The following is a 72,089-nucleotide window of genomic DNA, read 5'->3' on the forward strand; positions in this document are numbered from 1 at the left end:
TCCTTTTTATTGCAGACTAGTATCTTGACATTTTGCTTGTTCCTTTTAGGAATAGACAAATGAAATTAATTTAAGTTCATTTCTCCAAAGACCAGAGATTTTGCACACAGCACCTTATTGGTGTTTAAAGTGTTAAGGTACCTTCACACTAAATGACGCTGCAGCGATACAGACAACGATCCGGATCGCTGCAGCGTCGCTGTTTGGTCGCTGGAGAGCTGTCACACAGACCGCTCTCCAGCGACCAACGATGCCGGTAACCAGGGTAAACATCGGGTTACTAAGCGCAGGGCCGCGCTTAGTAACCCGATGTTTACCCTGGTTACCATCCTAAAAGTAAAAAAAACAAACGCTACATACGTACCTACCGCTGTCTGTCCCCGGCGCTTTGCTTCTCTGCTCTGGCTGTGAGCGCAGCGGCCGGAAAGCAGAGCGGTGACGTCACCGCTCTGCTTTCCGGCCGCTGCGCTCACAGCCAGAGCAGAGAAGCAAAGCGCCGGGGACAGACAGGGGTAGGTAAGTATGTAGCGTTTGTTTTTTTTACTTTTAGGATGGTAACCAGGGTAAACATCGGGTTACTAAGCGCGGCCCTGCGCTTAGTAACCCGATGTTTACCCTTTTTACCAGCGAAGACATCGCTGAATCGGTGTCACACACGCCAATTCAGCGATGTCAGCGGGAGAGCCAGCGACCAAAGAAAGGTCTGGCCCTCTAGCCCCGACCAACGACATCACAGCAGGATTCTGATCGCTGCTGCGTGTCAAACTAAACGATATCGCTAGCCAGGACGCTGCAACGTCACAGATTGCTAGCGATATCGTTTAGTGTGAAGGTACCTTTACTATCCTGTCTTATCTAAGCATCCAGCACTGCAAAAGCCTACTCCTCTGCTGCTTCTATCTCAGTCTACACAGCAAAGCAGACACTCACTCAAGTATCTATTCTTGACTTTAACTAAGTCCACGTTCAGATTGGCATTTTGACATTCCGATCGTTTCTTTTAGGAACAGACAAACGGAGTTAGCAACCATAAACGAATCTGTTGATGCAAATTAAAGCAGAGGAGCTCCTTCGATTATTATGGGGAACATCTGGGTTATGTTAAGTGTTAAAAAAAAGTCCTAGAGACAGACACATGACGGAACTCAGAAGGACTCTGTGATAATCAATCAGGTCCCTCAGCTTCTGTTTGCACCAATTATGTAATTAATGTTTGTTTGTTTTTTACATTTATTCCTTTGGTCTGTTTCTAAAATTGAAACAGAAAAATATATCAAAGCCCAAGTGTGAATATAGCCTAAATTTGCTTTTTTCAAACCTAATAAACTGGCTATACTATATACTATGTTTTATTAATATAGGGTTAACTCACAATAAGAACTATGAAATGCATTTGTAAAAAAAAATCTTTTCAATTAATATGATTTTATTTTGAAGACTATAAAGTGTAACTATTAGGTAAGATTGAAATTAGTATTGTAAATTAGTAACACTTTGAAAATCTAAGGAACCTGAAGAATATTTTAGCTAAATTATACAATATATAACATAGATTTCTATTTATTACGGACAATGAAAAAATTATTTTCATAAAGAATTGGAATTCGGGAAGAAGCAAGTTAAATTTCATCTGGCAACACCAAATTTGGTCTATTAATTCAGATGCTCCTACATCTTGCACCCAATAAGTGAAAACATCTGTAAATAAAAAAAAAATCCTGTCCACTTGGTGAAAAAGAACATTTTTAATAAGTTTGTTCATACCTGGCTCTTGACACAAGTTTTATTAGAATTAGAATTTATGACTTGAAAGTAACATGCATTAAGTAGGAAAATTTCAAAGAGTGTCCCAGGTAAGGTCATAAGTCTAGACTAGGGACCTGTCGAGTCAGACCTTTCCTTCGAACTCTGTGCATCCGAACATTTGTTTTAATTTAGGGACCAATTGCAATTTTGATGAAATATTGGCTCCAGGTGAGATATAAGAATCAGATTTTTTTTATTAAGTTCACAGAAGCTACAAAACAAAACATAACAACTCCAACCCACCAATCAGGAGGAAAAGGGACTTTGGAAGCATTAAAGCAAGGAATAAAATACTAAAGAAAATATTGCAAAAACCTTAAAAACATATTGATGGTAAAAATTAAAAATTTACTTTTATCTCAACAATCAAAAACGTAGAATCATATATATTATAGTCGCTTCGTGTGTACCTTTTAAAGAACCATTCCAGCATTTTTTTCAGCCCTGAAGTGGTGCTACTTATCTAAGTTCTCTGACCCTAGTATTATCCTTAACAGCAACTGTCTTCAGCTTTTCCCAGAACCACTCTGGTCCTGCACCACTTTTTTGTCACCGCAACATCTGACTGACCAGAAGTCAGAGGTAATAGTTACAAGCCCTAAATCAGACCCTTGTTCTGGCTCTCCTAAAACTTACATTGAGTTGTGATTTCTGGATCACCCCTTATACACTGGAGCAATCCGCCAGGTCACATCCTGCAGATGACCGACCAGAGCTGTGCCAATAAAAGATGAAGATGGCGGCTGGTTAACATCAATCTAGGGTCAGGGAAATTAGATTAGTTGCATCACTCCAGCTTTGCAATTGAAAGAGTGGAGTGATGCTTTAAGCAGTAAACTAACTTATTTAAAGCTTACCTTGACAATAGGTTCTCATGGGATGATTAACAAATCATCATTTAGACTTCATGAAATCTCCTGTAAAGGCAATGATAACTAGAGACGAGCGAACCTTTCAAGGTTCGGTTCGTATTTTCGAACATCCCAATGTTTGCCGAACAGTTCGCCAAACATATCCAAACCCCATTGAATTCAATGGGAGGCAAAACCAAATGCATAGACAACACCTTAAGGGGAACAAAAAGCTGCCAAAACAGCTCAAATTAGGGGCAGACATCAGGAAAATGTGGCATCAATTGACCCAGAATATAAATAGTATTAATTGTGCAGTATAGATGCATGGGACAGGCCTGGAACAGGGCTTCCACCAGCATTTCTAGCTTAAACATTGATCAGTAACAGTTGGATGACTGACAAGTGTAGGCCTGGTGCTCAGAGAGACCTGCAGGATTGAGGCAACTTACATGAAGGAGACAATTTGGAGTCCAAACATTTCCACAAATTAGGGGCAGACACCAGGAAAAGTAGCATCAATAGACCCACAGTAGAAATTTGATAATGGCACAGCAGTAGTCAGCCATGGCCATATATGAGGTATCAGGGTCTAGGCCAGCATTTAGAGCTTTGAATTTAAGTTTAAATTAAGGTGAGAGACTGGTGTAAGCTGCTGTGCTGGGAGCCTTGATACCTAATGCAACAGCTCAAATAGTTTTTTGCTCAGCTACACTCACATGGCACAAATATCAACAAGGTAGACCACTAATGTTAAAAAAAATAAAGGTAGTAGCGCAGATAGTTGACTGATCAATTCACTTAATGTAGAAATTTGATAATGTCACAGCAGCAGTCAGTCATGAGCCACGCATGAGGTATCAGGCTCTAGGGGACTGCAGTGCTTACTTGCCCAGGTCTCTGAACTAGTGCACTCTCAGGATGCAGCAAACCCATGTAATAAAGATTGCAGCAATACAGGTGCAAAATACTGATGAGGCAACCACTCAGAACCTACCAACACATGGAAGGGCTGATTGCTTAGTATCAAATTGCAGAAAAGAAGCTTGTATAGGGCGCTGATCACACACAGGTAATGCACAGTGTCTGGCTTAAAGACTATTAGTGACACTCACACTATTAGATCAGGCAGGCTGCCCAGCACTATCTAAATGCATCCCATGAGAGCAGACACCCCATTATACAAGGCCAAAAATGCTGGGCCAGGCTGCACCCTGAAAAATGAAGTGCAAAAAACATATATATTAATATTATATAAGTTATTGGTTGATATTTTGCCCAAGATATGTAAGTTCGCAACCCGTGGCGACGGTCCTCACATTTGCGAGTCCTAACACTAAACTTCACAGAAAAACCACGAAAAAAGGACTAAAAATTCTCCAAAAATTCAAGAATACAGCACAAATTGACTTCAGTGCTCACCTGCCCAGGTCTCAGAACTAATGCACTCACAGGATGCAGCAAACCCATGTAATAAAGATGCAGGTGCAAAATACTGCATCATGAATAGTAAAAATATCTAATGTTAAAAATAATTAAAAAAAAATAAAAAAATAGTTACATACTCACCATCCGGAGCCTCCAAATCGAAGCGGCCGGTTACCGACGCTCCTTGCGCGCTCCGGTCTGAAGAGTGCATTGCGGTGTCGCGAGATGATGACGTAGCGGTCTTGTGAGATCGCACGTCATCATCTCGCGAGACCGCAATGCATGGAGCTGTCACCGGGGCGTCGCGAGGAGCATCAGTAACTGGCCGCTTTGATCCGGGGGCTCCGGATGGTGAGTATGTAACTATTTTTTATTTTTTAATTATTTTTAACATTAGATATTTTTTACTATTCATGCTGCATCGGCAGCATGAATAGTAAAAAGTTGGTCACACAGGGTTAATAGCAGCGTTAACCGAGTGCGTTACACCACAGTCAACGATGCCATTAACCCTGTGTGAGCGCTAACCGGAGGGGAGCTATGTGACTGGGCAGTATACTACGTGGCTCTGCGCTGTATACTATGTGGCTGGGCAATATACTATGTGGCTGGGTAATATACTATGTGGCTGGGCAATATACTATGTGGCTGGGCAATATACTACGTGACTGTGCAATATACTACGTGGCTCTGTGCTGTATACTATGTGGCTGGGCAAAATACTATGTGGCTGGGTAATATACTATGTGGCTGGGCAACATACTATATAACTGGGCAATATACTACGTAACTGGGCAATATACTACGTGGCTGGGCAATATACTATGTGACTGGGCAATATACTACGTGTCTGCTGAATACTACGTGACTGGCAATATACTGCGTGGCTGGGCAATATACTACGTGGCTCTGTGCTGTATACTATGTGACTGGGCAATATACTTCGAGGCTGGGCAATATACTACGTGACAGTGCTGTATACTACGTGTCTGTGCTGTATACTACGTCACTGGGCAATATACTATGTGACTGGGCAATATTCTATGTGGCTGGGCAATATACTATGTGACTGTACAATATACTACGTGGCTCTGTGCTGTATACTACGTCACTGGGCAATATACTATGTGGCTGGGCAATATACTATGTGGCTGGGCAATATACTACGTGGCTGGGCAATATACTACGTGACTGGGCAATATACTACATGGTTACGCAATATACTACGTGGTTACGCAATATACTACGTGGACATGCATATTCTAGAATACCCGATGCGTTAGAATCGGGCCACCATCTAGTATATATATAAATAATATATCAGGTACTGGTCGATATTTTGGCCAAGATACGTAAGCTTGCTACCATCGTCAAGGGCCCTCACATTTACGAGTCCTCCTAACGCTAAACTTCATAGAAAAATCTCAAAAAGAGAATTAAAAACATTATATATGGATCATACCGCCGGTTTCTTATGGGATCCATGCATCATGTTTTGCAATGTATGGTATACAGTATGTGCTATATACAGTGGGAAAAAAAGTATTTAGTCAGTCACCAATTCTGCAAGTTCTCCAACTTAAAAAGATGATAGAGGTAGACAGACCATAACTATGAGGGTCAAAATGAGAAAACAAATCCAGAAAATTATCTTGTCTGATTTCGCATCTCGAATCCGAATGTGCAACATTCGTGCCGAATTTGAGATTGGCGAACGTTTTCCGAATATGTTTTCTCATTTCTAATGATAGCAAAGATTACACTGCAATTATAAGTGGTCATGCACTTGTTCAGTATAGATGAAAGGTTGAACGCATAGAATCATTTCTTTTGGCTGGTTGCCTAAGCTTTACCTATATAGAAGGTTCCTTTGTAATAAATTAATCAGATTCCTTATTTAAGAACCATGCAAGAAAAAAATCAAAGCCGCATTAAGAGACAACTGGTGCAAAACGCAACGTCACCATTTCATAAGTTGGAAAATGGAGCTTGGAGAGCAGTTTATGTTTAACTTGCATGACTGGTAATTACACAGCCTTCTGGCAAACTTTCAGGGGTAACATTTTCACAAGGATCAACTGTTCTTGAACAATTCCCTTCAGCGTATTGAGCACAAACAGGCATGAATGCATTTTCTTGTTTCATCCCCTCCTCCCTCTATCTGAAACGTGCTTATTCCGGCCAATACCAAGAGAGTGTTAATCTGCCTTGTACTGCTGTTTGATATGCAATTTACAATCACTAAGACCGATAAAAGAAGCCAATTGTGGGAAGAAAAGTCAAGGATTCTCCAAGGAGTAAATACATTTTTTTTCTTATCCAGAATGATTATGAACTCAGTAATGTTTGTAACATAATTTACAGACACAAGCGACCTATGTATGTCTACCATTTTTCAAGGTGATACAGAAGGGCAGGAGGTTATGGAAGCTGGCTAACAGTGATATAAAGAACTTTTAGAATTTCTGAATGCAAAAAAAATAATTTATAAATAGGAAAATGTATTTTTTTTTAACATGACCCCGAGCTGTTGAATTGCAGATATAAATAAGACCGGTGTATTGAATTCTTGTTTGCTTTTTTTTCTTGATTTTAAACCTAAACCTTCACAATCCTGTGTTGCATTCAGATTATGCAATGTCAAACATTGGCAATTATTTGAAATTCGAAATTGCATGCTTCCAAAATTTTTTCCAGGAAATTTGATTTGCCACGAATCAAAAATTTTGAAAAGCTTCCGATTGCCCTGAAAAGTTGTGTGTGACATTGCGAGGTCTCCTGAGACTGTATTAAACCCCTTTCACGCTCTTTTATACAAACACAGCCCTAGTAATGTCAAAGTGACCTCAACATATATGAAACGGGTAAACAGATAATAAACATTCTTCTAAGTTTTATGGCTTTCACTCCGTTTTTGTATAAGTCTAGAAGTGAGCTGTGGTGTCCTCTTAATATCCAGATTCCTCACAACATGGCTGCTGCATTACTTGCTTCAACTTTTATATAGGCTACAATCTCTCCTCTTGCTTGTGTACACTATACCATGTGGTATGACAGCTGCAAGGCATCATGGGGAAACCTACCCCTCCGTGCCTAAAGTCATGTGATCGTTATCTGGCTGATTTTATTTTTTTTATTTTACTTGCTTATACTGGACTAGTATATTCCATAGCTCTTTACAGACATCTTCAAACCACTGTCCCTATTGGGGCTCACAATCTAGGTTCCCGATTAGTATGTCTTTGAAGTGTGGGAGGAAACTAGAGTACCCGAATGAAACCCACGCAAACACAGAGAGAACAGAGAACAGAGAAACAGTTTGCAATGTTTCATTCACTGAGCTGCCCAATCTGATACAATCTTGTGTAGAATGATGTGTATAAGATGTTAGGTAATTTGTGTAAAGCAAATATGAAATTGTTCAAATTTTCTGGGTTCACCAAATTTTAAAAAAATTAAACACAAATTTGATTTGATTTGCATTGCATCGATTTATTTCACTCTAAAGTGTACGATATTTGAAGGGATAATTTTTTATTGCAGATTATTTTTCTTTTCTTTTTTGTACATGATGTGTGTGAGCAGCCATATTTAGGAGTAGACGGACAATATGTGCTGCTGCACCGATGCTCTACCAACAAGGGGGGTATGTGTTATGCACGCAACTCACTCATACATGAGTAACAGAAATAATAAAGCCTAGCCTACAACACAGAGAATCCGCACCCACACCTTACTGGTCCCGAAACAGATTAGAAAATCCCTAGCTGCACAACTAAAAAAACACCACCTAGGTCCGGGCTCCCTAAAAGATCTTTGAAGGGTTTCTCATTCCTCCTGAGGAACCAGAGGAGAGGCGGATGTGCACAGTTAACCTGGAGAGGCAAATTGTGCAGGGGTATATGAGGACTTAGGATGAAGAAACTTAAAGCACGTGCACAAAGGTGAAATAATGAGAACTATGGAGAATACTAACTGAAAGAACAATAACATTCCACCAACCCAACTAAGGAGAAATGCAAGGTTATGGGACGGCATAAAATCAAACACACAGAAAAAAAAAATTATAAAAAATTTTGCCCGGCAAGGAAAATCCCTTTGCTGAATAGCTGGAACCCCTTAGCACTAATCCACTTAGAAGTATAGCCAGCAAGGAAGTGTAGTGAAGAGAGAAACTATATAGACCAACCCAGAATGTGATAGGACAACCAAATCATGACAATTGGAAATAACTGAAGAGAAGCAAACCCAAAAAGGAAAAATAAAGGCAATAGAAACTATCAGCATAAGGTTAGAGAAGAAAAGGGCAATAGCTCAGCAGACATAAGAACCGCCAATGGAGCAAGAGATTACCAGATTGGATCCCCAAAGCGAGGCATGACAGTATGTCACAAATACTAAGAGGCACAAATGTCCCTTTAGCTTGAAATTACTAGTAGATTTTAAACTTTAAAGGCCTCCATACGCATTAGACTAATTTCAGCTGAACCTGCATATATCGACGATTTTGCACTCATTTTGATATGTATGTAGGCACTCAGCCATCTGATTAGGGGCGCTGTTGATTGGGCATGTTCAATTTCGAACTGCCTATCACATTGTTCTCTATTCTCATAGGGAGCACAGGAACACTCTGGTAAGAGAGTGCCCCTGTGTATGGGAGTTTTGGCTGAGATGGCTGTCAGCCGAACGATGCTTTAGTTGATATTATTATTATTATTATTTATTGTTATAGCGCCATTTATTCCATGGCGCTTTACATGTGAGGAGGGGTATACATAATAAAAACAAGTACAATAATCTTAAACAATACAAGTCATAACTGGTACAGGAGGAATGAGGACCCTGCCCGCGAAGGCTCACAATCTACAAGGGATGGGTGAGAATACAGTAGGTGAGGGTAGAGCTGGTCATGCAGCAGTTTGGTCGATCGGTGGTTACTGCAGGTTGTAGGCTTGTCTGAAGAGGTGGGTCTTCAGGTTCTTTTATATTATTTATATTTATATTATTTACATTATTGATATAATGTGTATGGCCAATTTAAGATTAAAAATGATTACAAAGTCATAGTAAGAGTACGGAGCTCAATCATGAGCCCATTAGTCTTAATCAATTAGCTGTCAAACAGCAATGACCCCATAATATTAGTGCCTTAGAAAATGCATCTAAAATAATAGTGGCAATAACATATAGCATACCTGAAAATATTGCTATATGCCCAGGGCCGACAATGAGAGTACACATTGAATCCTTAATAATAGTGCCTCAAGTTATAGATGATGGAGAACCCTAAGGCTCCTCAAGCGGTGGAGGCTTATGGGGACATAACCCATATGCCCACTGTATAATATCCGTCTGTAATATTCAAGCATTGAATGTGCAAAGGAAATTTTAATTATCTTACTATAAAAGAATACTTCTCCAAATTGTATATCAAATCCTGAAAATCATTGCTGGAACACCATAAAGTCATCACATCTTTTCGCTTCTACCTTAACCTTATTGACATAAATACTCTGTTAATCACTACGAGCCGGGTCCAGAAGTCTTTTCTCCAGCAATTAGTTGACGCCTTCTAACACCCACTTTGTGTCACCTTGATCTGTTCTCTGCTTAACATCACACAGTCATTTCTAAACCGTACATAATTAAAAGCAAATCATGATTACCTGGTTCTAAATGATTGCCGTGGGCTGTTTGAGATGTCATGTGGAGTGGCAGATTGATACTCTTTCATGAAAAGGAGGGCATGAATCAGAGACCATTTGAACTACATGCAAGATGTAACCTGTTCGCTGCTGGGTAGAACTATTTTGGGGTAAAAAAGAATGCTCCTCTGTAACAATAATAAGTTAAGAAAAAAATAGCATAAAAAAATAAAGGCGTAAGAAAATCCTAGTTTTTATAGGAGGCACGTTTTTTTATTGTTGTTCAGAAGTCGTTCTCTTGGGAAACTCTTTAACTTCGCAAAGTGTTGGTGACCCTTATATCAACAAAGGGGTAAAGTTTCTCTAATTACATTTACAAGTTGTTGTTGCTGTTACCCTCTCGGTGTTTGAGGTGTTAACAGCCCCTGTTACATCCTTTTTTGTCTTCCTGTTACTATGTTACTGAGTTTCTGTAATTGTCTTGAACGTGGTCCAAGAAGGGGATAAACACTTTGTTCTTCTATCTTGGCTTGGAACCAGCCTTATAACTGAAACTCATTTGCCACAAACACAGGTGATCCTCTGAGCTGTGAATATACTGTATGTATGTTTGTGGACTCAGAAACCCAACACAGCATCACTAGCTAAGCAGGGTTTTAATTACAATTGACAAGGTTCTGGGGATTAACTCCAGGTTAAAACTCTCGTTGAACAATCACTCAAACACGGATTCAATAAACTCCAAAGTGGCAGTTGAAGCCAATAAGGAATTTAGGCCAAGCACCACCTGAAAGGCCTTTTTTTTTTGCAGTTTGTTCAATCCTTCACACAATCGTCTAGCTTTTTAATACGTGTTCTTCACAAAAGCTGGCGAGAACGAGCCAAGGTTTAGCTGCCAATGCAAGGTTATATTTTCACAATATTGATCCTGATAATACATGAAGAAAAGTAGTCATCAAACCTTTCACTGGTGCGAGACCATATTTGTCAATGACATTATTCGCTTTCAGCTTGACCCTATATTGGAAACAAGCGGTCAATCAGTTAATGAATTCCATTTTGGAAATGTGTCTAGTAGCAAATCTATAGGCCAGTAAGAAGATCTTAGATTAACCCCCAACATTTTGCCATGTTTCACCTTTCAAATATTTTTCTAAACTTTAAGTTTAAGTATCGTTCTCCCCTTCCCGCCATAAGACATAATAATACATCTTCTGTGATCTATTGCTGATAATAAAAATATTAAAACAGACATTTAAAGAAAATGTTTCACTGGATATTTTCAATTAGGACTCGTTCACACAAGCATAAATTCTCTCATGAGAGAAAATTGGATTGTAAATGACAATCGGATCAAACTCTGATCAGAGTGTTAGTATAGTGTCATCTGATTTTCTCAGATGACAGAATCGTAGAACAAGTGAGGAGAAGATGGAGAACACAATTTCTCCATCTTCTCCATTCTGTGAGTCCGTGGAAACCAGATGTCATCAAAGTTCAGTCTAATGAACTGAGGGGCATAAAAGAAAAACCATTCCAGGATAAATGGAGAAACACCAACAGGAGGAGGTGATGCTTTTAAATGAAAAATTCAAGTGTACAGTCCTGAAACACTGTAGGTTATTAAGAATTTTACTTGACATCTTTGTTTCTTTTCCTTTCCACCTCTTTATTTTATGTTTGCCTGCATATGCATCTTAATATATACTTACCTTGTAATGTCTTCACATCTTGTTCCATCCAGATGTGTCTGGATCCCAGAATTCCAAGCGGCGGAAGTTCACCGACCTCCATATTGGGACACCCAAGTGATGGGTGTCTCGAAATGGAAACTGCTGGTGGTACCAGCCTCTTGCGTGGCACCACACACACACTCACTGTATACGCCGTACGCACCATGCACACACACAAACACACACTGTATATGCTGTACGCACCACACACGCACACACACTGTATACGCCATAGGCACCACACACACACTGGGTGAGCACATGGGGGGGAGATTCTCAAAGCTGCAAAGCCTTCCCCCATTGTGACATTACCGCCCTCCCAATGCGATAGCATCGGGCCTCCATCTAGTACAGTATATATCTTCATTAAGTATTTCTATACAGTGCTAAGACACGTAAGTAGAGATTAGAGCATCAGGCAATATTCCAATTTGTCTGAAAAATTATATTTGAGGAGAAGTTATTATCTGTTGAATGAATGTTCCCTCAGACCCCAGAACATAATAAACATTGAATGTAAAAAATAAAGAAAATACTTATACTCTACCACCGCTCAACTCTCCGACCACTTCATTCCTCATCGCTACCTATCCAGTCCTCGTCACATCTTCTTATCTCCACCACTCTCATTGTATCCCCGAGCAGCTTCACGCTTGGCCAAGACTTCTGGCTTTGATGAGGCTCTAGGCGGTTATGCATAAGCATGCGCAAGGTCACAATGTGATGACATCATGACATTTTTTGTGAACTTGCGCTCATATGCAACATCCTGGACCTCATCAGAGCCAGAAATCCTGTCTTAGCGTGAAGAGGCACAGGATTTCAAGGTGAGCAGAGATGCTAAGAAGATGCGATGAGGACCAGAAAGGTCATGGTGAAGAGCGTAGTGGAGAAGAGGTGAGCAGCTACATGAGTTTTTTTTTCTTTTTTAACCTTTTGATGGCCCATTATAGTTCATCAAAATGGCGTACAACTGCAGATACAATATGTAGTATTTAATTCTTTTGACTTCCTGACAAATGTGGCCCTTAATTCACTGCTTAGAAAACTGGCATGCAACAGTATATTGAAAAAATGTTGTGCATGTCTTGTTCAATTACTTTACTAAAACTACAACCATAAAAAAACTCAACTATTGATGACCTGAAAACTTATATCCATTGTAAATCAATTTTATATATTTTATTAGTGTTTATCAAAGATTGAACACCATAACAAAAAGGGCAAAACCAGAAAACATATGTGACCTCCGTGACATGGTATAAAAAGCATGTAATTTGATGACAACTGCATCCGTTGCATATTTTTTTTCAGTTTCCTAGTCCTGACTGATATATATATATATATATATTTGTAAAATATAAATTATTTATATTGCACATTTTTACTGTGTAACATGTAGAAAATCAAGATTTTGCTGTGGATTCATTACAGATTTGTTGTAGAAAAATTTGCCGCTAGGGGAGCTAGCCTTAGAGCTACACTTCGTACATTGCATTTGTAAGGATTGGGGGCGAGGAAGGTAGCCATGGCCGACAGCAATCCCTGTACCACTCCCTGGACCCCTTCAAACATAGGACCACATCTCTCTGTTGCAGTAACTTGTAGCTGGCTCTCTGCGTCATCTGGACTTGCCCGGTACTCTGCTTTACGGCTGGCGCTGACACAGTCTGTGCTGGAAGCTGATGCCGGGGGACGTGACAGACATCGGAATGTGAGTATGTACTGTTTTTTTTTTTTTTACTTTTACAATGGTAATTAGGGTAAATATCGGGTTACTAAGCGCGGCCCTGCGCTTAGTAACCCAATATTTACCCTGGTTACCAGTGAACACATCACTGGATCGGCATCACACACGCCGATCCAGCGATGACAGCGGGTGATCAGCGACCAAAAAAGGTCCTGATCATTCCCCAGCGACCAACGATCTCTCAGCAGGGGTCTTATCGTTGGTTGCTGTCACACATAACGAGATCATTAGCGGGATCATTGCTACGTCACAAAAAGCGTGATGTTGCAACGATATCGCTAACGAAATCGTTATGTGCGAAGGTACCCTTAGTCTGCCTGGAAATAGTTGAAAGGATCCCATACATATCAGATAGTCGGTGCTTCCAGTCAATTTTGTGAGTTAGACAAACTTTAATCTAAACCAAAACCAAAGAAATGAGCAAAGCATATGTTGGTATACATGTACTGTGTAGGAGCACATTCCCACTGCGACCATTTTACAAACAAAACCCAAGAAAAAAACAAAAACAAAATGAACATATAGCTTAGAACAAGCACCGTATTATTCGGACTATAAGACACACTTTTTTCCTCCCAAAATGTGGAGGAAAATGGGGGGTGCATCTTATAGTCTGCATATATTGGCTCTGGCTGTGGTGGGGAGGTGGGGGAGCGGTATCGGAGGAGCAGCGGGTCACAGAGGCAGGAGCCGGCAACTACCTCCTGTGCCCGCTGCTAAAGAGAAATGAATATGCACTGCATTCCACGCCCATGGGCGTGGAGGGCAAGGAATATTCATTTCTTCCTGACTTCCCAGTATGATCTATTGGCCTCATCCCCTTGCTGGTATGATTATCCCCATCCCCTTGCTGGTAAGATTGGCCCCATCCCAGTCCTGGTATCCATGACCCCATCAGAAAAGATTAAAAAAAACAAACCTTTACTGTTACCTTCCTCCGCTACCTCACAGTTGCAGTATCCTGCCCCAGTGCCAGGAGCTGCTTAATGCTTGTAAGCAGCTCATGGACTGGGATGGGGCCAATCATACCAGGAATGGGATGAGGCCAATCAATCGTACTAAGAACAGGATGGGGCCAATCAATCATATCAGAATAAGAATGGGACCATGCATACCAGGATGGGGATGGGGGCCATGCATACCAGGATAGGGATGAGGGGACCATATTTACCAGGATAGGTAATCTTAAGTACAGAATTGATCACATTTTTGCTTCAGTTTTTTCTTCTAATTTCCTCCTCTAAAACCTAGGTGCGTCTTATGGTCCGATGCATCTTATAGTCCAAAAAATACGGTAAAAAATAGTAAAAGTACATGTAAATAATACAAGGTACTTACTAGGGATGAGTGAACCCAAACTGTAAAGTGGCTGGGGGCATACAGAGGACACAGAACATACACTTTCCACCTCCAACCCAGGGGACAGTTTGTCATTACTTCTGGGCAGCCTGGCGCACATGAGCCAATATATAATACTGTGCCTGTGCACTGACCACCGAGTTGCCTGGATTGTTACCACTGCTGATTACTGGGTGGACACCCTGCTGGATCCCCGCTACAAGGATAACGTACATCATTACTTCTGCCACTGAAGCAGGATCACAAAATGCATAGACTGGTAGATGTATGGCCAAAATGTGGCAAAACTTTTTCAGCAAGCCGCAACATCCAGCACCACCATCTGATATGGTCCGTAAAAGCAGGAGGCAGCATTACAACAACATGGTGGAAGAGTACGTATCCACGCACTAACTGATGGGTCTGCCCCATTTAAATTCTGGGTCTTCAAAATGGACATATGGCCTCTGGTTGCCATTAATGCCTTGGAGGTGCTGGCCTGCCCAGCGGCAAGTGTCGGAATGTGTGTTTAACATGGCAGGGGGTGTGATCACAGATCAGTGCATCCATCTGTCCACAGACTATGTGGGGAAGCTAACATTCATTAAAATAAACCAGAAGTGGATCTCACAGGTCTTCTCCATGCCTTTGGTTGACTAGACAATTATACCAGCCGCACGCAGCCATCGTTATACTCTATTTGCCATTCATTTCGTTTTGGGGCCTCCCCAAAGAGAAAAAAAACAAACTAAAGAAATACAAAATACAAAACTAAAAAACCTCACAGAAATAGTGTTGGCCGTCTCCTCATCTGTGTCTTCTACCTACACCGCCACTTCCACCTCCACCTCCTCTTCTACCTGCTCCAACTCCCTCCAACTCCACTTAAACCTCTGCTTCATGGTTCTAGATTGATATTTATTTATTTTTTAATTTTATGTTCTTTTAAGCCAGGCTCCTTACCCCCCCACCAAAAAAACAACACAAAAACAGTATTGGATACCTCCCTTTTGTCCTTCTACCTACACTGCAATGTACATCTCCACCTTCCACCTCCCTCTCCACTTGAACCTTCGCCTCCTGGTTCTAAATTATTATTTTTTTTTTTTATCTCTATGTCCTTTTAATTCAGTTTCCTAAAAAACAAAAGCAAAAACAAAAGAACATAAAAACAGTGTTGGATACCTCCGACCATGCATCTTCCACCTACACTGTCATATCCACCTCTACCTCCTCCACTTGGATCTCCGTCTCCTGATCCCAGAAAATCTTTTTTTTTTTAATTCCATGTTCTTTTATGTCAGTTCCCTAGAAAAACCACAAAAACAGTGTTGGACACCTCCTCGCCTGTCTCTTCCACCTACACTGCCACTTTCACCTCCACTTACTCCACCTCCTCCTCCACTTGGACCTCCATCTTTTGGTTCAAGATTATTTTTTTGTATTCTATGTTATTTTTTTTACAGGGAAAAAGTTCTGCTTTTACCCCCAATTTTGCTTCATTTTGCAGCCCTTACTATAACCATTATACAGCCATTTTAAAGCACCAAAGTTCAGGGTCATATTCAAGGTCAAGATCAGACGCCGAACCAAACTTTGAAATACAGTTTGGGTGAACCTGAACATCAATGGGTTTGCTCATCCCTAGTACTTACTTAACGCTATTTTGATCAAAAGAGTGTAAGAGACATCGCATTGCGACAAGGTGCACCAAGTTGGGACAGTCCTATCTCTAGTATTAAAAACTCACCATGCATCTACCGATCTCCTATAAGAGCAGGCCAGGATACAAGCCCAATAACAGGAATGTTTACATTTAAACTGCAAAATTTTTATCTCATGGAATCATAGAATGTTAGAGTTGGAAGCGACCTCCAGGGTCATTGTGTCCAACACCCTGCTCAATGCAGGAGTCACTAAACCATCTCAAACAAATGTCTGTCTAACCTCCATTTGAAAACTTCCATTGAAGGAGAAATCAACACCTCTTGTGGCAGCCTGTTCCACTCATTGATCACCCTTACTATTTTTTTCATATCTAATCTGTACCTTCTCCCTTTCAGTTCCCTTTCAGATGTCATCTCCAATGCCATCATCAGCCCTGAAATAGTTGGAAGGACCCAAAACACATCAGATTGTGGTTGCTTACTGCTCAACTTGGCGAGTTAGGCAAACTTTAGCCTAAAACTGGGCTAAAAAAATCTTTCAGCCAACAGCTATTTCAGCCAACTCTCCCCGAACATAGGAGTGAGGAGTGCTCTTTCGGCCTGTGCACTTTGGGAGAAAGCCACCGACTGACACGTCAGTCAGCGGCTTAACTCATGGAGAACAATGAGATTGGCATCTCTTTCGACCATTAGTAGGCTAGCACTTTCATGCACATTAGACCGTTGGCTAAATTAGTTGATATTGGCAGGTTCGGCTGACACAAGTCTAATGTAGATGGCTAGTTTAATGTGGTGGGGGCTGTAAGAGTCCAAAGTATAGATGAGCATAGAGAGTTGAGCCAGCCATAAAGATGAGAGTTCTATCAGTCAACCAATGCTTCAGTCGATCGTTTGGCCAACAGCCATCTTGGCTCTCGCTCCCATACATGGAAGAATTCAAATTATCTCCCTCGATGATTAGTTTGTCGCCCCATACACATTAGAGTGTCAGCTTAATCTGTCAATACCTTTAGAAAGTTTTTGTTGATACATCGGCTAGATTTATATCCATGTCACCCAGTTGAGGTGCTAATATTAATTTCAAGTTGCTTAAAATAGCTTTGCAGTAAACAATTATAAAAAGGGTATGGATTTGTAAAAATATGTGCACTGCAAAGCATTGCCGAATTTCTTGCTGAGAATCTCTCCTGATGTCTGCCCTTTAACCTTGTAAGGAAAGATCAAACCACTTCTGAAAGCTTCAGTCTTTTAACACGCTGATCAGATAGATAGCTATGAGGCTTGGTATGTTCCCCTAGGGTTTTGCAAACAACCCTCCTAGATCTTTCAAGCGATAATCTTTACTTAGTCATGTAGACACAAATTATTATGTAAATCCCAATTAAACTTATGAAATATGAATCATCAATCAATGCCTCTCTGTCACCTGAAACAGGGTTTGATTTTCTCTTTAAACCTTCCTAAGGGGCTACAAGTAATTTCCTCGTTCCCACTGCTGGAACAAGACAAGAAAAGTAATTACAAGACTTTTTTTTCTTCTTTTCTATCTCCAGTTATAGAACTGAAGAGGATAAATGACAGTAGCACTGCAGGGTTCTCAAGTATTAAATAACATAATAGATATTCTTAAAAATCACTGAAAAGAAGCTAAGAATATTTTCCTGCTTTGGGCTATGTGTTTGTTAGCAATTCTTTTCTGTTACTGTCACATAGGTATATACAGCAAAATTAGATCCTGTTGACTAAAAAAGTAGTAATATTTGGTTCTGACGCTTGTCACATTTTGAATTGTATAAAGCTTCGTTATCCGTCCTCCATAAACTTTTCTGGAACTTTACAGTACCAACATATGACATCATATGACACCTTGGCATCACAGACTTGGCCCTATCCTGGATCTCATCATACCTAACTGACCGAACATTCAGCGTCTCCCATTCACACACCACCTCCTCACCTCGCCCCCTATCTGTCGGAGTCCCGCAAGGTTCAGTTCTAGGGCCCCTGCTCTTCTCCATTTACACCTTTGGCCTGGGACAGCTCATAGAATCTCACGGCTTTCAGTATCATCTCTATGATGATGACACACAGATCTACATCTCTGGACCAGATATCACCACCCTACTAACCAGAATCCCTCAATGTCTATCCGCTATTTCATCCTTCTTCTCTGCTAGATTTCTAAAACTTAACATGGACAAAACAGAATTCATTGTCTTTTCCCCATCTCACGCGACCTCCCCAACAAACCTATCCATTACAGTAAACAGCTGCCCACTCTCCCCAGTCCCACAAGCTCGCTGTCTCTGGGTATTCCTTGACACTGATCTCTCCTTCAAACTGCATATCCAAGCCCTTTCCACTTCCTGCCACCTTCAACTCAAAAATATTTCACGGATTCGTACATTCCTAAACCAAGAATCTGCAAAAACCTTAGTCCATGCCCTCATCATCTCCCGCCTTGACTACTGTAACCTCCTGCTCTGTGGCCTCCCCTCTAACACTCTCGCACCGCTCCAATCTATTCTAAACTCTGCTGCCCGACTAATCCAAGTGTCCCCCCGCTATTCCTCGGCCTCTTCCCTCTGTCAATCCCTTCACTGGCTCCCCATTACCCAGAGACTCCACTACAAAAGCCTAACCATGACATACAAAGCCATCCACAACCTGTCTCCTCCATACATCTGTGACCTTGTCTCACGGTACTTTCCTGCACGCAAGCTCCGATCCTTACAAGATCTCCTTCTCTACTCCCCTCTTATCTCCTCTTCCCACAATCGCATACAAGATTTCTCCAGTGCATTACCCCTGCTCTGGAACTCTCTGCCACAACATATCAGACTCTCACCTACCATCGAAACCTTCAAAAAGAACCTGAAGACCTACCTCTTCCGACAAGCCTACAACCTGCAGTAATCACCAATCGACCAAACCGCTGCACGACCAGCTCTATCCTCACCTACTGTATCCTCACCCATCCCTTGTAGATTGTGAGCCCTCGCGGGCAGGGTCCTCTCTCCTCCTGTACCAGTTGTGACTTGTATTGTTCAAGATTATTGTACCTTTTTTTATTATGTATACCCCTCCTCACATGTAAAGCGCCATGGAATAAATGGCGCTATAATAATACTGTAAATAATAATAATAATATGATTCTTCTAATAAAGATGTCAGTGGTTATTGAAAATAAACAAATACCTTTACTTCTACTCGAGTTATAGAAGTTCTCCTTGCAATTGTTTTTACCTGATCTTTCTAAGAATGTATGCAGAATACTGTAAGTGAATCAAAATCCATACCATACTGTCTACTCTTCCTTTAAGAGCTGCTCCGGTTCTCTTCTTGACCATTGACCACAGTGTTTTAAGTGTGGATCGGAAGTTACTTTATCATTATAAGTCTATGGAGCCTACACTTACATTGGGAGAGTAGCATTTCCTCCACACAGTATATGCTCTGTGAGCAGTCAAAGCTGAAAAGTGGCCATGTGGTCCAGAAGAGGATCAAAATGATACTGGAAACTGGAGAAGACAATATTAAGGAAAACAGCTACCGCATCACCCAGCAGAAGCTTTGTAAGCTATCAAAGCCGAAGAGTGGTCAAGTGGTCCAGAAGAGAACTAGACAAGCAATAAAACTATAAAAGACAGTGTTTGTGAGTCATCAAAACTAAAGAGTTATCACGTGGTTAGAAGAACAGAGTGCTACTGGACACTGGAAAAAACAGCATTTGAGAAAGCAGTTTTCACTCCACAAAGTAGACTCTGCTTGAGACATCAAAGCTGAACAGCGGTCATGTGATCCACAAGAGGACAAGGCTGGTACTAGAAACTGGAGAAGATAGGTTTTGTGAAAGCAGCTATTGCTCCTCACAGTAGAGGTTGTGTGAGCAGTCAAGGCTGAAGATTGGCCATGTGTGGTCAAGGAAAGGGCCAGAGTGGTAGTAAAAGCTGGAGTTAAGAGTTTGGAAAGCCAGCTACGGCTCCACACAGTACATGGTGTGTGAGTTTCCAAACCTGAACAGTGGTCATGTGATCCAGAAGAGGACCAGAACTGTACTAAAATACAGTGTTTGGGAAAGAATTTACTGCTCTACACAGTAGATACTGGGCGTGGGTCACAAGGGCCCGAAAAAACGATCTTACAGTCCATGTGATACAAAATATGGAAAAATCTTTATTAATAATAAAACATCATAATGGGACAATTATGGAACGGGTAAGGCTAAGGTGCAACCCGGATAACGGGGACGCTGCACCGACCAAGATGTTACACAGGCGTATGAAACCGGGACGGGGTCATAAAAATATATCCAAACAACTGGCAATATTCTAAGTCAGAGTCTAATGTCATATAGCAATAAATACAGGCGCCATCTATACACAGGGACACAAAACCAAAGTATAAATAAAGTATCACTATCAGAGCCCTGTGTAAAATGCACAAGTGGCACTAAGACATAGAAAAAGACATAGGCACCAGATAATATGTTACCTCTAAATAGAGCACAGTATACAGACACCTCCCGGGGCCAAACGCCTGCCCCAGCGGTTAAGCACCGCTCTCATGCTCACAGCTGACATCCTCCCAGTCTCTGCCACTATATAAACAGCCCCACGGCCCTCTCTCCTCACTTGCTATTCAGCGGTGGACGCCGCGATGACAGCACCCATATAGGTAATTACATGCTACACTCTTCAGCGTCTCTCCAGTATGTAACTCCATCAGGGTCCGTCATAGATGTTCTATTTCTTCTAGGCTGTAACTTTTCTCTCTGGATATCCAATACTATATTGGTAGCTACCTCCGGGTAGGTGTCCATACACTCCTGCTTCTTTTGTCTTCTCGTTTATAGTACCTCAGTCCACTCTCTCACTATGATTTATGTTCCACCTCCCAGGCAGGCCATATAGCCACTTGAATCTATATATTGTCCCAGTAAACGGTATGTAAAACTCCACCACTGTACTACCACTGTGCCACGACATAGGTCACTCTCTTATACCACTAGTATCCACCCACCATCATTTTCGCCATAGTCATATGCATAGGATGTTGCATATGTTGTATATACTTTGGTTATTTTTGTTCACAGTTTTATTTATGTTTTCCCAATTATGGTTTTTAATTATGCTGTACTGTATGTACATACTTATTTCAGTTACTGATGAAGGTCCAGTTGTGTGACCGAAACGTTTTCTGATTTGGGATAATAAATCTTTCGTTTCTTCACACCACAAAGTTGAGTGCCGGGTTTTGTATTATTTGCTGATTACGGTTTGGGAACCTACCCGTGCACTTCATACGGTTGTGCACACGTGTTTCTAACTACGTTGTCTCCCCTTACGTGTGGCACACCTTTATGGCTATGACCTCCAATACTTTTTCATACAATAATGAAGAGTGTTCTTCTATTCTGGCACAGTCCACTCTCTCCTGTGACTTTCTGAAAATACCCCCACGTGAGACACGGGGACGTGACCTTGAACGAGCACTTAGGCACCAAGTCAACATAGAATTGCACTGCGCCACCCTCTCCGAGTACCTCCGTGTTAAGAGGATCCCCAGAGGGCTTCGAGTCCCCCTCCGTCCCACCCTGTTTAGTGACTGTTCTGATTATTGTCTGAGGTTTGAACAGATACTTAATAAATGTTCATTTGATCTGATAACACTCACCCTAGAACATCTTCACAAAGCAATTGATACCAACGCGGCCAAAATCAAAAGTATCGAAACTCAGCTGTCTTCCACCGGTACAGCAGAGGAACTGAGCACCTTGAGGACCCAGATCCAGGAGCGGGTTGATCTACATAAAAGGGATACTGAGAACCGCAAACGCAGCAAATTCTCTCGTGACACGATTGACTACGAGACTAATCAAGTATACCGATGGCACGACAACTCGACATCAAGACGCCAACCTGCACGCAACCAGAGATCCTCTACAGACTATTCCACCTCGGGCTCAGACCAAGAGAGGAACGTCCTCCCCTCTACTTCAAGCCTTTTTTTAGGACAACGACGCCGATTTCCAAAAAGAAAACCCGACGGAGCGCCTCCAAGAAGGGACACCACGGATCAAATGCGGATCACGAGATCCAAGGTACAGAATCATTGGTGGTGAACATTTCTTCTAGATCCCTGGGGGTTGCAGAACTTGGGGTATTACAAAAGGGCTTGTCTTTCTGTCCCTCGTATCAGTGTAAAACATTTGATCTAGAGATGGACTTACAACGCTTTTTTCGTTTACTAAGACTTAAGACCCATTTTGCCTCTTCTCCAATCAACACCCCACCCCCCTGTACCAACCCTATGTCTATTGTGACATTAGGCCTACGGGACAAAAGTTCCTTCCGCCCACCTCAGGGCTCCCACGCTGTGGAGACATTTATTGGCTTCGTCCAAGAGTCGTTCCACACTATACGCGACGATATTGAAAAAGGTAGACTACACTATCCATCTAATCTCTCTGCTACGGAATATCAGGCATTAGTCACACTACAGAAAGACCCCAACCTCATCATAAAACCAGCAGACAAGGGTGGCGCGCTTGTCATAATGGACAAGGCACAATACATAGCGGAGATCCATCGCCAGCTTAATGATACCTCTATTTATGACCGACTCTCGAGAGATCCCTCTACAGAGATTAGGGGTAAAATTGATAGCATCATCACCAAATACTCACACCTAGGGATCATTGATCCTAAGACAAGTGATTTTCTGAGAAAGAAGAACCCCATCACACCGGTATTTTATACCTTACCAAAAATACACAAAAATCTGTCTAATCCCCCGGGCAGGCCAATTGTGGCCTCCACAGATTCAATCACTTCCCCACTATCACGATACCTGGAAAAAATCCTCACACCTATTACTCAGAGATCAGCATCATTCATCTTGGACACTGGGGATTTTTTACAATGTATCAGGGATCTACATAGGGTACCTCCAAACACCCTCCTGGTAACTTTAGATGTTAAGGACTTGTACACGTCCATTCCGCATCTGAACGGCATTAATGCGGTACACCAGTCCCTCACCGCCGCAGGCCTTGATACGGACCAGATCAATCTTTGTATTGAATTACTGACAACGGTACTCTATAATAACTTTTTTCTCTTCCAGGATTCCTTTTACTTGCAGAGACGGGGGACCGCAATGGGCTCGAATGTAGCGCCCCCGTACGCTAACACGTACATGGCATTATTCGAGACGTCCGTCATCTACAAACATCCTTTGTTTATTCACAACGTTTCCGTGTGGAAACGATACATAGATGATGTTTTTTGCCTATGGGGGGGCTCATTGGAGTCCTTGCAGGAGTTCTTCCTTTTCCTCAATGATGCCTGGCCAGGCATCAAATTCACTATCAGTCATGACCAGAACGCCATTAATTTTCTAGACACTACGGTGCTCAAAGATTCAGCGGGCCTACTTACTACTGATCTATACTCTAAGCCAACGGACAGGAATAGCTTGCTACACTACCAGAGCTTCCACCCACCATCCACGAAACGCTCGATTCCTATATCACAATACCAACGGGTCAAACGCATAGTCCCGGATCCAATACTCTGTGAGGAACGTCTCCAGGGCATGACCACGAAATTTCTTAAGAGGGGTTATCCCTCGGCAATACTGGCACGGTCTAGGGACCCTCCACCCCAAATAGCCAGGAGGAACACAGAAAAACGCATTCCCTTCGTGCATGCATATCACCCCTTCTCCTTCATTCTTCACAAAACCATCAGGAGACACTGGCATCTCCTTTCTACAGCCCACCCTGACATACCAGAATTTAAGGAGCCCTTTTTACCATGCTTTAGGAGACCCCCCAACTTAAGGGACAATCTGGTCAAAGCTGACATTGGGCCTAAGGACCCACGTCGACAGATCTTCCTCTCACGACCAAAGACTGGCACCTTTCCGTGCCTTCATTGCGCACAGTGCAATAACATACAAAAGGGGAACACGTTCCAACACCCCAGATCTGGCAAAACATTTCATATCAAGAACTTCTTCACCTGCGACTCCACCTATGTAGTGTACCTTATCAAATGCCCGTGTGGCTTACTTTACATAGGGGAAACTACACAACCGGTCAGGGATAGGATTTCAAAACATAAATCCACCATCCGTTGTAGCAACCTACTCCTTCCCATCCCATACCACTTTCATACTCAAGGACACTTTGTTTCCCAATTAAAATACCAGGTCATTGACCATGTACCACCCCCAAGGCGGGGTGGTGATAGGATCACTTTGCTCAAAAAGAAGGAGGCTTTCTGGATCCATACTCTGGAAACCCTCTCTCCGAAAGGCTTGAATCGGGACTATGAGCTGATGGCGTTTATATGATGTATATCAATATTACCCTACTTTGTTACTAACTCGCTTTTCTCTGTTTTTTTAGAGTCGTCTATATTGAATTGTCGGCATAATGGATCACGAGCACAGTTCCACCCACTTGTCATCACTATGCTCAGGATACTCACGTCCCCCTGTTATAGCTATTATTGTTATGTGTTATCAACACCATCTCAGTACTGTTCTTGTCATCGGTCAAAACACTTCCACTACTGCTCTCTCCTCTGACGGCTGTCATTTTTCCATCCTTTCTACCATTGGCCTGCTGGTATGTTGGTGCATCTTGGTCCTTATACCTTTTTTCCAATCTGCTTCAGTTTATATATACCCTCTTTCTATGACGGTTACACATACCTCTCCTCTGCCATCTTTAACCTTACAACTGCACTACAACCTTCCCGTGGCCCCTGATGGGCATTATAGTATCCCTGTATTCGGGTACATGTACATGCGGTTAATTTACTCCCGCCTGGCGTTTGCTAATTAGCCTTCTTTCATTTTTAACAGGCTCATTTTCATTTATTTGCAGTATTTTTATTGCCGCACTTTTTTTTTTTTTTTTTTTTTTTTCCACACAGCTTAATGCAGGCAGTTACAGGCATGCGCATTACAGTCTTTTTTCCGGGTAGTGTATAAATCGCTGCGCACATAGCCTCTCATACCCGATGTAAGCGTCTGGACATGCGAACTCCAGCCGCCCTTATAGCCCTATGTATCGCACACTGGCGGCTGTGGTCAGGCACAGTCTATCTACTTTTTAGCACTGCCACCTCCAAGATGGCGCCCGCACACCACCGTCCATGTCACCTGCTCTTCCTGGCAGGTCACTTCTGCCTAATTCCGCCCACTTCCTGGGCGGTTAAGCACCGCTCTCATGCTCACAGCTGACATCCTCCCAGTCTCTGCCACTATATAAACAGCCCCACGGCCCTCTCTCCTCACTTGCTATTCAGCGGTGGACGCCGCGATGACAGCACCCATATAGGTAATTACATGCTACACTCTTCAGCGTCTCTCCAGTATGTAACTCCATCAGGGTCCGTCATAGATGTTCTATTTCTTCTAGGCTGTAACTTTTCTCTCTGGATATCCAATACTATATTGGTAGCTACCTCCGGGTAGGTGTCCATACACTCCTGCTTCTTTTGTCTTCTCGTTTATAGTACCTCAGTCCACTCTCTCACTATGATTTATGTTCCACCTCCCAGGCAGGCCATATAGCCACTTGAATCTATATATTGTCCCAGTAAACGGTATGTAAAACTCCACCACTGTACTACCACTGTGCCACGACATAGGTCACTCTCTTATACCACTAGTATCCACCCACCATCATTTTCGCCATAGTCATATGCATAGGATGTTGCATATGTTGTATATACTTTGGTTATTTTTGTTCACAGTTTTATTTATGTTTTCCCAATTATGGTTTTTAATTATGCTGTACTGTATGTACATACTTATTTCAGTTACTGATGAAGGTCCAGTTGTGTGACCGAAACGTTTTCTGATTTGGGATAATAAATCTTTCGTTTCTTCACACCACAAAGTTGAGTGCCGGGTTTTGTATTATATGTCTTTTTCTATGTCTTAGTGCCACTTGTGCATTTTACACAGGGCTCTGATAGTGATACTTTATTTATACTTTGGTTTTGTGTCCCTGTGTATAGATGGCGCCTGTATTTATTGCTATATGACATTAGACTCTGACTTAGAATATTGCCAGTTGTTTGGATATATTTTTATGACCCCGTCCCGGTTTCATACGCCTGTGTAACATCTTGGTCGGTGCAGCGTCCCCGTTATCCGGGTTGCACCTTAGCCTTACCCGTTCCATAATTGTCCCATTATGATGTTTTATTATTAATAAAGATTTTTCCATATTTTGTATCACATGGACTGTAAGATCGTTTTTTCGGGCCCTTGTGACCCACGTCTAGGTATATTTCGTTAGCGATTAGTCCGTTTATCTAGTCCTTTCTTTTTGGTCAGCAATAGAGAATCTTGATTATGCTGTACTTCGTTGTGCTTCTGTCTAATTACAGTAGATACTGGGTAAAGCATCAAAGCAGAAGAGTGATCACGTGAAGTGGTCCAGAAGAGAGCCATAAGTGGTGCTGGAAACCGGGGAAGACAGGGATTCGTAAGTATTTTAATATCATTAGACTATGTTGCATACATAATTAGAAAGGGCTAAAAAAATTCAGGCAAAGCAGAGAAAATTAAGAAAACTGACCCCCTAGATTTGAGACAAAAAACTGTAGGGGCTTATACTGTATGTATATGGGGCTATGTGGGTCTCATGCTGTATATAGGAAGGCTGTGTGGGGGCTCACACTGTACAGTATATAGAAGGGACTGTGTTGGGGCTCATACTTTATATAGGGGCTATGTGTGGGGGCTTATAATGTATTTATATGAGGCTATGTGGGGTCTCATGCTGTATATAGGAGGGCTGTGTGGGGGCTCATACTGTACAGTATTTAGAAGGGACTGTGTGGGGGCTCATACTGTATATAGGGGCTATGTGTGGGGGCTTATACTGTATTTATATGGGGCTATGTGGGGACTCATACTGTATATAGGAGGGCTGTGTGGGGGCTCATACTGTAAAGTATATAGAAGGGACTGTGTGGGGGCTCATACTGTATAGAGAGGCTATGTGTGGGGGCTTACACTGTATTTATATGGGGCTATGCTGGGACTCATGCTGTATATAGGAGGGCTGTGTGGGGGCTCATACTGTACAGTATATAGAAGGGACTGTGTGGGAGCTCATACTGTACAGTATTTAGAAGGGATTGTGTGGGGGCTCATACTGTATATAGGGGCTATGTGTGGGGGCTTATACTGTATTTATATGGGGCTATGTGGGGACTCATGCTGTATATAGGAGGACTGTGTGGGGGCTCATACCGAGTATAGGGGCTATGTGTGGGGGCTTGTACTGTATTTATATGGGGCTATGTGGGGTCTCATGCTGTATATAGGAGGGCTGTGTGGGGGCTCATGCTGTACAGTATTTAGAAGGAGCTGTGTGGGGGCTCATACTGTATATAGAGGGCTGTGTATATAAGGGGCGACAGCACACTTATACTCAATATTAAGTGATGCAATTAATATTAATATAGAATAATAAATTGCAATCAATATGGTAACATTAATATTGAGCAGAATTAATTTCACCCCATTGGTTCAGTCCTCCACAACAGTTTTGGTCACTCATGTGGCCCCTCAGGAAAATGAATTGCCCACCCCTACTATACAGTATAACCAATGCATATAGGAGTCATACATGTAGCCGTCAATGTGTGTCATATTTAAGGGCACAAAGGAACAAAATGAACTACAAGAATTTTTTTTTAAATCAGTGACATGAAAGTCTTGATTTAAAGAAACGTGAAGTAAACTTTTTATGGTTTGTGTCTTTTTATGAACCTGACATTAAAGTATTGGGTGAAATATGTTGTTATCTTAACCAGATGATGAAGTTAGAAATGATAAATAAAAGGGGAGAATGCGTGCAATACAGGGCGTTGTTAACTGGGACAATGGTATGGTCCATGAATCAATCATCTCCATGAATTATGGGGATAATTAATACTTCTGGAGAACAAGATGATGCACTAAAACATATTTCATTGAGGCATGTGATGCACATAGAAGTGAAAGCATGGCAATTTGTTGAAAAGAATTAAAGTGGCACTTTGAAGGTAGTAATTACACTGTTTCCACCCAGTTCATTGCTTCATTCCTTGCAGCGTTGCCCAATCTGTGTAATACCATATTGAAATAAGTATTCATACATATTTAGCACTTTGTAACAAGCAGCTAATCTGCTAAAGAATGCCTAAACCAACACTCATTAGCATCTGCTCGAGGTGATACAAACCCTAGAACCAGATAATCCGGTTCCTACGGAAAAAAAAGGCAAATTCTTATGTTTATTTTCATAGTAATCACAGGGAGGTTTGATTACACCTCTTATTTATGGGGCTGGGGGCTGGACGTGTAGCATGGGGCACAAAGTTAGCGCAGTCATCCAAAATTATATGACATGTATCTGAAAATTATGATGGCTCTTTACTAGTACGAGCAATAAATACGATTGATCTATATTTTACTCTTTAGATCTACCTAACCTTTGTCAAGTGCTACCGTACTAAATAAATTAAAGAAGCTGTGCTTTTCAATGTGGCTGAGGAAAGTATACAGACCTAACATATCACAACACGATATGTGGCGCCACTAAGTTACTAAATTATTTGACTAGAGTTTAACCATAAAAGCAAGTCTTCACCCTTAAAGAGAACCTATCAGTAGGATCAACCTTCCTAAGCCATCCATATTGGCATGAAGGTCATAGGAAGCTGAATAAAATGATACCTTGATATCTGTGATCCGCTGTCTTATTCCTGAGAAATCCATGTTTTTCCTAATATGTAAGTGAGCTGTTTAGATCTATGGGCCGAACATAGATCTCCATGATAATCTGGCTATAGAGTCTAATTTAACCCCTTCACCCCCAGAGCTTTTCCGCTTTTTCATTTTCGTTTTTTGCTCCCCTCCTTCCCAGAGCCATAACTTTTTTATTTTTCCATCAATATGGTCATGTGAGGGCTTATTTTTTGCGGGACGAGATGTACTTTTGAACGACACCATTGGTTTTACCATGCCATGTAACAGAAAACGGGAAAAAAATTCCAAGTGTGATGAAATTGCAAAAAAAGTGCAATCTCACACTTGTTTTTTGTTTGGCTTTTTTGCTAGGTTCACCAAATGCTAAAACTAACCTACCATTATGATTCTCCAGGTCATTACGAGTTCATAGACACCTAACATGTCTAGGTTATTTTTTATCTAAGTGGTGAAAAAAAATTCCAAAATTTGCTTAAAAAAAAAATAAATTGCGCGATATTCTGATACCCGTAGCGTCTCCAATTTTCGTGATCTGGGGTCAGGTGAGAGCTTATTTTTTGCATGCCGAGATGGCGTTTTTAATGATACCATTTTGGTGTAGATATGTTCTTTTGATCGCCCGTTATTGCATTTTAATGCAATGTTGCGGCGACCAAAAAAACGTAATTTTGTCGTTTTGATTTTTTTTCTCGATACAACATTTAGCGGTCAGGTTAATCCTTTGTTTTTTCATTGATAGATCGGGCGATTCTGAATGCGGCGATACCAAATATGTGTATGTTTGATTTTTTTTAATTGTTTTATTTTGATTGGGGCGAAAGGGGAGTGATTTGAACTTTTATATATTTTTTATTTTTTTTATATTTTTCATCACTTTTTTTTTTAATTTTGGCATGCTTCAATAGCCTCCATAGGAGGCTAGAAGCATGCATAACTCGATCGGCTCTGCTACATAGAGGTGAAGTACAGATCACCTCTATGTAGCAGAAATGCAGGTGTGTTTTGAATGCCGACCACAGGGTGGCGCTCAAAGCAATCGGCCATCAACAACCATAGAGGTCTCAAGGAGACCTCTGGTTGTTATGGCAATGCACTGTTGACCCCCGATCATGTGACGGGGGTCAGCAGTGCGAGCATCTCCGGCCGCGCGGCCGGGAGAGCTAGTTAAATGCCGCTGTCAGCGCTTGACGGCGGCATTTAACTAGTTAATGGGCGCAGGCGGATCGCGATTCCGCTCACGCTCATTGCTCGCACATGTCAGCTGTACAAAACAGCTGACATGTCACGGCTTTGAGGTGGGCTCACCGCCGGAGCCCACCTCAAAGCAGGGGATCTGCCAGCTGACGTACTATTCCGTCAGCTGGCAGAAAGGGGTTAAATGAAAGGGGGCATTACCAGTAAAAACACGTAATGACTGGCAGTCTGCTCTCCTGATCTACTTGTCTCACACCAGTAAAACCTCCTTTCATTTAAAATAAGCTCCAGAGCCAGATTCTTGGGGAGATCTATATCCAGCCTATAGATCTGAAAAGTTCATTTACATATTGAGAAAAACATGGCCTTTACTTGAATAAGACATAAGATTGCAGATATCAAGGTATCAGTTTACTCAACTTCCTAAGACCTACATTCACATATAGAGAGTTGATCCTACTGAGAGATTGCCTTTAACTTCTTGAAGAGGTATAGACTTTCGTAGAGGAAATTCTATGGTCTCCACCCTGAGTCAATAGCAATGGCTGGTGTTTTGGTGGTATAGAGACAACAGCATGGAATCATAAGTGCATGGGTGAGGGTTGATGGAGTTCAGACATAGGCAGATGAAGGTCGGGACAGGCAGCAGATAAGAATATATGCTCAAGTCTACATGACAAATATAAAAAGAACAAACATACATTTGAAAACTGTAAGAACCAAATGGACCATATTGCTGTGGTAAGGAGTACTAGGAAAATGGCTTTTAAAGGAGCCTAAAGGTACCGTCACACTAGACGATATCGATAGCGATCCGTGACGTTGCAGCGTCCTCGCTAGCGATATCGTCCAGTGTGACAGGCAGCAGCGATCAGGCCCCTGCTGTGCTGTCGCTGGTCGGGGAAGAAAGTCCAGAACTTTATTTGGTCGCTGGACTCCCCGCAGACATCGCTGAATCGGCGTGTGTGACACCGATTCAGCGATGTCTTCACTGGTAACCAGGGTAAACATCGGGTAACTAAGCGCAGGGCCGCGCTTAGTAACCCGATGTTTACCCTGGTTACCATCCTAAAAGTAAAAAAAACAAACAGTACATACTTACCTACCGCTGTCTGTCCCCGGCGCTGTGCTCTGCACTCCTCCTGTACTGGCTGTGAGCGTCGGTCAGCCGGAAAGCAGAGCGGTGACGTCACCGCTCTGCTTTCCGGCCGCTGTGCTCACACAGACAGTACAGGAGGAGTGCAGAGCACAGCGCTGGAGGACAGACAGCGGTAGGTAAGCATGTAGTGTTTGTTTTTTTTACTTTTAGGATGGTAACCAGGGTAAACATCGGGTTACTAAGCGCGGCCCTGCGCTTAGTTACCCCATGTTTACCCTGGTTACCGGCATCGTTGGTCGCTGGAGAGCGGTCTGTGTGACAGCTCTCCAGCGACCAAACAGCGACGCTGCAGCGATCCGGATCGTTGTCGGTATCGCTGCAGCATCGCTAAGTGTGACGGTACCTTAACCTCCAAAGGAATTTATTGACTATGAACTGCCAAAGATAGTCAAAAGCAGAGCTTGGTTATCTAAAGAAGCTCCACAGACAATGCTTTGAGAAACATTATGTATTGTCCACTCATTGATTGCCGAGGAAAGTAAGGAAAATTGGTAACAGGCTATTATTATAGTGATATGCGAGACCATCTGGAATCAGATATGTATTACACACCCTGTCAATAGGAGATAAATGTAGTTATCAAACTCTTTCCTCTCCAATCTGTCTTGAATGCTGCAGCCAGGATCATATTCCTCACCAACCATTACACCGATGCCTCTACCTTGTGCCAGTCATTACACTGGTTACCCATCCACTCCAGAATTCATGGAGAAACATTTTTAGGAAGACTGGGGCACTTGGGCACTGTATTTACAGAGGTCAAGGGTGATTAGTGGTTACTGGCTGCTTAAGCGATCTGCAGCAAAATCACTGCAACAATGTGGTAGGGGAAAAAGAACACTGAACACCCAGCAGGAAGAATTGTGCTGTGCAACTCATATGCCAGAAGAACACTATTGTGGAATATGTTTGGGAAAATACCCATTATCAGTTATTTTGTAAATGTTTATCACCAGGCATAAATGGCGTAAACTTGACTGATAGAAATGAATGTTGAAAAACTCAGCAATGATGGTGAAAAAGTAAGGGAAATAAGACTAGAGGGGTCAATTCTCATTTAATTGTGTTAATTTAAGTCAATTGAGCTATTTTACAATTTTCAGAAGACTCTCTAATTCTGAAAATACTTGGGGGTCCCACTAGTTCACTCCCTACCAATCGGGATATGCATCACTTCTAATGCTGGGAAATCCCTGTTAGGCTTCTTTCACACAAAGTCTTTCCGCAACAGTGTGACAGGAGAAAATATTTGCCAGTGGCAATACTGGGTCCTATAATGGTTGTCATCAAGGAGAATGACAACCGTACTGACAGGTACAACATAACAGTGAAAATTAGAAATGTGCACCAAATGCTTGATGGGGTCAAACAAGAGTAATCAGCTGCCAAAATATAGTCTAAAGGAGCACAGAGAAAACATAGACAGAAAAACATGTGGTCAGTAAGCATTGAAGGTATAAAACAACACAACATACTGTAGCCCCCCCAACACAAATATGTCAACCTGGGACAGCATCACTGCAGGTCATTGCAGTAAGTAAATTACTAATATAGCTGCAGGGTTGTCAACAGGGTTGTATTTGTTAGTACTACCCTAATTTATTGGAAATAATTATGCCAAATTTAGACCTGTTGTTACCATTCCCGCCGCTGCGCATTCCTGCCGCTCTGCTGCCGGGTTCGGGGGTGCCAGGATGTCTGTTCCTCCTGCTGCTGTGCGTCCCCGCTGCTCTGCTTCCGGATCCAGGCGCGTTGACTTCTCCCCTCCTGCCGTGATGTCTGCTTCCGGGTCAAGGGGCATCCAAGCTCAGTCCTCCTCTCTACTTCCGGGGGGTCCGGTGTCTGCGCAGGCGCTCGGGGCTCTTCAGAGGGCGCAGGTGCACCTTCCCCATTTCTCCTTCCTGCGGATGACGGGGCTAGTGATTCCCAGCAACCAAGCCAGGTAAGGACTCTGCTATAAGAGGCAGTCCTTCCTGCATCTTGGTGCCTGATTGTCACATAGCCTCGCTTGAGCATCTGGCCCTTACGCTTTCCCTGAGCTCCGTGTCTTGTTACTCAGCATTGTCAGAGTCTGTGCCTTGCTACGTTTAATCTGTTTTTCTCCTATTAGTCCTTAGTTCCGTTCTCTGTTTTTCCAGCTTCTGTTTATCTTCCCTCCGTGCTATCTTAACTACTCCTTTTTTCCTGCAGCTTCCTCCATTCCGGCTCTCCTGTTCACTGGTCTGACGTCCGCCTTCCTGGTTCCCCACTTAGTACCTACTATCAGGTTTTTTGGTTCACTGTCCTCCTTTCCTCCTCATCCTCTTCCTCCTTTTCTGAGCCATCCCTCTTGGTACTTCACCGTGGTTTAGTGATCTCTGGGCTTGCCCCTGATGGTCCCTATATAGGGGTCGGTTCATCATCAGGTCCGCTCGCCCAGGGGTAGGTCTTTCCACGGTCTAGAGGGTTCACTCTTGTTCCTCCTTTCCAAACGTTATACCTGTCCTGGGTGAAAAAGTGTTAGAGTTTAAATAAAATTCACCCAAAGTTGAGCGAAACCGCTTTGTCTGGGGGTTCCCCCAGTGGAATTTGCGACCTTCCTGGGTGAGATTTAAATGTCCCTACTCTGCAGTAACATGTATTATCAAAAAAAATCCTAAATCCTTACATTTAAGAACCAATATTTAGTATAGCTTAACCAAAACCTACCATTAATGGCCATGAAAGAGCTTCAAAATACAGTACATCTTTCACGAGATCATCAGAGATTTAGGGCACTCTGTGATCATGTCTAGTCAAAGTACAGAAGCTAAATGTTGCATGACAGTAACACGTGGTAATGGTAAACACCAAAGTAGTTAATCTTGAGTATTCTGATAAGTAAGCTGATCATCAGTACTCAAAATCAAGCAACAGCTGCAAAAGCAAACTAGATGTTAGGGCTTATGAAAAGAGAGATAAAATCTTGTGAAATCCAGTGTATTGTTATTATTATCCTCCGTCTCGATCTGGAGCCATGGTGAATTAAAGGATGAACATTCTGCAGGAGGATCGATCTTGTGCAAGTCTAAATAAGTCCACCAAGGTCTTCTCTGCTGTTATCTTGTCTTCTTCTTCTTCTTCATTTCTTTGGTCTTCCTCTTCACCTTGTTCCTTCTATTCTTCAACCATGATGTCCTTCTCCAATCATTGCTCTCTTCGTATATTGTTACCCCTCTATAAATGATCTGTGAGACCACATCTAGAATTTGGGATACAGTTTTGGGCCACATATTTTAAAAAGGATATTCGGAAGTTAGAGTCAGTTCAAGAATGGTGTCAACTAGATTATTGCAAGGGATGGAAGGTCTCTCTTATGATGATAGAATGGAAAATTTGGGCTTGTTTCGCTTAGAAAAAAAGACGCATCAGAGATTTCATTTACATGTATGAATACTGTACATGTGTGGTCAATACAAAACACTGGCATATGACTTATTCCTTCCAAAGTGACAAAGAAGGAAGGAGAAGACCGGGTTTCTCAATGTATCCGCGCTGACCACAGACGATGGAAATGTTCTTGAAAGCTTTATTGTGCCGATGCGTTTCGTGGCAATCTGCCACTTCATCAGGGCCAAAGATTTTGAAAGGGCATTCATTACGGGTAGAAGAAAATAGCAGAACAATATTGTATCATACAATTATTAGGTTCTGTAGAAGGACGTAGATCTGGGGATTTATTATGATGGAATATAGGCTGAACTGGATGGACAAATGTCTTTTTTCAGCCTTACTAACTATGTTACTATGATTCCAGCAGCTAAATTGCAAAGGGTTTTTTACAGTGAGAACCGTTAGACTCTGGAATGGCCGACCGCAAGTGATAGTACTGGCAGATACTAATCAGCATTTAAAAAAGTTATAAATAATCTATTGATAGAAAAAGTATAATTGGTGGAGAAACGTTGAACTCGCAACCAACTAATGTTCATTCTTTAGATTTCACAATTTCATTGGCTCAGCCTTTCAAATAATTTGCAAAAGTTCCCCCCAAAAAATACATAAATAAATAAAATGAAGAAGGTTTCACCTTAATGTTGTGTCTTACATTAGCTAATTGTCACCGGACATGTCCTTTTAAAATTACCATTTTGATGTTTTTCCCCCAACGACAACCTACAGCCACAAGCTTGTTAAAAGCTCTTTAAACAATTCGTGCTTAGTCAAGATTTATATTCAGCTGTAAAACACCATAAAACTCTTAAAAGTGCTGTGCTAGATGCCAGTGATTGATGATCAGAAACCTGTCAGGTTGCCTGCTATCAATATTAACCACAAGTCCTACACTTTCTTGTTAGTGGGACCATAAAAAGCCTCTTCTGTGTAAATGTTTTACTAAGAGCATAGGAATGAGGATACAATTAAACTACTTTGTCGAAATAAGTGTTGTTTTTACATCTGTTAAAAATATCCCCATGATATTTGTGTTTTGAGCATTTTGTGGTTTTGCTTCTATCTCTACGATGCCCTCAATTGGAAACCGACCATTTAAGAGGTGCAAAGTTCATACCAAGGAGGGCTAGGCATGTAAATCTTATTTTGGTACATCCTGAAGTCGTTTTACAGGTGCTGTATATAACACATCTATTTTTCACGTGCGGCTACTGAGTAAACAAACAAGCTTGTTATTTAAGAAGTATAAAAAGGAATAATTGCATGGTACCAACCTGCTCAAGCCATAAATGTTCCCATGATATGCCACTTAGTTAAAGAGTAAGTAAAGCAGTGGTTTACAACCAGGTATAGCAGGATTACGTAACTGGCTGAAGCTGTACGATGTATCTGCTCCAAATGATGTTTTTTTAACTTATCTATATGTCCATCGTACTGTTTGACAAGTTATTGCATGTTGTTATTTTTCACTAGGTCAGAACTCCTAAAAGATGTTGTGTGATGTCTAGACTCATCTGATGAGATGGATCCTCTAGGCCTCAAATCTAAGTGGGCACATGGACCATGGGCACTGTGCGACAAAGGGAAGGCACGTGGGAAGCGAGGACTTGGCACACTCAGGAATCTTGGGAGCAGCTGGACTGTTGAAGGTGGAGCCCAACAGGGATGGAAGCAAATTAAAGTATAGTGTGCTCAAATAATGGAAGCACACCAAACAAACGTCTTGAGTCTCAAATCTAAAACACAGATGTGTGTCCTAATAGGCCTTAAGAAGGATTAGGGAGATGATGTCACTGAGCCACTCCAGGCAACCTTCAAACCCTACGTGAACAAAACAGAGGGCAGTGGAATGAGATGAAGGAAGCAGAGCCCGAGATACCAAGAACAACAATAACACCAAATTTGAAAAATCCACATTTATATATTCTTTAAATGAATCTTGAACTACTAATGGGGAGTCCCATGTTTAGGGTTTTCATCTTTCAACAAGATGGGAAAGCAGTTTTGAAGAGCATCTCTCTTGCTCTTGATAACTTGTCTTGTACATTACTCTATGTGAAATTTATAAACTCGGGCAGCATGATGGCTCAGTGGTTAGGATTATTATTATTATTAAGACATTTGCATACTCGGTCTGTTTTTGGGTTTCCTCCAGATATTCCGGTTTCCTCCCACATTCCAAAGACATACTAACAGGAGATTTAAATTGTGAACCCCAATAAAGACAGTGTCAATAATGGTGGTAAAGAGCTGTGGAAATAATGGTGCTACATAAGCGAGTAAAATAAATAAATATTCTATTACTATTTAACAAGCTCACAGAAAATACACCAGAAATGATAAAAGTCTTCCAAATCGTAACTTCCTTTCTTTACAAGATCCATTTGCCCAGTAATCAGCTCCAAAAGAGATAACTTAAAGGGACAAATTGGATAAATATGACCCATTTTCTCATACCTAGTGCAGGGCCTGGGGTTGAGGGGCAGTACATGACACAGGGGACCTACTTTTCATGTTCTTTAAACCCCCCTATCTTGTACTGGTTCTTTAAGCCCTACTACTTGATGGAACACACTGCAAAACATTTACTAAAATAAATGCATCAGAATTCTGGTGTAATTTGTGCCAAGAAGTATTTTTACACATTTTTTTCATTGACAAATGGACATGGCTAGATAGAGAGGAGGTGCAGCTTCCCAGAAAAAGCATTGCCTAAAATGCTACACTACGTACAAACATAGCAGTAAAATTTTAGAACAAAATGGAGGGGCAAAGTAAGATAATTAATTGACGGTGTAAACTCAGACTTTTAGATAGCATACAGGCTAAGAATGTGACAAATTGATCAAACTGAGTGAATCACTTTAATAATTTTGCACATTTTTAGACTGTCTTGTCAACATGTACACTGTTAAATACATGTCACACCTTTTTTTCCCCCAAGACGATTTTATAAAATGCTTCAGGATTCCACGAAAAAAACAAAACAAAAGAAAAAGAAAAATGGTGCTAAAAAATATCTCAAAGATATATCAACTTTATTAAATATAAAATATTCGAACAGGTTTTGTTAAAAAACAGAGTAACTCAATTGAGGGCTAACAACAAACCTCCCATAGCAGTAAACAGTCTAATGCTAGTATGCCCACATATCTATGGTAGTACATATATACCAAATAGAAGAGTATAGGAGGCAAATTTACATAGTTATGCTGTTGAGCCCAGTTAGGCAACTCAATGCGTCCCCTGAAGAAGCTGCGTGAAACGTTCATGGTCATACTAACTTTAGACTGTTTATAGCCTTGGGAGAATTATTGTGATCCCTGAATTGAGCTACTGTGTTTTTTTTAACAAAATCTGGTAAAATATTTTATATTTGGTAAAGTTGATATATTTGTGAGATATTTTGCAGCACCATTTTTTTTTTGTTTATTGTGATATTTAGGTACATCTCTTACGGTCAACCAGATACTTTTGGTTATAGGAATCAGGGCCGGCGTCAGCACCCGGCACAGCGGGCAAATGCCGGGGCCCTGGGGAGAGAGGGGGGCCCACTCATGCTGTGATAGATACAGCTGGGAGAGCAGAGCAGGAGATAACATGCTTTCTCCGCCTACAAAGTCACTGCTGGCTTCGTTCTCTTAACCCCTATGTGCCAGCTCTGACACAAGCATCTTATCACTCAGTCAGTGCAGCCAGGCAGGCACACATAGGGGTTAAGAGAAGGCAGCCAGCGTGACATTGTTTGTGGGGGGAGAGAGCACTTCTCTACTCTGATCTCCGCCCCTGGCTGGCTGCCTTGCTGCTGAACTTATGAGGCAGATTCAGGAGGAGCTCCTAGTCCTACCAGTGCATGAGTGAGTGGCGCTGCTATATACTATGTGGGCTGCGCTGCTATATAATACGTGGGCTGCTATATGCTACGTGGGCTGCTATATACTACATGGGCTGCTATATACTACGTGGGCAGTGTTATATACTACATGGCTGTGTTTATATGCGATCATGAATCAGGGTATGTGTTAAAGGGGAGGACCCACTGAGACTCTTTCGCCCGGGGCCCTCAAAAACCTGGAGCCGACCCTGATAGGAATATTTGTTGATCTCAGGATTTCAAGAAGCCTTTCAAGAAAACTTCTTCTTGACAAATTTGTGAGATATTTTGTTTTTTTTATGTCGTGATATTTAAGTGGATCTCATACTTTTGGTTATATGAATTTTAGTTGGTCCTAAGACAGTGTTCCCCAACTCCGGTCCTCAAGAGCCAACAGGTCATGTTTTCAGGATTTCCTTAGTATTGCACAGGTGATAATTGCATCATCTGCACAGGCAATAATTCCATCACCTGTGCAATTCTAAGGAAATCCTGAAAACATGACCTGTTGGTGGCTCTCGAGGACCGGAGTTGGGGAACACTGTCCTAGGATTTCAAGAAACCTTCTTCTTTTGAGCATTTACTCCTAAGCATATGTAATTTGCTTTAGTTTGTTCCCAAATTGATCAGTACTTTAGCACCTTGCAGATGTTTCGAAGTTAGATCGCTTTTGCTAGCAAGTACCGTAATTTCGATTTACCCATCAGTACTAAACTTGTTGCCTGCTTTTAAACAAACATAATGGAACGAGTTGAAATTTTGATGGAAGAATAGTAGTTCCAGCTCTTGACAAAATGCTAAATTTTAAGGGGTAAAAAATTAAGAATTGGATTCCATATTGCTCCCAGAAAAATTAGCTATGCATTTCGAATGTACTTCGTCGTCCTTTGTCTGAGCTGCCACTTGATGGCTTGCTGCTACCACTAAGGAGCTAATGTGGATATATCTCTAGATTGCTTCGATAAACCTGACTAGCAGCTACATTCACATTGGCCCTTACTACTGAAAAAGGCACCTAGGATTTGTACAATAATGTAATAGAGGTACAGTGAACTTTAATAAGGATTTTTGTGATATTGCAGATTAGCTCCATTGATGTCTACAGATATAAGCTTTTTTCCAAAGTAGCCATATTTTTCCAATTTTGGAAACCTAATTCAAAAAGCAAGGCAAGAATTGAGGGTCCTTTATTATACTCCTAATTTTTTTACACCCTCAGATTACAGTTTTATTGATACCATTTTGGGGTAGATACAATGTTTTGATCACCTCTTATTACATTTTACTGCAATGTTGCGGGGGAAGGTGCAATAATTCTGGTGTTTTGATTTTTTTTTCCCGTTATGCCATTTGCTGCTCAAATTAATTATTTTTTATCTTTTGATAGATCGGACTGTTATGAGTGCAGCGATACACAGTATGTTTTTTTTCTCGCTTGTTCTGTACATAGTAGTGCATTAGCAAAGCTTTGTATATCAGAAATCACGATGCTATGAACGCTGGCAAAGGGCCGGCATTCACAGGATGATCATAATGAAATCTATAAGAATCATCAGCAGACCCTCAGCTGTCATGATAACCAATTGGTGCCCCACATTCACGTGAGGGGCGTGCTGATGGGTGGGACGAATGATGCTCTTAGAGTTGGAGCTTGTTAAATCCCGTTGTCAGTGATTGAAAGCAAGATTTAACTAGTTAACATCCCCAGGTGGAGCTCATGGGCTGTTAAAAGCACATGATTGCTAATTAAATCAGCCATCATATGCAGAGAAAGAAATCGGCTCAATATGGCTTGCATCAAAGGCAGGGATACGACGTAAATGTACGTCAAAGGTCGTGAAGGGGATACTGTTGTGTTTTGGTGCATTTTTTATTTTTTTTGCTCTTTATTTGATGAGGTTTCATTTACACTACAGAGTGTAATGTGGATTGCCTGGACGTTTATCATCTATGCGAAGTCCTAAAGTATTTAAAATCCACACTGCAAGATTATGTTTTTTCATTATGTGATAATTGCAAGTGTTTTAGAGTCAGTTGCAAGTTTTCAAAATGCACCATGCGCTGGGTGTGGAACTTTTAGGAATTTTAGGCATAGGCTTTTCTACAAGACTTGGAAAAAATTGAGAAAAATAAATGTTACAAAAGTATTGAGGTAAAATACACCACCAAAGGCCATAGTAAAAACTGCTATGAAAAACATGAAATTGATTTTCAATTTTCAAGTATAAACATTTTTTTTAAAATAGTGTGTCTTAGAAAAACAGAGAAACAATAAAATGAGTCTTCTTCACTGACGTGGTGCGTTACATCAGTTAATTAAAGCGGCATTAAAATTTGTTATAGTATCTTATATGATAAAAATAACAAAAGTTAAAATTGCCATTTCTCTGAATTTTGTCTTGCACTTCCATAAACAAAAATGTTAGATCTGGCTATAAACACTACAATTATGGGTCTCAATCAGATGTCAAGTTCTTTTCTCCTGGAGATAAGCAGAGCCAATAGTGAAGGACAGATGTTTATCTCCCTTTGCTATATTAAAATAACACTCACATTCTGTGTGCACAGTAATGGCGGAAACGGAGCTGATAGATGTACAGCTGGCTGATTGCTATGTCTACGACAAGCCCAAGAGAGAGTAAGTAGTGTCCTTTCCGACTCGAATCAGACATGATAACAACAGATTTGTCACATGTAAATGATCATCTAGATATCCCCCATTATCAGTGATGGATCACATGGCTATGACACAGCACCATTTGTTTCACTCAACACAATTGCGGCAAAACATTGGTCGGTGCATGGCAAATTGGACTGTAGAGCTTCAGACAGCTGATAATGGAAGGCAAAACACTCATCGTAAAGCACAATGAATTTCTGCTTGTGCTTCAACAACACCTCACAGGTGGGAATATCACTAAGACAGTATTAAGGTACTGTCACACTAGACGATATCGCTAGCGATCCGTGACGTTGCAGCGTCCTCGCTAGCTATATCGTCCAGTGTGACAGGCAGCAGCGATCAGGCCCCTGCTGGGAGATCGCTGGTCGGGGAAGAAAGTCCAGAACTTTATTTCGTCGCTGGACTCCCCGTAGACATCGCTGAATCGGCGTGTGTGACACCGATTCAGCGATGTCTTTGCTGGTAACCAGGGTAAACATTGGGTAACTAAGCGCAGGGCCGCGCTTAGTAACCCGATGTTTACCCTGGTTACCATCCTAAAAGTAAAAAAACAAACACTACATACTTACCTACAGCTGTCTGTTCTCCAGCGCTGTGCTCTGCACTCCTCCTGCTCTGGCTGTGAGCGTCGGTCAGCCGGAAAGCAGAGCGGTGACGTCACCGCTCTGCTTTCTGGCTGCCCGGCGCTCACAGCCAGACCAGAGAAGCAGAGCGCCGAGGACAGACGGCTGTAGGTAAGTATGTAGCGTTTGTTTTTTTCCTTTTTAGATGGTAACCAGGGTAAACATCGGGTTACTAAGCGCGGCCCTGCACTTAGTTACCCGATGTTTACCCTGGTTACCGGGGACCTCGGGATCGTTGGTCGCTGGAGAGCTGTCTGTGTGACAGCTCTCCAGCGACCAAACAGCGACGCTGCAGCGATCCGGATCGTTGTCGGTATCGCTGCAGCGTCGCTATGTGTGACGGTACCTTTACACTTCATAGGGGTCACCAAAATGGACAGAGTAAAGTAGACTATCATGTACTTTTAGACTTGCAAGGTTTTGAGACTAGAAGCCTAGAACTTGATGTAGTCTGTTCCTCGAATTCGCACTGTTGAAACTGTATGGATGAAATTAATTCTGGTGTTCTAACCACGCAATACAGTCTAAGGTGCCCTTTCATGAATGCAACAATTTGGCACATCTTCTAGCAGAGCCCATTTGTACATTGTCTTTTGGATGCGATGGAACATGATTGAACTGAAAGATTCATTACCCAGAAACAGCACATGATACGATTAAAAGCATATTTCCCCAGGACAGCTACAAGCTTACCATATGCTGCTTAGAGACTATTCCATCTTGGAAAGTTTGAATGTTGATAAAGAAGAAGACTAAAACCCCTCACCTTTCCTTTATTCTGTTTACATGTCTGTCTCTTAGTAAATCTTTGGGCCTGTAATTTTTCCTTTCGATACCCATTTTCTTAGTCTTCATTACTCATCACTGTTTACAATTCTTTATGATTTGACTTGTATTTAAATATATAGGAATGCTGGTGTAGTATGTGGTACAATGACAACTGTTTGGTGAAATATGCCTGCTAAGGGTTCATCTGGCAAAGCAGATGGTGCTGCAGAGCAGATCTTGTGGATCAGCGAAGACAAGGACACTAGAGAGGTAAGTGTGACATGAAGCACCAGATGAAGCAAAGCTTGATGTGCAGATACAAATAGGAACTATAGACATATAGGCAACCTCAAACTTGAAGCAGAGTTATGGTTACCAGGAGACATGTATGCAATCAGGAACTTGTAACAGGGAAATGGGTAACAACAGAATATCAGTAAAATATTGGCAAACTTTCTAGCAGAGTTGTGGTTAAGACATAAGTAGTAGAAATATATTGGTAATTGATAACTTGATTGCAGAGATATGCTACCTTGATAGCATAGATCAAAGTGTGAACAATGTCAAGAACAGTTGCTAGAAGTTAGAATGCTAGAAGTTAGAAATCTGGAATCTTGATTGAAAAAGGTTGGTGTGTATCACATCGACATAAGCTGGACATAGCTTGAAAATGGGACTAGTAGTAGAATAGAAGTCAGAGGTAGTGGAAGTGATATTTTGATACCAGGATGGAGCTGGATCAAGTGGAAGGAGAAGTCAAGGAAAAGAAAAGTACATTTTTGTTGAAGGCAAACATGTGTTAGGTGTGAATTATGCTTTCTAAATACTCAGAGACACAAGGGAGCTTGAGACAGTATTAAAAGAGGCTGGCACAACTCGATCGTCTCAGCTATATAGAGGTGATGATCAGTTTGCCTCCATGCAGCTGAATTGCTATGAGCGCCGACCACTGGGTGGCACTCATAGCAATCCGGCACTGACAGCCATAGAGGTATCAAGGAGACCTCTGGTTGTCATGCCAACGATCCTATGAGCGTAATTCCGGCACAATGGCCAGAAGCATGATTTAAATGCTGCTGTCAGAGTTTGACAAAGGCATTTAACTGGTTAATAGCCATGGGTGGATTACGCCCGATGTTGATAAGGGGTTAATAAACAGCAAAGGTTTGGAAGACAGCTGCTGGCTGATGTTAATAGCTTAGGAAGGGGCTATGGATATTGGCCCCTCCCAGACTAAGAACATCAGCCCGCAGCTGCCTCAGAGATGTTGCATTCATTATAAGAGCCAATTATGGCACTTAGCTTCCGCTCTTTCCACTTGCCCTAGTGTGGTGTCAAGTGGAGTATTAGTTGTGGGGTTGATGTCAGCTAAAAAATACACATATTTAGTATTGTGCATTCAGAAATGTCTGATCTAATACAATATAAAATAAATTAATACGATTGGAAAACGGTTTTAATGAAAAAAAAAAGTAAAAATGTCAAAATTACATTTTTTTGGCCGCCATAACATAGCAGTCAAATGGCCACAACATAGCAGTCAAATGCAATGACAGGCGATCAAAGCATCGTATCTACCCCAAAATAGTATCAGAAAAAATGATAGCTCAGGGCACAAAAAATAAGCCCTCACCCAGCCCCATATTTAAAAAATGAAAATGCTGTGGGTCTCGCAAAATGGCGACAAAAGCAAAGATGTTGTTACGGTTGGCAGATTGCGTTAAATAAAATAAATAATTAACCCTCCGTCAGGAGGATCTGACAGGCACAGCTCTTCTACTTTCATTTCTCCCTTCTCACCAGATTTTCAGGAAAGCCCCTCCCTGATGATTTTAAGCGGCCCGCCAGCTAGCTGTCACTTCTGACAGCCACCCCCGGCACCGCTCGGCCAGCTGCCAGCCGCTTCTGAGGAGGACTGCTGGCGGCTGGAGTGAAGGCCAGGTTGATTACCTGTTTATCGGTGGCCACGAAAATAGCCGAGGGAGGCCGCACGTGCGCAGATGGAGATCGCGGCGGCCATTTTCCTGAAGCCGAGTTTGCTAATTTAGATCTCGGCTTCAGGAAAATGGCCACCGCGATCTCCATCTGCGCACGCGCGGCCTCCCGTGGCCATTTTTCTGAAGCCCCGTGAAGCAGAGCACTCCATCTGCCCGATCTCGGGAAGATGGCCGCCACCACCGATATTCAACCCGGCTTTGCTGCTCACATTGCATTCCGGGCCGCTGCGTCACTTCACCGGTGGAAGGGACCCTGCGCATGCCATACCGCACCTCTGCCGTCACCACTGCTGCAACCCCCCAAGGACACCAGGCCGTGGCATCGCCCGCTTAAGCAGGAAGGGACCCTGCTCAGGTGCACACCACACTGCACAACTCCACCTCTGCCGACACCATGCCTCCTGTGACCCTGCTCTGCCACCGCCATCCCTCAGGTAAGAATCTTACCGTAAGATACTATAAATTCGGACAATAAGACGGACCCCATCTTATAAAAAATATTTTTTTCTGCAATTTTCACCCCAAATTTGGGGTGCGCCTTATGGTCCGAAAAATACGGTAATTATGTTAGTTTGGCCCTCTAAAACCATCCCTCTTTCTCATACGGCCCCATGGCAAAATTAATTGCCCACCCCTGCTCTAGATAGTCTCCTGGCTCTAGCTGCTGTGTGAAACCTGATACCACAGTTGGTCTGCAGAGCAGAGCTTCAGGAAGGAAGGTATAGCTGTGCTGGCTTCTCAGGCTCATTGGTCCCGAACACATCACACTTTATAAGGTTGGTGTTTAATGTTTTTAGTCATTACTAGTGTTTCTTTAGCTTGTTTTATGAATGGATAGAGGAAGGTTTGTGGATATATTTCATATAAATAAGGCAGATTTTCTTACAACTGAAAGTGTGCTTCTCATGCACATTGTTCCCTAATGCATATTCTCTTTCTTGCTTCAGATTACTTTTATGTTGAGTAAATGGGTTTGTTTTGCACCTGATCATGTGTAGTCTCTTTTATTCCATCCCTATGAAGGTCTCTGATCACTTTTAGATCACTGAAATTGAGAAAATTAGATATTCTAGGCATTTTTCTAGCCTGCACCTGACAGGCACAATGTTCCATTACGAGAGGTGCGAATATTGTTCCTGACGGAGGGTTAAGCTCAAATCGCAACCCGGGGTGTACCATGCAGAAATGGAAAACTGCTGCTAGTGAATAATGGCAGGATACACGGCGTGCAACTACCTGTACACACTGGGTTAACGCCACTCAGTGTGAACAGAATGCTGAGTTCCGAACTCTGTTATTGCACCTGAAGGAATAGTACAAATGAGTACTAAGTGCTTTGTCCTGTTAAACGGCACAGGACAAGCACATGAACAGAGCTTGCACACAGAAACAAAACAGATGCTCTGCAACTGAGCTGTGTCACTCGCACACAGAAATCAAATAGATGCTTTGCAATTGAGCTGTGTCACTCGCACACAGAAACAAAAGAGATGCTCTGGAACTGAGATGTGTCACGCGCACACAGAAACAAAAGAGATGCTCTGCAACTGAGCTGTGTCACTCGCACACAGAAACAAAAGAGATGCTCTGCAACTGAGCTGTGTCACTCGCACACAGAAACAAAAGAGATGCTCTGCAACGGAGTTGTGTCACTCACACACAGAAACGAAACAGATGCTGAGCATAATACCCTGACTAGGGTTGTGCTTGCTCTGAAACTCTACTGTGCTAACCGCACACATGTAGGTAACAGATGCTAAGCCAAGCCGCTAATTGCCTCCAATGACATTAGCTGCCTGCCTACATGTACAGTCCTGAAGACAGACAGACATTCGACACTTGCAGACAGAGTGGAAGGGTCTACACCCACAAAGCCACAAAAATGATACCAGCGCACTTTGGTGCGCCTCTGAGAACCTTTTATACACTAGGCTCATGTCTAGTCAGACAGGACCTTGCCTGTGGACCAATCCGGCATTACCACATCACCAGAGCAGCTGACGTCCGACCACCAATGAGAAGACGCCACGTCACCGACCTGCTCAGTATGGTGGTCTCTGGACTTAGATTCCAGGATGCCAGAGTGTCCCTGAATATTACTGGTTACAAAGGGCTTGGCTGGAGAGCCAGCAGTAACCAAGTGTACACCACGAGATGCTGGGACCGACGTCCATGCTCAGCAGCACCCACTGCGGCCGAACCTGAATGGGAGACCGCAGAAGCAGATGAGGCTTGGGATCTGTCCCATGCAGCAGAAGAATCCCAATGCCTAACAGATGTTTTCATATAAATTTCTAAAAAACAATGTCACCACTTAAATAAAAAAAACGATACATGTTTGGTTTTGTACTCATACTGACCTGGAGAATCAAATTGCCAGGTCAGTTTTACCATATAGTGAACATGGTAAATAAATTAAAAAATAAAAGATTGTGAATTGTTTTACAATACACTATATGGTAAAATGAATGGTTTCATTCAAAAGTATAACTTGTCCTGCAATTAACAAGAATTAATACAGCTATATTAATGGAAAAATAAAAAAGTTATAGTGCTTTTTAAGAAGGGGAGGAAAACACAAAAATGAAAAGAAAAAAAAACTAAAATGGCCCAGGGGTGAAGTGGTTAAGTTCCACTCAAAGAACAAATGAAAAAAATCCATAGATCTTGAATTAAAAAAAAGCCTGGATATAAGAGTAAAAATTATTGTAAATTTCAACCTCTGTTTTATGCTCTTTGTATCCTCATTAAAGTTCTTCATGTGCTCTGGTCTTTGCCGATACTGGCCAAGGCTGACTATTCTTTTTTTTTTTTTTGCCAAATTACCTCCAATAAGTCAGTTACTTATACACACTTCACTCATTTCCATTTTGTTATAAATCATTAATGTGTGTTTATTGCTCTGTTTTACCACTTTTTTGTGTTCACAGAAAACGTATTCCTGGATAGACCAGATGTTTTCCATTATAATCCATGGGAAAACCATTTCTGAAGGGATGGAAAATGGCAAGTAATTGAAGTCCTTTTGAAAACATTTCAAGGTGAAATCAGAATAGTTGGTGTAGAGTATATATTGGGTTTTCTTTTTTTTTTGGTCAACGGGTATTTACTTTGAAACAATGAAAGAAACTGGAAACTGAAAATAAGGCCTCATTCCGACAACCGATTCTCGCGAATGAGTGCTGTTCTTGGTTTTCACAGATAGCACTCGTACCTGTGATTATAATCATTCATATTTTGGCTTTGTTTTTTGTTCTGGTCAATAGGTTTGTGAAAAAATTGGATCACACTCAGGTGACCTCTGAGTGCAATATGATTTTCACCGACTGTCAGGTAGGATAAGGTGGAGAAACTTTTTTTGTCTCCACGTATAATAAAATGGATGACACCTGGACCTCACTCTGATCAGTTTTTCTCATACGTGAGAATGAGGCCTAAGGCTGGTTTCACATTTGCGTTTAAAAACGCAGCGTTTTAAACGCAAAGGCATGTGGTAAAAAAATGCATTTAAACGCGTTTAAACACTGCGTTTTTTAGACGCATGCGTTTTTGCATGTGTTAAAACAAACGCGGTGTTTTGACGCGTTTACATGCGTTTTTCCTGCGTTTGCGTTTTTGAAACGCATGATGAGAAGTGTGTTACAGCTGCCAATCATCAAAATCAACTAGAAAGCCCATTATAAACAGAAATAGCTAGGGTTAGGGTTAGGGTTAGGATCCCTAGTAACCCTAGGGATGCTAACCCTAACCCTAGGGATCCTAACCCTAACCCTAGGGATACTAGCCCTAACCCTAACCCTAGGGATCCTAACCCTAACCCTAGGGATCCTAACCTTAACCCTAACCCTAACCCTAGGGATCCTAACCCTAACCCTTAGGGTTAGGGTCCCTTAGGGTAAGGGTTATGGTTGGGGGGTGGCTTATCAGTGTGTATTCTTGTGTTTTTCTATTAAAACGCATGTGCTTAAAAACGCATGCGTTTACATAGACAGCAATACGTTTTTTGCGGCAAAAAAATGCCGCTAGAAATTAATACATGTTGCATTTCTGCAACAAAACGCATGCATAGAAACGACGCATGCGTCGTCAAAACGCAGCAAAACGCATGCAAAAAAACGCATGCTTTTTTAATGTTAAGTATAGGAAAAATACGCATGCATTTTTTTTGCGCTAAAACACAGCGGCAAAAAACGCAAATGTGAAACCAGCCTAAGTATTATTCAAAAGTGCTGAGAGAAAGTCAATTTTAATAAATTGCAGAAAAGTTCTTGGCTGGTTGTAAATGGCCATAATATGGAATCATTGTAGTGTCTATATTGTAGCTACATCACGAGCAACTCCTTAAAGTTTTACTTAGCCCATGATCGATGATAATCAGGCTTTTGCTATCTGGCAATTCTGCCCTGCTTAGATATTTTGTTGATTCCTTTCTAACACTTTTATACCATCTTTATTTGATTTTTTTAATGAATATTTAGATGTTTCAATTTCTCTTTTCCCCAAAAGTCCATATTTGTTATTTAGTCTCCAGCTCCAACCATCGAATCTACATATGTATGTTTTGAAGCAAGTAATTGGGGGCCGCACCTTTCAAGCGTGAGATCCTAGTGAAGGAGAAAAAATCATTTCTCTTCATGTTATAATAGCGGAGACAGAGGGTCTAAATGGGGGTCGGACGAGGATGACTAGACACAATGATACATTGTAATGATCCATTAGGGCGCAGTGATGAGAGTGTGTTCTAGATGGTTTATTTAGTCATCTTCTTCGAAGGAAGACAAACTCATCCATTTATCAGCACCTTAATGTAATGCGACCATTGATCAGTCCCCTATTTAGGAGGCACTGGGTTTATAGGAATAACATTGTGAGTCCCCGCTTGTTTTTGTTATGGCCGCCTGCCACTCTTCAAGCTTCTCATGTGTTTCTTGCTTATCTAAGGTAATCCACTGTTCCTTGGCTTGGGGGAAGTCGACTTTGTTCGTAGGTACATAACATAACTGTTGTCCCCTGTGACTTCACGGTGAAATTAAAACCAAGACACTTTTTCTGATGTTTTGGAGATAAGAGGAGACTTAATCCCTGTGTCGCGAAGGAGCAGAAATTCATCTATACATCATCACATCGTTATTAGACTTGTCCATGGTTAGCTCAACGCAAACATCATCCTAGGTTTTCTTTCAGACTCTGGCAACGTTAAGAAAATACCTCCGAGCTATGTGTTATGTGAGGATGAAACTAAAGTAGCCTTGCGTGGCAACAGAAACAGAGATGCATTGTTTTCCTCCTCTATGGAAGCCCATAACTGGCCTTTAATAAAATCTCAACAGCGCTAGATGTAAATACCATCAACGAACAAATGAACTATCAAATATCTCCTTGGGTTTTTGTGTTGGAAGTCTGACGGTTGCTCTAAGCTTGAGTGAATCACCCTGGGAGGAACAATTTAGATAGGGAAAAGATGAAAGGTTTATCTGATTGGAGTCGAAATGATGATTGATTGTGACAGGGAGAAATGGCCTAATTTTACAGGAACCTGGGAAACAGGGAGAAAAAAGATAGGATCGTGGCATTGTTAACTCTATGAAGGAGCTTGCCACACACTAAACATCAAGAGAAGACAACTGCATCTACAGAAGTCAGATCATCGCAAATATTTGGGGCGTTCAATAGAATTGCGTAAAATATATAGCTATAAAGACATTATCGATATAAATTGATATTATAAAGATAAATATTAGATTTTTACATAGAAAAATATGAAGTAGTCACGGAATGGATAAATTAATATGAAATTGATAGATACCGAAAGATAGATAAATAAGAGATGGAGAGGTACAGCTTAAATAATAGATCGATATGAAAAAGATGAAATGATAAAAACAAAATAAATAGAGAGATAATGAAAAGCGAGGCAGTGCTTTAATAAAGTGGATCCTTTATTAACCCTTACGCTATGTTTCATCTCTACTCAATGGAGCCTTTCTCTAGCCATTTGTTACTCCATTTATTTCTGCTATTTTTTAGTATCGGGCAGACGAATACACTTATGATTGTTATTTTTGCCTTGATTATGCACAAGGGAAATGAGACATAAAATGGTTGACTTAACTTGGATTTTTTTTTTATATAATTAGTTGCCTTCTCTTGCATTTTTTAAGTATGAGCGATCACGTCAAAAAGATCAATGATTTCTCAACATTACCAATATAATGTGCAGAGTGTATATAGGAATAGACAAATTGTTAGCTAGGTAGATTTCAAGAAAAAAAAAAGGAGGCAGTACTCCAAAAATACAAAAAGGGGACTTTCAATTAGGCCATGTGGACTGGGCCCGTATGACCATGGACGGGATAGTACATCGAAGCCGTGCTTCCATCAGACCCTCAGAACAATGCGATGTGATCGCGTTGCTCTGAGGTTCTCCCTGCCTGCACACCCCGGATCCAAGATGGCCACGGGGTCCTGCAGGGAGGTGGCTACTCAGTGCCTGCTGAGAACAGGACCTGAGAAGCCTCCTTCTATGCTTGTCAGATCGCTGGTCTGACACAGTGTTGTGCAAAGTGTCAGATCAGCAATCTGACTTTATATAGTGATGTCATACCCTGGGACAATGTAAAAAAAAATAATTTACTGTGTAAAAATATTTTTTTTTAAATTCCTAAATAAAGAAAAAAAATATTGTTCCAATAAATACATTTCTTTATGTAAATAACGATGTGAATACTTTTCTGCCCAATGATGACAGAAGTATTCTAGGAGTGATACCTTTGATGGCTAACCAGAAAATAATATGTTTGCAAGCTTTCAGAGCACAGGGGCTCCTTCTCCAGGCAAGATTACAAAAAATCTGTAATCCTGCCTGAAGAAGGAGCCCCTGTGCTCTGAAAGCTTGCAAACATATTTTCCTGTTTAGCCATCAAAGGTATCACTCCTAGAATACTTCTGTCATCATTGGGCAGAAAAGTATTCACATCGATTTTTCTGGCTAACACGGTACCACAATACAATTTGTTATTGTACATCTGTATGTAAATAAAAAATCTATAAAAGTACACATATTTAGCATCGCCGCGTAGGGAACGAACCGACCTATAAAACTGTCCCACTAGTTAACCCCTTCAGTGAACACCGTAAAAAAAGACAAAAAACAACGCTTTATCATCATACCGCCGAACAAAAAGTGGAATAACACGCGATCAAAAAGACGGATATAAATAACCATGGTACCGCTGAAAACGTTATTTTGTCCCGCAAAAAATGAGCCACCATACAGTGGTACATCAGCAAAAAAATAAAAAAGTTATCTCTCTCAGAATAAAGCGATGCAAAAAAAATTATTTTTATATAAAATAGTTTTCATTGTATAAAAGCGCCAAAACATAAAAAATGATATAAATGATGTATTGCTGTAATCGTACTGAATCGAAGAATAAAACTGCTTTATCAATTTTACCACAGGCGGAACGGTATAAACGCCCCACCCAAAAGAAATTCATGAATTGCAGGTTTTTGTTCATTCTGCCTCCCAAAAATCGTAATAAAAAGTGATCAAAAAATGACATGTGCCCAAAAATGGTACCAAAAAAAACATCAACTTGTCCCACAAAAAACAAGACCTCAGATGATGCTGTGGGCCAAAATATGGAAAAATTATAGCTCTCAAAAAGTGGTGATGCAAAAACTATTTTTTGCAATAAAAAGCTTCTTTTAGCGTGTGACAGCTAAAATCAAACCCCCCTGTATCACCCCCTTAGTTGGGGAAAAATATTAAATAAAAAAATGCATTTATTTCCATTTCCCATAAGGGTTAGGGCTAAAGTTAGGGTTAGGGTTGGTGCTAAAGTTAGGGTTAGGGTTTGGATTAGGGTTAGGTTTGGGATTACGTTTACCAAGCTAAAGCTGACAGCTTGGGGCTGGTATTCTCAGGGTGGTAAGGGGCCATGGATATTGGCCTCTCCAGCTTAAAAATAGCAACCTGCAGCCACCCAGAAAAGGCGCATCTATTATCTGTCCAGCTCTTCCCACTTGTCCTGTGGCGATAATAAGTGGGGTTCATATTTGTGGGGTTGATGTTACCTTTGTATTGTCCAGTAACATCAAGTCCATGGCTTAGTGATGGAGAGGCATATATAAGACGCTATGGTAGATCGGCTCACTCAGCTGCACGTGGAGGTAGACAAGGATACACTGTGGCTTTAAGAAATTCCTTTGGTTTATTGTAGGCAACATAAACCAAACTGCTATAAAGCAAATACAGCCCTCTGGGCAAAACTGGAAAACAAAACAAAATGGTGGCAGAACAAACACAGTTCTTCTGTGAGCGGGGGTTCTCCCACTCACAGCTGGCAGAACACACACTGTTCAGGTTTACAAGTCCAAGCAACACTTTCCTGGAGTGCTCCCTCTCCAGGCACACACTGAACACTGAAAGCTCTGGCTTTCAGCCATGTAAGCCCAGACCTTGTGACTCCTCCATCCTGTGACTGATCGCATGTTCCTGACATCACACAGGTCCTGTCAGGACTCTGCATGTGGAGATACGGTGGGCCTCCTCCCACCCACTCTATCAAGGTCCACTAAAACCAGCCCGTAACATAACTCTTATTTCATCCTCTCAACACGTAGCGTGCTGGAGGAAACTACTCTGGCTTTACATCACTGATGCCATCATGCACAGTGACACGTATCTCCCCTCTATCACTTCATCAGTGAGTCTGTCACAACACCTATCCATTACTAATCCTATAGTTATATTGTAAATAAACACACAGCCAGAATAAAGACCTTCAATTGAAAGAATGACACAGACTCCTTTAATGGATCTAAATTAAACCATACTCATTTCATCACCCTTTCCACTGAAGCCATGGTCTCCTGTAATAAAACAAGACTAAAAATGAACCATATCTCTCACCTGTTTGTCATTCTGTCCCACGCCATAATCCATGTCTGGGGATAAACAGTACCAAGTTGTAACTGTCCAGGCTGAGAACCACTGAGGAATGAGCTGCTATGAACGCAGTCTCAGTGACTAGCGGTGACATCATTGAGGTTACTGCAGGTACTGAGGCTGCATTCCCAGTCAGTCCCTTGAACTGTGGTGAACTTGGTAAGTTCAGGGCTGCACCGTGAGACTTTTTCTCACTGTGCTAATAGTGATCTCACCGAGGTCCCCACAGTTCAAGGGCCTGGCTGGGAACGCTGCCTCAGTGACCTACGGAAACCTCCATGACGTCACCTCTAGTCACTGATGCTGCGAGCATCTCAGCTCATTCCTTAGTTGTTCTCAGTGTAGATGGTCGTATCTTGGCACCATCCAGGTTGTAAACTATTCATCCCCAGACATGGATTACAGCGTTGGACAGAACGACGGTCAGGTGAGGGATATGGCTGTTGTATATTATTGTTTTATTACAGGAGACGAGGGATTCAATGGAATTTAATAACCAGCAAAGGCAATGCAGACAGCTGCAGGCTGATATTAATAGCCTGGGAAGGGACCATGTATATTGACAATTCCCTGACTAAAACCATCACCTTTCAGCCACACACCAGAAATGGCACATCTGTAAGATACACCAAATCTGGCATTTGGCCTTGCTCTTCCCACTTGCTCTGGTGCAGTGGAAAGTGGGTGATAGTTGAGGGGGTTGATGTCTCCTTTGTATTGTCAGGTGACATCAAGCCCAGAGGTTAGTATTGAAGCATATATAAGCGTATATAAGACACCCCCATTACTAACCAAATAGTCATACTGTATAAAAGAACACACACCCAGAAGAAAGTCCATTAATTTAAAGAATGACACAGACTCTTTTATGAATGTAAATCAAAACATTCTCAAGTCATCGCCTAGTCCACAGAAGCCAATGTCTCTCCTGTAACATAGCTAAAATAATAAGCGGCAATATTCCTCACCTGTCCACAGAGAAGATAATAATCCATTTGTAACTCTGCTACATCTAGATGGCAGGCTGCATTGCATGCGACTATACAGCCTGATATCCAGCAGAAACACTGAGCAAGCGTGTGCTACCTCTGCACAGTATCTCGTGGTGAACTCCTATGGCCTAACTGAGTCACTGCGAGCGTGAGAAAGTTCTCACGCTCATTGAGCCGTCAGAAAGGTCTTGAGAGTTCACAGCCAATTATTTCAGTTCAACTCATTGACATCAGCGCCATTACAAATTTTCCCATGGCACTCGTGCTAATGTCAGTGAATTTAACAGAGTTCATTGGCTGTGAACTCTCAAGACCTTTGCTATGGCACCTTGAGCGTGAGAACTTTCTCATGCTCGCGGTGATGTCAGTCAGGTCATAGGAGTTCACCGTGAGATATTAAGCAGCGGTAGCATACGCTACTTAGTGTCTCTGCTGGATGGCAGGCTATATAGTGGCTTCATGCAATCATGCAGCCTGCCATCTAGATGTAGCAGAGCTAGACCCTTCATGGGACAAATGGGTTATTATCTTCTCTGCGGACAGGGAAGGGATATTTTGGTTTATTATTTTAATTCTGTTACAGAAGAAAGTGGCTTCTGTGGACTGGGCGATGACGTGAGAATGTCTTGATTTACATTCATTAAAAGAGTCTGTGTCATGGTTTAATTTAGATTCTTTACAGGAGTATGTGTCATTCTTTCAAGTAAATGACTTTATTCTGGTTGTGCGTTTACAATATAACTATAGGATTGATAATGGATAGGCATCTTATAGATGCCTCTTCATTACTAAGCCGTGGACTTGATGTCAGCAGACAACACAAAGATGCACCTTTTCTTGGGCAGCTGCAGGCTGCTATTTTTATTGTGGGAGGGCAAAATCTATGGCTCCTTACCAACCTGAGAATACCAACCACCAGCTGTCTGATTGATTCGGCTTGGCTGGTTACCAAAAATTGGGGACCTCTATTCTTGATAACCAGCCTAGGTAACTCTGACAGTTGAGGGTTGCAGCGCAGAACTGTCAGTTTGGCCTGGCTGGTTACCAAAAATACAGGGGAATCCCATGCCATTTTCAAAAAATATTTATTTATTTATTGCGCTTGCTGTTAACAGTTGAATATAACTCTCAACATTGTCCACTGCTAGCACTGATCACAGGGCGAGCAGGGGATAGTGATGTGAGATGTCTTCACTTCAGCACCAGATGCGGAAAACAGCAAGAACGGTACCACTGATTCCTAGGCGCCGATACACGCCATGCTGATTACACAGGGATATCATCCGTGTGCCATCAGTGTGCATGTGTGTGGGACTTTTTCAGCCTGTGCTGCTACCAGAAACACTGACGTTTAAAAGAGCTCTTAGTGGACCCAGTCATTTATCCAACATTGGCCGACTTTTGCACATTTTTAGGAAAAAAGCTCAGGAATTCAAACATGAATCCGAATGTGCAACGATTGTGCCGAATTTTAGATCGGCAAATGTTTTACTAACAAGTTTGCTCATTTCTAATCAACAAGTCATACAGAAAAATAATGGTATAATTGAAAACTTCATCTTTTACCATTAAGAATGCAACCCTTCATATTAAAAATTTTCTATGTGCGGCCCATTTAGTCAGCTGAGTTTGAAACACCTGATTTACATCAAAGCATATCCATGTGTGTGTGAATGGCCCAATCAAAGTCAAGGCATTGTCGATGGACGGATGGATAGATAGGTAGATAGGTAGATAGGTAGATAGGTAGATTGCCAACATATAGTAGTAAAAAACAGAAGGCAGCACTCCAAAAAGTAGTTTCAAAATAAGGTGGAATTTATTAGGTCCACATGGCGTGGCGAAGTTTCGGCTATAAGCCTTTTTTTTTTAAAGGCTTATAGCCGAAACGTCGCCACGCCATGTGGACCTAATAAAGTCCACCTTATTTTGAAACTACTTTTTGGAGTGCTGCCTTCCGTTTTTTACTACTATATAAATAGATATGTTTAGAAATAAAGATGGATAAAATATATTTTGGAATGTTGCTTAGCCTTAATTATGGGCACTGGAAATATGACCTAAAGTCGTTGTCTGAAGTTAGCAATACTTTATTTTTTTATAAAATTAGTCGCTTCCTCTTGCATTTGTACTAAAAATAGGAGGAATCATGACAAAGACAGCATAGATCCTCAATATTACCAGAATTGTGCATAGTGCATGCAGCAAGCAGGTAAAATAGGAAGTGTATGATTTGGCTGTTTCAGCCAATTGCTGCAAAACAGGAACCGATGTTGTCAGAGAAGGGGATATTGTTTTGGAATTTTTGGCAACTTACTCAGCATGGTCCAGGAACACGCAGCCATTTTTGCATTGTTTGAAAAGTTAACAAACATTACTACAAGATGGGACCAGGATGGGACATTACTAGAAGATAGTACCAGGATGGGGACATTACTACAAGAACAGACAAGGATTGGTACATTACTTCAAGATGGGACAAAGATGGGGACATTGCTACAAGATGGTAACAGGATGGGACATTGCTACAAGATGGGACCTAGTATGGGGACATTATTACATAACAGGGGACATTATTAAAGGATTTGATTTTGGCAACTTATCCGGCATAGTCCAAGAACGTGCAGCCATTTTGTATTGTTTGCAATGTTAAAAACAGTTAAGATCAGAGTGTATTTACAGTTTTACTGGTCTATTTTGTTTCTAATTAAATAGCTATGTTCTAATAACTGTAAAAAATTGAGCATGTTAAACTGTCCATATCACAGAATAGTAGGTACAGAGCTGAATAAAATGTAATTTTTATTTTTTCTATTTATGCTCTCAGTTGCGGAGATATTAGCTTGTAAAGTTTAGCTTATAATTTATCTTAACCCCTTATCACCCAATGACGGACATGGCCAGTCATTGGACGCCTCCCCCTGTTTGGTGTGGGCTCTGGCGATGAGCCCGCACCTTTTCCGGCACATGGCAGTTGATCTGATCAGCTGACATGTGCCCGGAACAGCCGAGGGTGGAATCGCGATTTACCTGTGGCTGTTAACATGTTAAAGGGAACCTGTCAGCAGTTTTGGCCGATATAAGATATGGCCACCGCCTTTCAGGGCTTATCTACAGCATTTTATAATGCTGTAGATAAGCCCTGAAAGGCAGGTTCACTTTAAATGCCACTGTCAAACTCTGACAGCGGCATTTAACATGCAAGCACAGGAAGCACGTCATTACCTCCCAACATTGGCGCCCATGTCACATGACCTCGGGCCGCCGTTGGGTTGGCATGACAACCCGGGGTCAGCAGGAGACCCCTGTAGTTGTCATTGCTGGATCGCTATGAGCGCCGCCTGATGGTCGGCGCTCATAGCAAGTGAGCATTTCTGCTACATACAGGCAATCTGATTATGTCCTGTCTGTATTAGAGGCGATCCGACAACTGCAGCTTCTAGTCTCCCATGGTGTTAGGGTCGGTAGATTGCGCTAAATAAAATAAATAATAAAGCGCAATTGCAACCTAGGGTCCACCATGCAGAGATGGAAAACTGCTGTTAGTGAATACTGATGGAACACACAGCGAACAACTACCTGTACACACTGGGTTAACACCACTCAGTGTGAACAGGATACTGAGTTCCAAACTCCGATACTCCACAGGAAGGAACAGTACAAATGAGTACTGAGTGATTTATCCTGCTAAATGGCACGTGAACTGAACTCACACACAGAAACGAAAAAGATGCTCTGCAACTGAGCTGTGTCACTAGCACACAGAAACGGACAGATGCTCTGCATATAATACCCTGACTAAGGTTGTGCTTGCTCTGAAACTCTACTGTGTTAACTACACACATGTAAGTAACAGATGCTAAGCCAACGGCTAATTGCCCCCACTGACGCTAGCTGCCTGCCTACATGTACAGTTCCGAAGATGAGACAGACATACAACACTTGCAGACAGAGTGGAAGAGTCTACACTCATATAGTCACACATAAATGATACTAGCACACCGGCGTGCCCTTCTGAGAACCTTTTATACACTAATCTCCTGTCCAGTCAGACAGGACCTTGCCCGTAGACGAATCTGACACTGCCACATCAACAGAGCAGCTGATTTCCAACCACCAATTAGAAGACTCCATGTCACGGACATGCTCAGTACGGTGATCTCCGGACTTAGACTCCAGAGTGCTGGACTGAACCTGAATATTACTGGTTACTAAGGACTTGACTGGAGAGCCAGCAGTAACGAAGCGTACACCGCGAGCCTGAGCAAAACGCTGGGACCGATGTCTATGCTCAGCAGCACCTACTGCGGCTGAACCTGAATGGGAGACTGGTGAGGTAGACAAGGCTTGGGATCTACCCTGCATAGCGGGAGAATCCTGGCGCCTAACATATGGGGACTATTGAAGAAAGTAAAAATAAAAATGTTTTAAAAAACTAAAAGTTCAAGTCACCCCCCTTTCTCCCCATTCAAAATAGGACAATAAAAAAATCAAATATATGTAAATTTAGAATCGCCCGATCTATCAATATATATAAAGAATTAATCCAATCGGTAAATGGCGTAAAAAGAAAAAAAATTGAATTACTTTTTTTGGTTGCTGCAACTTTGCAATAAAATGCAATAACAGGCGATCAAAAAATCTACACCAAAATGGTATCAATAAAAATGTCAGATCGGCGTGCAAAGAATAAGCCCTCACACAACCTGAGGTCACAATAAATGGAGAGCTACGGGTATCGGAATATGGCAACTTTTTTTTTATTGTTTTTTACAAACTTTGTAATTTTTTTCACCACTTAGATAAAAAATAACCTAGTCATGTTAGGTGTCTATGAACTCGTAATGACCTGGAGAATCATAATGGCAGGTCAGTTTTAACATTTAGTGAACCTAGTAAAAAAGCCAAACAAAAAACAAGTGTGGGATTACACTTTTTTGCAATTTAACCACACTTGGAATTATTTTCCCATTTTCTATTACATGACATGGTAAAATCAATGGTGTCATTCAAAAGTACAACTTGTCCCGCAAAAACAAGTCCTCACATGGCCATATTTACAAAACAATAAAAATGTCATGGCTCTGGGAAGAAGGGGAGCAAAAAATGAACATGCAAAACCAAAAATACCCCTGGTCGTTAAGGGGTGAAAGCACCACTCCAGTGTTTTTTTGTTATCACTGCTGGAGTGGTTCCTTAAATGTAAATTCCCTGTCCCCAGTCATGTACTCACCCTCTGGCATCGTGTCTGGTTTTGCGGCTCCATCTTGTGAGCGCAGCTTCTGACTGGCCGGAATTCATATGCTACGTCATAAGCTCTCAATGCAAGTCTCTGAAAGCCAGAATGAGGTTTTCATAGACTTGTATTGAAAAGTGATCTCCGCGACGCTTCATGAAATCACTGAAGTTGCCAAGCGGGAGTAACTGACGGGAGAGACACTGGAAAATGATAAAGGCGGTGGCAGGAGACAAGGGGAGGGTAATTACATTAAAAGCAATACGTCAGCTGTGCAATAACAAAACACGCTGGACTGATGCTTTAAGCTCAACTGGATATTCCTAGAGATTTGCGTCTGGCGGCATGTACTTCTTCCCCTGCATGAAGGTGACCAATCATAAGCAGGCAGTGTCATTCAAGAGAGAAAAGAACACACCCAGACAATAGCTTAGAACTGGTTTCTCAGTCTGAGACATGTAACGACAAACAGTCTGATCTCCCCATCGATGTCACTGCAAAGCTGTGTGTGTGATTGCAAAGTGCTGGAAGCAGAGCAGAGTGTGATTATTAACACTTCTTCAGCTTTGATCTCATGTCAGCCAAGTGCATAAGTAGAATGTGAAAAGGAGCAGGTTTACCCATGGAGCTATAGGCTGCCACAATCACAGATCAATCCACGAGAAATAAACCAGCGTAAAGCTGTGGGGCACAAAAGGGATCACAAAAGGAGAATTGGAATACTTGAGAACTTTGGTGATTAACCATGAGATGAAAGCTAAAAGGTGTTTATAATCACATTCATCTGTTTTACTTCTAGAGGCCCCTTCACATTAAGCGACGCTGCAGCGATACCGACAACGATCCGGATCGCTGCAGCGTCGCTGTTTGGTCGCTGGAGAGCTGTCACACAGACTGCTCTCCAGCTACCAACGATGCCGGTAACCAGGGTAAACATCGGGTTACTAAGCGCAGGGCCGCGCTTAGTAACCCGATGTTTACCCTGGTTACCAGCGTAAAAGTAAAAAAACAAACACTACATACTTACCTACCGCTGTCTGTCCCCGGCGCTCTGCTTCTCTGCACTCCTCCTGCACTGGCTGTGAGCACAGCGGCCGGAAAGCAGAGCGGTGACGTCACCGCTCTGCTTTCCGGCTGACTGACGCTCACAGCCAGTACAGGAGGAGTGCAGAGCACAGCGCCGGGGACAGACAGCGGTAGGTAAGTATGTAGTGTTTGTTTTTTTTACTTTTACGCTGGTAACCAGGGTAAACATCGGGTTACTAAGCGCGGCCCTGCACTTAGTAACCCGATGTTTACCCTGGTTACCAGTGAAGACATCGCTGGATCGGTGTCACACACGCCGATCCAGCGATGTCCACGGGAGATCCAGCGACGAAATAAAGTTCTGGACTTTGTTCAGCGACCAACGATCTCCCAGCAGGGGCCTGATCGTTGGTCGCTGTCACACATAACGATTTCCTTAACGATATCGTTGCTACGTCACAAAAAGCAACGATATCGTTAACGATATCGTTATGTGTGAAGGTACCTTAAGACTTTGTAATCACACGCAGCTCTGTAGTGTTATTGGTGAGGAGAGCAGACTATCATTACATGTCTCAGACAGGAGAAAGCTGAACTAAGCTTTTGTGCAAGTTGTTTTTGCCCAGTGTGTTGCTGCCTGCTTATGATTGGTCAAACTCATACAGGGGACACAGTACACGCCCACAGAGAAAAATATCTGGTAATGCCCCCTTATGATTAATATAAATTATAGCCTAAACTTTTCAAGGTACTCTCTCGGCAATGAACATGAGAAATTTAAAAAATAAACATATCTTACTCTGCAGCCACTATTCTTTTACGTGGCCAGATTAACAGGCTCAAATTGGTGAAAGGTCCACTTTAAGTAAAGTGGCAAAATTAACTAAAGGTACAGAGCTATTCTTCACAATGAATCTATGCAGTTACTGAACTTTTCTCCTAGCTTACAAAACAAGCATTTTGTGGGTTTGTTTCCTAACACTCTGCACCACAATGCCTACTTTGTGTCTCCGATGATGTTCAAGGCTGAAAAAAGACACGAGAGTCACTTTTGATCCAGAGTATAATAAAAGCATTTACAAAAATAAACAATATCCGTTCTGCTGGGAAGAAATAGACTGCAGTTCAGGAGGCTTTCATACACTATGTAGCTGGTCTGCCTGGTGTCACTTGTATATCTGTATTTGTTCCTGAAGAAACATTACTGCCAAATGATAAATTGGTATATCTAGAATTCATCCCCACTCATGGGCAGGTTATCATAAACACTGTGCAACCACGGTTCCGGGAAGCCACAGTCAATTTGACATTGCCATTATAATCTAGGGCGCCACCGATGGATTAGGGTGATGAGGCAGAGATCTTGGATTGCTTACTGCTCCTCCGACAATTGTCATTTACAATCATATCCTCTTCTTAAGGATGCAGCATAATTTAATATAGCAGGCAGCGAATATTGAATATAGCAGCATCCATGTTCTCCTGCCCATCCCCCTCTCAATTTGACAGCAAAAGAACAGTATTTAATTATTTTGGGGCAGCACATTAAACAATGGATTTGTATATATTAAATCGAGGAAACAAAATGACTACCTAAACTATACTTTTTCGATGAGTGGAAAGTAGCTTATTAATTCTTAGTAAATAGGAGAACACATGGTGCTGGATTATTAACTTACATTTTCAATAAATTATGCACAGTAGCTAATTATATTGCAATAGTTCAGAGGAATTTTTGTAGTCAGTAGTCATTTATATGTAACGTTATTATTATCAGGGACATGGTGATCTGCTGAAAAAGCATGGAGCAGCAGACTTCTGTACAGCAAACTGCACAGACGAATCATGGTTGGAATAAGTCAACTTGAAAGTCTGACCAGATGGAGAAAATATGAAATAAAATGATTGAGATCTAAGTCACTGGTTGTAAATATTTATTCTGTACAGTGTCATCCCTTGTTACATAGTTTCCCCTTCGTAATGTATTATATAGTGTCCTCCCTTATTATGTATAGTTTATGTACACACGAACGATACAGACAAACTGTGAATGTTTTTTATTCTTCTACAGTGTTGTCTGGTGTCATACATTGGCCAATGCGTAAAGAAAAAATAATAGTGTAGCATTTTTATTTTGCTTTTTTATTGTCTCTCAAAAATGCATTTGATTACCTGTGTGTTCTTCTGATGACTCTGTCATGTGACACTTGTTCCTTCAAGTGATCTATCACATGACAGGTCAGGTGTCTGACGAGCCAACACTGTCTGGACTGCCTGGGGCCCTAGCTAGTGGTGCAACTTGAAGCTCATGAGCCCTATTACAAAATTTCTAACAGGGCCCCCAACTATCACAGGTCATTAATAGCAATAGTCTTTTCATATGGGCCAAAGTGACCTTTTGGCCTTCCTTAGGCTCCATGCCCAGGAGCGATTGCAATATCTTACTTACCTGGTCCTAGCTACCTTTGATTTGCGATACAACTTATAGATTTAGCTCTATCTATGTATCTATCTATGTATCATTCTATCTATGTATGTATCTATCTATCTATCTATCTAACCAAGAATCACTATAAGGAAGTAAGAGTGGCATGTTGGTTATTGCCATCATACTTTCTTGATATCTGAAGCCAAGTAGTGATGAGCGAATGTACTCGTTGCTCGGGTGGTCTCCGAATATTTAGGACTGCTCGGAGATTAAGTTTTCATCGCCTTAGCTGAATGATTTACAGCTACTAGCCTGCTTGATTACATGTGGGGATTACCTAGCAACCAGGCAACCCCCACATGTATTCAGCCTGGCTAGTAGCTGTAAATCATTCAGCTGAGGCGATGAAAACTAAATAACCTAACACTAACAAATACTTGGAGGTCACCCGAGCGTTCTAGGGAAATCTCGAGTAACGAGTACATTTGCTCATCACTAAAGCCAAGCAATACTATAATCAAAGCAGTAATACATACACAGTAAGATAGGCAAAGGCCATATTAGCATATTTTCTCTCATCTGAGAGAATTGAGCACATTATAGTGATCAGAGTGTGATCAGAGTGTAATCCAATCTTCTCAGATGTGAAGAAGGTAGAAAAACAATTAAAATTATCATGTGCGCCGTTTCAGGAACTCTCGTTATGGGTAAACCACCCAAAAAACGTCTTCCACATTTCTTTATTGTATGGGAAAGAGATAATTGTCACAATATAATCATCTATTTACTAATAGAACCTAATAGAACGATCCATTATCCAACAATGAAGGGTTAAAGGGAAGCATCAGCGGAGGGAAATCCTATATTTTTGATGTGGTAAATGTCCTTCGCCTCCAGTTTTTAATGATGATTTAATGACGGTCTCAATCCTGTTACATGGAACAACACACCGAGTTGTTCTTCGGCATGTTTATCATTATTTTTATCCCTCTCCCTGGAGATATGACCTTCTGAAGTATTCTGCTTTTGATAATTTTGTGCATACCTCTGCCATTAACAGACAAACGCACCATTACCAATAAGCCCCTGTCAGTTTATCAAAGGCTGAATGGTTACAGAACAAAGTCAGCCAGCAGAAGGACATGATTCACGTTTAAGACAGCAGTCCATCCTCATTTCCTTTTCATGTGGTTAGTTGCAGATTGGATTTTTAACTCTTTGCATCCTGGACAGTTCGGCTACCCAAAAAAAGAAAGTGCAAACTAAACATGTGGGACAAGAGGCACTCTATCTGAACCTCTTGAACTTTGACCCTTTGTTATAATTCTTTTTTCAGCTAATACCCTATATTTTAAGAACGTGTCTGCTTTCAAGCAGTGTTCAGCACTAGTTTGGTGCAGCCTTGTGAACAAATGGAAAGTAGAAGGCAAATACACTGTGTGCAGAATTATTAGGCGAGTTGTGTTTTGATCCCATGATACTTTTTATACATGTACATGTTGTCCTACTCCAAGCTGTTCAGGCTTGAGAGCCAACTACCAATTAAGTAAATCAGGTGATATACATCTCTGTAATGAGGAGGGGTGTTGTCTAATGACATCAAAACCCTATATAAGGTGTGCTTAATTATTAGGCAACTTCCTTTCATTTGGCAAAATGAGTCAGAAGAGATTTGTCGGGCTCTGAAAAGTCCAAAATTGTAAGATGTCTTGCAGAAGGATGCAGCAGTCTTGAAATTGCCAAACGTTTGAAGCGTGATCACCGAACAATCAAGTGTTTCATGGCAAATAGCAAACAAGGTCGCAAGAAGCGTGTTGGGCAAAAAAGGCGCAAAATAACTGCCCATGAATTGAGGAAAATCAAGCTTGAAGCTGCCAAGATGCCATTTGCCACCAGTTTTGCCATATTTCAGAGCTGCAACGTTACTGGAGTATCAAAAAGTACAAGGTGTGCGATACTCAGGGACATGGCCAAGGTAAGGAAGGCTGAAAAACGACCACCTTTGTACAAGAAACATAAGATAAAATGTCAAGACTGGGCCAAGAAATATCTTAAGACTGACTTTTCAAAGGTTTCATGAACTGATGAAATGAGAGTGACTCTTGATGGGCCAGGGGCTGGATCAGTAAAGGGCAGAGAGCTCCACTCCGACTCAGACGCCAGCAAGGTGGGGGTGGGGTACTGGTATGGGCTGGTATCATCAAAGATGAACTTGTGGGACCTTTTCGGGTTGAGGATGGAGTGAAGCTCAACTCCCAGACCTACTGCCAGTTTCTGGAAGACAACTTCTTCAAGCAGTGGTACAGGAAGAAGTCGGTATCGTTCAAGAAAACATGATTTTCATGCAGGACAATGCTCCATCAGATGCCTCCAAATACTCCACAGCGTGGCTGGCCAGTAAAGGTCTCAAAGAAGGAAAAATAATGATATGGCCCCCTTGTTCACCTGATCTGAACCCCATAGAGAACCTGTGGTCCCTCATAAAACGTGAGATCCACAGGGAGGGAAAACAGTCCACCTCTCGGAGCAGTGTCTGGAGGCTGTGGTGGCTGCTGCACACAATGTTGATCATAAACAGATCAAGCAACTGACAGAATCTATGGATGGAGGCTGCCGAGTGTCATCGTAAAGAAAGGTGGCTATATTGGTCACTAATTTTTGGGGGGATTTTGTTTTTGCATGTCAGAAATGATTATTTCTAAATTTTGTGCAGTTATAGTGGTTTACCTGGTGAAAATAAACAAGTGAGGTGGGAATATATTTGTTTTTTATTAAGTTGCCTAATAATTCTGCACAGAAATAGTTACCTGCACAAACAGATATCCTCCTAAGATAGCCAAATCTAAAAAAAAACCACTCCAACTTCCAGAAATATTAAGCTTTGATATTTATGAGTCTTTTGGGTTGATTGAGAACATACAGTAGCTGTTGATCAATAATAAAAATAATCCTCTAAAATACAACTTGCCTAATAATTCTGCACACAGTGTAATTATTATAAAGTAAGGTAAAGATAAAACTCTAATTACTCAATACTGCATAAATATGAGATCCTCTCTTAACGCTAGGTTATGCTCCAAAGAACCCTCATCACACCATGAGACCTTTTTATGGTGCAGGACCTTCCTTACATTGGAGCTCCATTGTATGTTCCTTCAAAATACATACTCTTTACCCCTAAAATGTATTTTGTCAGTAGGTTTTTGCTATGTAATCGGATATAGGGGCCAAGAGCTTAATTCCAATGATGTGTCGCTTACTAGGCTGTATGCTGTTGTTTCAATAAAATCAGTGTGTTATAAGCAGGAGATTATCACTACAGGACTATTTGTTTCATGCCTCTAAGTTCTCCTGCTTTGTGTAACTCTGCCCTATCAATGATTAGCTGCCTATCAGTGGTGTGGGTGGAGTAAACAGGGCTCAGCATTCTGAGTGCTGCTGGATCTGCAGTAGAGAAATAATTGATTGTATCAAAATCACAGCAAGCAGACGAGTAAGTGACACATCATTGGAATTAGGTTCTCAGCTCCTAAATCTATGTTCTTAGATTACATAGCAAAAACCTAGCGACAAATTTCCTTTATGGATGCCAATGGAATGTTTTCCTCATTTAACGTGAAGACTGTACTATATCACCAGGGCTGTTGCAATCGTGATCACAAAGAGTGCGATCGTGACCAGGTCCGTGCAGGAGCAGGGCCTCTCAACAGCGGTGCCTATTTCAGCTGGATGTGCACCTGAGGGTGCACATTCAGCTGACATGTATTGCGATGGCTGCTCCCTGCACTACTATACAGGTCACCTGCCAATCAGAGGCCAGCAGCTGACGTCGGCAGGCAGTGCATGGCAGTGATGGCATATGTCACCCATAGCGTGCCAATTAAAGCTGTAGGTCTCTGTTCCAGCTATGGAAGTGCACATTATGCGTTGTGGGAGCAAGAGAAGGCGAGTAGAATTTTTCTTATGCATTAGAGAACAGCAGCAGAACGAGGAATCATATACTAAGAAGGGGCTGGCGGATGGGGGGCAAATATACAAGGAAGGAACCCAGGATGGGTGACACATATACCAGAAAAGGTCCCAGGATTGGGGACATATATACCAGGAAGGAACCCAGCATGGGTGGACAAATATACTGGGAAGGGGCCGAGGATGGGGTGTATATATATATATATATATATATATATATATATATATATATATACACACACACACACCATGAAGGAACCTAGGATGGGGGGCACATATACAAGGAAGGGGCCCAGGATGAGGGGGACATATATACCAGGAAGGATTCCAGGATGGAGGACATGTATATCAGGAATGGGCCCAGGAATGGGGGCTTATATATCAGGATGGAGGACATATATATACACCTGGAAGGGACCCAGGATGGGGGCATATATACTGGGAAGGAACTTAGGATGGGAGACACATATACTAGGAAGGGGCCAAGGATGGGGGACATATATACCAGGAAGGAATCCAGGATGGGGGACATATATATACCTGGAATGGGGGCTTATATACAAGGATGGAGGACATATATATACCTGGAATGGGGGCTTATATACAAGGATGGAGGACATATACACCTGGAAGGGGCCCAGGATGGGGGCATATATACTGGGAAGGAACTTAGGATGGGAGACACATATACTAGGAAGGGGCCAAGGATGGGGGACATATATACCAGGAAGGAATCCAGGATGGGGGACAAAAAAATATACCTGGAATGGGGGCTTATATACAAGGATGGAGGACATATATATATACCTGGAATGGGGGCTTATATACAAGGATGGAGGACATATACACCTGGAAGGGGCCCAGGATGGGGGCATATATACTAGGAAGGAACTTAGGATGGGAGACACATATGCTAGGAAGGGGCCAAGGATGGGGGACATATATACCAGGAAGGAATCCAGGATGGGGGACATATATACCTGGAATGGGGGCTTATATACCAGGATGGAGGACATATATACCTGGAAGGGGCCCAGGATGGGGGCATATATACTGGGAAGGAACTTAGGATGGGAGACGCATAAACTAGGAAGGGGCCAAGGATGGGGGACATATATACCAGGCAGGAATCCAGGATGGGGGACATATATACCTGGAATGGGGGCTTATATACCAGGATGGAGGACATATATACCTGGAAGGGGCCCAGGATGGGCGCATATATACTGGGAAGGAACTTAGGATGGGAGACACATATACTAGGAAGGGGCCAAGGATGGGGGACATATATACCAGGAAGGAACCCATGGTGGTGAATATAAATACAAGGAAAGGGCCCAGGAAGGGTGGCATATACGGTTTCTTATAAACTTTTGTGATACTGAAGAGAAAGCCTTATTGCAATACACCGCCAACTTGATCCATTCATGAGATAATACACTATCATAACGTGAGCTAAAAGAAAAATCAAAAATGAAAAATCCCCCCAAAATCTACTTTTTGCAAACAATATTAAATTGGCAAGATATTTCTTTATTGTTTATACGAGAAAACAGTATGTAATATAAAGAACAAATTACGTTTTCCAGTTCTTATATATTACAGAGAAGTTCTTAAGAATTCTACCAATTATATTAATGAGAGTTAAATTAGCTTCAGAAATAAGTCTGCCTCCAAGAGTCAGTGTTTATTTTCTGGGAATTTCAGTGACCTCTTTGAGTATTTATCTCTCCAGGAAATAATCCAGAATACGTTTTTCAAGCACAATATGCATTAGCCATGACATCCACTCTCAACAATAATGATTTTTGTAATTAGTCTACTGACTTCTATCATTTGTTGGTGCTTTAAGCTTTCCTTCTTTATTTGCTCGGGCAATACAATCGCTATCCATCGTTACCCAAACACAAAGTCGTAAAGACATTAAGGCCCAAGTTAAATAAATGAAGTTCTGTGCGTTGTATATTCTTCATTGATAAAGCTGGATGGAGTTTATAAAGTGTGACTCATAGCCGACTCTCCGTCTGTATATGTCTTCGTTATATACATATCTGTGGCCATATTGTTACTTACACAAATCAGCAGTAAAAAGGTCAATTGGAAAGAGAAATTGTTTCAGGCGCCTCTTGGTTTGTCAATCAGTAAAAGAAAACTCAAGAAACTTTAGAAACTTTTATTGCATTATACCCTTTTACTACCATATATCTCCATTGTATATACAACGGTTGGGAAATGTTGTTTTTTGGTGGATAGGTCATTTTTATACTTTTTTTCTTGCCCTGGGAATAACTTCATGACTTAATGGTGTTGAGTTTACATTTGGAGAAAGCTAAGTGGATGCTTTGTACTGTATATTCATTCATCTGTGATTTGAAACTAGTACAGTCAGGACTGGACAATTAGGGGGCACTCGGGGCATAAGCTCATGGACATCTAGCATTTTTGAGACCTAGATTGCTTCCACTAGAAGGTTCCTTCCAGATTGTCCAGGATACACCTATTAGCGAGACATAGAAGTTTAAAAATTGTGTACCCCAAAATGCAAAAGATTTAGCTGGGATATTATGAAAACGGGACTTAAGAAGCCCATATTTGAGCTACCCTTGTGCCACAAGCTGAAACCTTTTTCCGTTATGAGCTAAAGTGGGTCAACCTTATCGAGAACAATTGGCAGACGAAATTGATACTTTTTTTTTAAGAAATTCGTGTTCTCGTTTTTCAGTAATCACTTACATCATGTTGAAGTTAAAGCACATGCACCTTCCCGGTCTACCAGGGGTATCAAAATGACCAGAGGAAGCAGATCACTGAAAAAAAGTGACCTGTCAGTCATAGATCAGAGGCAGGCATTGGGGCCGGTGAATATCCAGACTGGCAGAAGAAGACCATAAGTGGAATTCATTTGTTCCTCATTAGCATGTAACTTGAATGGGTGATTACTGAAGAATGAGAAAGTAGATTTCTTCCGAAAAGTTATCAATTTAAAGCACCATTTTAGCCAGGCTTGTACTATCCAAAGTCTTGTAATGCAAAGACAAGGCTATTATGATGCTTTATTGCCGATTTGACATCTGTTTTTTTTTTTTCACAAAGCCATTGACTTTGCATTGTCACCTTGGATTCATGGATGAAAATTGACAATCAGTCCCCCCAAAAAATGACTGATGACTGAACTTTCCGGAACATGGTCGTCGAATTCGAGTGTGCCATACTCATGACGAATTTATGTTTAACAATTGTTTCAGAATATATTTGCTCATCTCTATTTGTATGAGTAAATGTGTTCGGGAAACGATCGCCAAACATAAATTCAACACAAATATGGCACATTCGGATTTGGCGACCGTTTTCCGAACAAGTTCGCTCATAGCTCATGGGCAGCATAGTGGCTCAGTGGTTAGCACTGTAGCTTTGCAGCGCTGGAGTCCTGGGTTCCAATCCCACCAAGGGCAACATCTGCAAGGAGTTTGTATGTAATCCCTGTGTTTGCATGGGTTTCCTACGGGCTCTCCAGTTTCCTCCCAATTCCAAAGACATACTGATAGATAATTTAGATTGTGAGCCCCATTGGGGACAGCAATGATAAAGTGTGCAAACTGTAAAGCGCTGTGAATATGTTAGTGCTATATAAAGATTATTATTCTAGCTATCTGTGATCTATTGGTAACAATGATGTGCTAAAAAACTGAAACTGTTTTCACAATAATTTGAACTTTTGGGGTAAATGGAGAAATAAAAAAGTATGCCCTATGTTGGATGGCATGATGCAGACAACACACTGTAATGAGTTGGATAGGCAAGCTAACAAAATTTGAGTTTTATTTTTAATTTCCGGACTGTGGCTGTTACTGCCTTGTCAGTACTAATATCACAACTCGAATATCAAGAGAGGAGTAAGACAAGTTCTCACAGCATGAAACGGTAATGATTAATGTTTACTGGCATCCGTAGAATTCATCGGCCAAGATGCTCAGGAATATCTCAAAGTTTTTATTTGTGAACATGTATTCATGGTACTGTCACCTTTTTAAAGCCAACGGAAAGAGCAAAGTAAAGGGAAGAATTTGATTCCATACATAACACATAAAAGATGTCATGGCTGCCATGCATTTTTTATTTTCTTTTAGAGAAGAGTGCCCTCATCGAAAGCTTGGAGATCATAGACTTCACATGTAAGTCTACAAATATTTCAGGTCAAAATGTTTTTACTCCTTTTTGGGGGTTTCTTTATTCGTGTTTACTTCTAGATCTTTAAAGAAGAAAGGCTCACTTTTAATAACAAAACGTACTTCCTATCTAGAAGAGATGAGCTCATCGATTTGCAGTACCCTGCTCTATTGGTCATGTTGATATTCTGTGATCACCAGATGAACTGCCTCCTACTTACCAAAATCACCAGTGCTTCTTCTGATTTGCTGGCCAGGTGTGACCTCATTGTTGTGGCATGATGTAGATGTGATGTTGCGCTAAACAGTCTAATAAAAAAAGCAGTGATGTCGGGAGGTAGGATGTGACATAGTAGCATAGTAACATAGTTAGCAAGGCCGAAAAAAGACATTTGTCCATCCAGTTCAGCCTATATTCCGTCAGAATAAATCTCCAGATCTACGTCCTTCTAAAGAACCTAATAACTGTAAGATACAATATTGTTATACTCCAAGAAGACATCCAGGCCTCTCTTGAACCCCTCGACTGAGTTCGCCATCACTACCTCCTCAGGCAAGCAATTCCAGATTCTCAAATGCCCTAACAGTAAAGAATCCTCT

Source organism: Ranitomeya imitator, chromosome 9 (genome assembly GCF_032444005.1).
Source record: "Ranitomeya imitator isolate aRanImi1 chromosome 9, aRanImi1.pri, whole genome shotgun sequence".
Lineage (NCBI taxonomy): Eukaryota > Metazoa > Chordata > Amphibia > Anura > Dendrobatidae > Ranitomeya > Ranitomeya imitator.